The sequence below is a fragment of the Tasmannia lanceolata genome, unplaced genomic scaffold (genome assembly GCF_043159265.1).
Source record: "Tasmannia lanceolata isolate RefF3 unplaced genomic scaffold, GAP_Taslan_0.1 ptg000023l, whole genome shotgun sequence".
Classification (NCBI taxonomy): domain Eukaryota; kingdom Viridiplantae; phylum Streptophyta; class Magnoliopsida; order Canellales; family Winteraceae; genus Tasmannia; species Tasmannia lanceolata.
The window spans coordinates 1,125,827-1,190,754 of NW_027518700.1; the positions used below are offsets into that span (position 1 = coordinate 1,125,827).

The 64,928-nt window shown below is 38.3% G+C and overlaps 5 protein-coding genes and 1 pseudogene across 5 annotated transcripts; 2 read left to right on the forward strand and 4 right to left on the reverse strand.

Moving 5' to 3' along the window:
• Window positions 1–8,694: 8,694 nt before the first annotated feature.
• LOC143856329 (chlorophyll a-b binding protein CP24, chloroplastic-like) lies at window positions 8,695–10,653 on the reverse strand. Its single transcript, XM_077366522.1, has 2 exons — window positions 10,285–10,653; window positions 8,695–9,399 (listed from the first exon to the last, which is right to left on the reverse strand). Exons 1-2 carry the CDS (start codon window positions 10,509–10,511, stop codon window positions 8,850–8,852), a joined length of 777 nt encoding a protein of 258 aa, XP_077222637.1. The 5' UTR covers window positions 10,512–10,653; the 3' UTR covers window positions 8,695–8,849.
• A 1,793-nt stretch (window positions 10,654–12,446) lies between these two features.
• Window positions 12,447–13,162, forward strand: LOC143856478 (uncharacterized). The gene has a single exon (XM_077366711.1). The coding sequence runs from the start codon at window positions 12,758–12,760 to the stop codon at window positions 12,962–12,964; it is 207 nt and encodes a 68-aa protein (XP_077222826.1). The 5' UTR covers window positions 12,447–12,757; the 3' UTR covers window positions 12,965–13,162.
• Window positions 13,163–17,376: 4,214 nt separating this feature from the next.
• LOC143856361 (subtilisin-like protease SBT5.3) lies at window positions 17,377–28,741 on the reverse strand. Its single transcript, XM_077366554.1, has 11 exons — window positions 28,473–28,741; window positions 28,220–28,329; window positions 28,029–28,126; window positions 27,747–27,911; window positions 22,272–22,380; window positions 21,402–21,936; window positions 20,400–20,494; window positions 19,627–19,872; window positions 18,935–19,049; window positions 18,610–18,823; window positions 17,377–18,006 (listed from the first exon to the last, which is right to left on the reverse strand). Exons 1-11 carry the CDS (start codon window positions 28,554–28,556, stop codon window positions 17,483–17,485), a joined length of 2,295 nt encoding a protein of 764 aa, XP_077222669.1. The 5' UTR covers window positions 28,557–28,741; the 3' UTR covers window positions 17,377–17,482.
• A 2,441-nt stretch (window positions 28,742–31,182) lies between these two features.
• Window positions 31,183–31,670, reverse strand: LOC143856619 (BTB/POZ domain-containing protein At1g55760 pseudogene; annotated as a pseudogene).
• A 753-nt stretch (window positions 31,671–32,423) lies between these two features.
• On the forward strand, window positions 32,424–43,059 carry DECOY (decoy). The gene is made up of 6 exons (XM_077366632.1): window positions 32,424–32,734; window positions 32,915–32,980; window positions 36,866–36,940; window positions 37,912–38,041; window positions 38,110–38,235; window positions 42,671–43,059. Exons 1-6 carry the CDS (start codon window positions 32,583–32,585, stop codon window positions 42,812–42,814), a joined length of 693 nt encoding a protein of 230 aa, XP_077222747.1. The 5' UTR covers window positions 32,424–32,582; the 3' UTR covers window positions 42,815–43,059.
• Window positions 43,060–54,804: 11,745 nt separating this feature from the next.
• LOC143856440 (protein Brevis radix-like 1) lies at window positions 54,805–60,576 on the reverse strand. The gene is made up of 4 exons (XM_077366654.1): window positions 60,324–60,576; window positions 56,113–56,339; window positions 55,625–55,825; window positions 54,805–55,307 (listed from the first exon to the last, which is right to left on the reverse strand). The coding sequence occupies exons 1-4, from the start codon at window positions 60,369–60,371 to the stop codon at window positions 55,193–55,195; spliced, it is 591 nt and encodes a 196-aa protein (XP_077222769.1). The 5' UTR covers window positions 60,372–60,576; the 3' UTR covers window positions 54,805–55,192.
• Between the last annotated feature and the right edge of the window lie 4,352 nt (window positions 60,577–64,928).

Consider the following 64,928-nt stretch of genomic DNA (forward strand, 5'->3'; position numbering starts at 1 on the left):
GAAAAGTACAAAGTATCTTTTCTTTTAAACAATAAAGAAAATTCGACACTTTCAACCATTGATAATATCATATGCCATTATCCCTGGACTAAGGAAACAATATCATTTTCAAATTCCTTGACCAAGGAACTAAGATATATATAATATACAAGGAGACGTAATCTTGGAGTCATTAGCACATGATGTTAGAAAAGTAGGCTCTTTAGTCTTCTTTGTGAAAAGCCAAGAAAATAAAAAACACTAGAGTTGAAAGATTTCCATGGTTCAATCGATGACCTAATTATAGCTAGTGGCTCAAAACTCTTTTTCTTTACTATCAATAGCAATACTTAAACAAGATTTACAGCAAAAAATAGAACAATAAAAAAAGGGAAGTGATATTTACGCCCTTTTGATTACTAGGGACACCCCCGGCGCCAGTGTATTAATGACTAAAGAGGGGCTAATGTACTTTATGTCAGAATAATCCAGTGGATTTGATTGCCACGTACACTGGCGTTGGGTGTCCCTGGTGATCGAAAGGGGCGTAAATATCACTTCCCTAAAAAAAGGGGAGTGATAAATCGACTCCCAAATATGATAAATCGACTCCCCATGTGTCTTTCTCTCTCCTCTGGGTTAGAGAGAGAAAGAGGAGAGACATAGACAGATGGGGAGTCGATTTATCATTTTGGGGGGGTCGATTTATCACTGCCCTAAAAAAAAATGCCACAAACGAAACAACAAACCCAAAATCTAAAGAAAAAAACCCTTAAAACATGAGCTCCCTTATAACCGAAAGAAAAGGCTTTCACGTGCCAAGCCAACGCCTTTAACATTAACATATCAGCTGAAAAAGGCTTCTAGAAGGGCTTGCCGCTTGCGTGTCTTACAACCACCATAACTGAAAAAGATCATCGTTCGTTCCTTTCTTCTAGAAGCCTTGGCACGTGCCTCTACTCTTCCAAAAATGACATTTTTACAGTACTGATAGAAAAAAATGTATGAACTTCGAATGATATTTCCCCTCATTTTACAGTTCTACACCACCTTTGGTTGTCTTTACCTAATAATTACTCCATTTCACAGCCGTTTTGTTTTATTTTTTATAAAATAAATTCATTTTCAGAGAATGAATTTTTCACTATTCTACAAGCAAAATTCTAGGTAAATCAAATGTTTGTCTCCTCCCTATTAACTACTTATACCACTAATCCACAAGGTAGGGATTTCACACTCTCTCCCCATGCCCTCAGCATGGGTGCTCTCTTAGGCTTTGTTTGCATGCCAATTGCAAGGGAGCCTTAGGCAATCCGCAAGCAAAATAATGCACTTTTTGGTGTTTGTTTGCCAATTTAGCGTCACAATCCATGGAGACTACCAGACAAGAATCATATCTAATTATTACTTGTATGGTGATGTGGCATTGGCACCCATGAGCTCTCCTTATGCCCTCCATGCCTTATTTCTCCGAAATGGTAACATTCGTCAAGTAGAATTTTGCTTTGGGAAATGTTATCAGCACTACCATATTTTGATTAGTGCACTCCTCACTTTACTAAAAAGTACAATATGACCTGCACCATAAGATGATCCAAACCGTCCACTAGATGGGCCACACCCTAAATAGATTGTGCCCCAAAAGTCATTTCCATAGGTTATCCTAACCCTCCGATCTTTAGAGGGTTAAGGATCAACCCTTCAAGATTCAGTCCCTCTACAGATCGAAAGGTTAGGATCAACCTATGGAAATGATTTTTGAATAGGTTGTGGCCCATCTAATGGATGGTTTGGATCATCCTATGGTCCGGGCCATACCTTACTTTTTAATAGAGTGAGGAGTGCCACATCAAAATTTGGTGGTGCTAATAACATTTCCCTTTTGCTCTTTCTCTCTTTCTCTCTCTTCCCCCTCTCTCTTTCTCTCTTGCTCTTCTCTTTCTATATATATTGGTAATGACACCCCCTCCCATTCCTTATGAGATTGGCAACCAAACACTACTTATCACTATTCTACCGGCTAAATATTTGGCAGATCAGACATTACAAAAGTTTTTCTCCTCCCTATACAGTGTCGACCATCTGCATCCCAATGGAGCCTTAAGTCTCATCCGTCTCCTTGTCAGTGCCCATGAATATTTCACGGAATAATTTTGGGAAGGGAAATGATATATCCGCCTCTTTTGGTCACCAGGAACATCCCATGTCAATGTATCAATGACTAAAGAGGGGCTGTTGTACTTATGTCAGAAGAATTCAATGCCCCTGATTGCCACAAACACTGACAGGGGGTGTTCCTGGTGATCAAAAGGGGCGGATATATCACTTCCTTTTTGGGAAGTAATATATTGAGGAATAATTTTAGTAGGTGATATATTCACCCCCTTTTCTTCATTAGGACAGCCCCCTCTCATATTCATGTTATGACTACTTCGACGATCCAAGTAGGTGGCCCGAGGAAGAAAAGGGGACGAATATATCATTTCCCAATTTATTTTTTCTTAGTTGCCAAATCTACTCCCGTGTGGGCCTGGTCCGTCTTTTCGCATCCTCCCCATTTTAATAACTTCACATTTTTAGACTCTTCCTCACATAAAATTCGAAAAAGAGACTCTGCTTTCCATGAGCAGAGCGTGAGCCTTTTTGAGCTTTTAGGAGAGAGAGAGAGAGAGAGAGATTCTTCTAGAAGGTCTGTCCCTCTCAATCTCTCGTGTCAGATCTCCTTCCTCAACGAAACGCAACTTCCTCCCAACTTCACAAGTCACAACCAACATGATTTCTCTTCAACCCTCTTTTTTTCTATCCCCTCCCAACCCAATCCCTCTTCTATAAACAGAACCTCTCTTTCTCCCCTCCAAAATCCCTTCCTCGCCTCCCTCAGAAACCCCTTTCCCCTCCCCTTCCCTAAAAATCTCTTATCAATGTTCCAAACCCGATTCTCTTCCATCCCGATCTCTAAATCCCACCCTCCATTTCCCTCCCAATACAAACCTCCAATCCTAGCTTTCGCCTCCACCGTTGATTCCAAAAAACAGGCCAATCTCTACGATGTGCTCCGGGTCAAGGAAACCGCCTCGCGAATCGAAATCAAAACCGCCTACCGGACCCTAGCCAAGCGGTTTCACCCTGACGTACTCTCACCCGGATCAGACGGACGAGATTTTATTGAGATCCGCGAAGCTTACGTCACTCTCTCTGATCCAACGGCCAGGGAACGATACGATCTCTCGATCGGCGCCGGCCTGAGTCGGTTTAGATTCTCGACCGGAAACCGGTCAGGTTTTGCGTTCCGGCCCAGGAGATGGGAAACTGACCAGTGCTGGTAGGGAATTTTCAGTTGTTTTTTTTATCGCTGACGTGGCAGAAGGGCATTTTGTGTAAATATATGGATTGTTAGATATATATAATCTCATTTTGTGTAAATAAATGGAGGATTAGATATTATTCTTTTGGCTACTGATATTGGCACTGTCAAGTTTTGATAATTGCACTAATGCACCTTGTTTTTTTCTTTTTCAATTAACTTTTTAAGATATTTTTTTTGCTTGTTTTTTTCTTTTTCAATTAAAATTTTAAGAGTATTTTTTTTGGGAATTATAATAAACCTTTCCCAGCTGGTTAAAGAATAAAAGACAAGCTAAGTCTGTGCAATTACTAAAACATGGTAATGCCATTATCACTTGGCTTAGTTGGCTACCTGGAAATTTGGATCTTCCAATTTGGAAAATGCCCTCTTTTCTCCTTTTCTTTAACTACTAATGCCCAATTTGCCCTTTCAGTTTCTTTTTAAAACGGACATGCCCTCACTTTTTGCTCTGCTTGTGAAGCAAATTTTGGTACCTGCTAATTGTTATGTAAAGTTAAACAATAATACATTTTGACGGATCAAGGGCTAGGATCATCTGATCAAAGTAGGGTCAATAGTTAATTTTATGGGCCCACACGGAGACATGTGTGTGCAATTGAGACCATTGATCTTGTAGCCGACCCACATGGAGACATAGCATGTGTAAAAGCTGGAAACAGCTAGTAGTAGATATTTTAAGTACTAGTAAAAATGCATGTGCGTTGTATGTGCAATCAATTTCGCGTAAGAATAACCACAAATTAAGTAATGGCTATGCATTTAGATAGGTATGAGTACAAATAAATTTTTTTTTATGATAAAGACCATTTGGCATGTGAATTGATACAAACATTTAGCATAAGTAAACCCTAAGACAATGTGATTAAGAAGACTTTACAAAGGAAATTTATATTAATTAACCTACAATACAGTTGAGAGCTTATTTCTTAGATGGATGCATATAAATAAAAGGAAAGAAATAAATCGAAGAGAAAATGTAAGTAATGGCGTACAAATAGCAGTAAAAGCTACAGAAGTCTTCAACTCTATGTATTTAGATAGGCATAAGCAGAAATGTTAAATTGTTATCATAAAGACCATTTGGCGTGCGAATTGCTACAAAAATTTGGCAAAATTGTTTTTGTCACAGAAAACACTTTTAGCATAAGTAAACAGTAAGACAATGTGATTAAAAAAACTGCACCAAGTTGTTCCATTAATTAACCTAGAATAAAGCTCACCAATCTTTATAATCATGAAAACAATGTCTATGTTCCCTAGGAATGTTCCAATACCCATCATGAATAAAATGAAGAATGTGTGCGCCCCTTGCAGAAGGAATACACAAATGACGAAAGATGGTGCAATAGAAGTATGAGAGACATCTGCTTTTTGGTAAGAAAAGTAAAATTTTCAAAACAAAAAAAGAAGAAGTATGAGAGACATAAATTTGCAAGTCAGTAAATAACTAAATGATGTGTTAATATGAAGATGACAAATTAAGGGGAAAGTAAATGTAAACTATAAAATATACCTTCTTAGTTTTGCCAGAAAGCAGAGTTTTACAATCATTGCATTGACCGATTTTTTATCCTCTTTGGCAGAGATTGGACTGTATCTATGTCAATGAATCTACGTCATTGAGATATGGTACCAATTGTTGACCACCTGAACTCAAGCCAGGTTGTTTTGGATTTTGAGAAGCAATAGTGAGTCACCAATAATCAGTTTGTAACTCACAATTGGTTCTCAAAATCCAAACCAAACAGGGACTAACAATTAATAAAGGGAAATGTTATCCGTACTACTATATCTTGATGATCACACTCCTCACTTTATTAAAGTACGGTATGGCCCGCACCATAGGATTATCCAAACCGTCTATTGTGGAATGTGGAGACTATTTCAATGTTGAAAAAGAAAAACACATATGCAGAACTTCTTCAGATGGAACCCAAATTCGGGTTTCGGGTCGGGTTGCCCGACAGCCAAACCTGGCCCAGTGAGTCACCAATAATCAGTTTGTAGCTCACAATTAGGGGTGTTCATTATTCGGTTAAAACCAAATTGATTCGGTCGGTTCGGTTCGGTTTTTTGCTAATTCGGTTCGGTTTTGGGTTTTTTTTTTGTTAATCCGGTTATTCGGTTATCTCAGGAAAAAAATCTGTTAACCGAAATTTAACAAAAAATAAACATTATTTTCTCAAAAAATGGTGTATAGGCACTCCGTAAGATGATCCAAACCGTCCATTTGAGTGATCACAACTTCAATAGGTTGTGCCTAAAAAACTGTTTCGATAGATTGATCATAGCCCTCCGATCAAACCGTCCAAATAGATTTTTTTGTCTTTTTCTATCACTATTCGGTTATTCGGTTGAATTTTTAATCGGTTCGGTTTCGGTTTCTGAAATTTGATAACCGAAATTATTTCGGTTATCAGATTTCGGTTATTTCGGTTCGGTTATAACTGAATAACCACCCCTACACACAATCGGTTCTCAAAATCCAAACCAAATAGGGACTAACAATTAACAAAGGGAAATGTTATCCGCACTACTATATCTTGATGATCACACTCCTCACTTTATTAAAGTACGGTATGGCCCGCACCGTAGGATTATCCAAACCGTCTATTGTGGACTATGGAGACTATTTCAATGTTGAAAAAGAAAAACACATATACAGAACTTCTTTAGATGGAACCCAAATTCAGGTTTTAGGATTTTTCCCAAACCCCCCCCCCCACCCCGATTTGCGAAAAAAGCTTAACCCGACCCAACCCAAATTCAAGTTGAACCCGACCCGTGTGGGAACATCCAAGTAACAACGATGGTTTCAAATTATATATAGTGCTAATGTCCTCACTACCATATTTTATAATGGCACTACTCACCATATTTTGATGATCGCACTCCTCACTTTATTAAAATGTACGGTATGGCCCGTACCATAGGATGATCCAAACCGTCCATTAGATGGGCCACTGCCTACATAGGTGGTGCCCCCAAAAAAATTTCATAGGTTGATCCAAACCCTCCAATCTATAGAGGGTTATAGGTTGATCCAAACCGTCCATGTGATGGAACATAACATCAATCGGTTGTGCCCATAAAATCATTTCCATAGGTTTATCCTAGCCCTCCAATCGATAGAGGTTTCCATAATTGTTGTTCCTCTTAAGGTGCTCGGAATCCGTCAATATTTTGCAAGTGTCCTGCATGCGTAATATCAAGTAGTTCTTTCGTCATTGTCACATGTCTTTACCTCTTCTTGGTACCTTTTTTCCATAATTGTCATAGACAGGTACCCGTGTAGGTACTTTTCGTATGTAGATTACGATTTTACCCTAAAGAAAGTAGGTAATATCATAACGTCTTATTCAAGAGAATAGGCATAATGCAACTGGGATATAGATGGAATTTTTGGTAAAGGGTGGAAGAAAATAACCCAAGATTTTGCCTTTATATATATAGAATGTAGAATACGATTTTACGCTAAAGAAAGTAGGTAATATCATAACATTTTATTCAAGAGAATAGGCATAATACAACTGGGATATAGATGGAATTTTTGTCAAAGGGTGGAAGAAAATAACCCAAGATTTTGCCTTTATATATAGTAGTTAGATTGGGTGCCGAGAAATCATAGAGGGTGTTTGGCGAATAACTAACCTGGAATCCCACTGTCTTCTTAATTACACCCTCTTCAGCTTCGTCATTTACACCATGTTCATTGTTAAGAGAGCACCGACTCTCTCTCTTTCTAGATTTCTAGAATCCTCTCTCTAGAATTCTCTTATTCATTTTAGACAATCATCTTTCTAGAGATTTCTCAACTCTTCATTTTTCTTTATTTTAAAACATTGTTCTAGATCTTTCTTTCTAGAAATATCTAATGCTAGAAGAGTGTAGCTACCATTATAGAATAATGAGGAAGCATCTCTAGCAAGTATAAAAAGGAGGCATCCCCTTCCATTTGGGCATGTAGAGTTCAAAGCTTCTCCTTAGTGTGCAAAGGAGTAATTGAGTGTGTGTGATGAGAGCAAAGTGATTGTGGGTGAGAAACTCTTGAGTGCATTTGAGTGTATGCAAGTTGTGTACTTTTGAGCTTTTACATTGAATAAAATTAGTTCTTCTACCACTCAAATTTCAACAGTTCATAAGCTAAATAGGAAACGATAAGAAGACTTTATGAAGCTGCAGCATTAGGGTTTAGGGTTTAGGGTTTATGGGGCTTCCACATCATGAGATTACCTTTCTACACCTGACGTGTTTGGGCCCATGCATGCCATGTGTCTGCTTTCTATTGGATGTCTTGACAATGAAGATTGATATATTCAAAGTTCTACAAAGTAAGAATTGGCTGTCTTGAAAATAGAGACCTAGAGATCTTTTTCTAGGTTTTCAGCAGCACGTGGTTTTACCAAGTCTGCCCACTCACAATTTTTGGTTGTTATTGAACAAGTGGCCTCCACACATTTAGACACATTTAGCTAGGTTCATAACATGACTTGAAATCAGAAAGCAAAACATCCCCCCCCCCCCCCCCCCCACCAATTAAATTGTGCATAATTCACAACATAATTTTTTTAAGGGATTTGCTAGCGTCCATCGCAGAAGGCATTTCGCGTATAGCCTGTTGCATATGAGAGCAGACACCTCATGAATGAAGATAAAATCTGCTGAAAAGTGAGCCTGTGTGGCTCCCCTCATATGCAAAAGGCCATCCGCGAAATGCCTTCTGAGATGGACGCTAGCAAATCCCTTTTTTGAGTTATTCCCCTAATATTCTTTGCTAATTTATGATAGTGTGGATACGATGGGAGTTCAGTGGAGAGACAAAGGGTGCCATTGATTCATACCTCAAGATGTAAAGGAAAATCTTATCTACATAGGTTTGTTTAGGGTCTGTTTAGATGTAGATAATAATTGCAATATGGTTGCAATTCCGATAGAGCTGAGTTTTGAGGCACACTCTATCTATGTCAGAGCCCATCAAATGAACGCTTTGGATAATCCACACAATGTGGGCCCACTGTGTTTTTTATAGTGTTTGGATTCGGCTATGGGCCCACATTGTTTGGATGATCCAAAGCATTCATTTGATGGGCCCTGACATAGATAGGGTGTGCCCAAAAAATCAGCTCCATCGGATCATCCTAATCCTTCAATCTGTGGACGAACCGTCAACTAAGGGGGCCTACCTTATACAAATTGAAACCACAGGGGGCCTACTTGTAACTTTTTAAACATTAGAGGTTAAGTTGAATGTGTCAGAAACCACAGGGGGTCTAAGTGTATTTTTCCAACATTAAATAACGTCTCCAACAGATGAAGCTTTTGGAGTAATTAGTTGTTTCACACCCTCATGCACCAAAACACAAACAACCGCTTTTCTTATGTACTACTTTCATATTCCAATAACAAAGGTTTGCTAGTAAAGATATATCTTAAAAGAGTCTTAGACCTCAAAAGACATACACACAGATGGTGTGTTTGTCACTAATTTAATTACTTAACATAATTACAAGCCGAGAGCGCCGAGGGGTGTCTTCCCTTGGCCGGCCTCAAAGTAGAAGATGAGCATGGCTACCATGGCAAGCCGGGCGTGCTTGATCTCCGCCAATTTCAGTCTCTCAAGCTTCTCCACATCAGGAATGTACTGCCCATTCTGTATCGAGCCCGCCAAACTTAGCGGGTCGAAGAATTTTCCGCCGGGATACCCTTGATCACCTGTTGCATTCGAGAAATTCTCAGCGGTCTGGGACCACGGCGTGGCCCACTCAACCGATTGGGACTCTGGGTTAAAGAAGTCCACCCACCTCTTGCTCTCCACCCACCCCATTAGGAGAAGTTGGGTCCCAAGTAGTGACCCAAAAGAGAAGGGGGCTATTGCACCAGGGTCCGCACCAGCCTCGAACCAAGGGATACCGCTGTATGCCTGGCCCACGAAGATACCAACCACAGCCGCCATGGCCCATCGCCCGTGGATCAGTTCTGCCTCTCTATACCATTTGAGGAATGCTGGGTCCTTGCCTAGGCCCAATGGGTCAAACCCATAATCTCCAGGGAGCCTGCAATAATTTATATAATTATTAGAAAAGAGAGGTCTCAAACTCTCAATTAACGGATTATTTGATGGATGTGCACATTATTTCTAACAGATATTAGACCCAATATAGGATAAATCCTAGGATATCATTTTATCAAATGTTTGGTTGCACATTTAAGATCAAAATGAGGATCCGTGTGTTGGGGTTCCACACGAAATCAAATATCCTATATCAGATTCGCACCCGCAAGCTTTTAAAGGAGGGTATGTGGCAGACTTTAATGCTTTTTCACATTAAGAGGTACGAATTTATCATTGCCCTATTAGAAAAGTGAAAGAGATGTGGATGGGCTTATAAGGACTTGGGAACCCTTCCCTTAACTACTAGCTTATAAGGGTGAGTTCTACCCACGTCCAAAGACCGTGCACCACATTTTCCCACATAACTCTGGAAAATAGGCATGACTAAGTGTTAAATATAAATGATTAAATAGCACCTTAAGCTTTTGGAGTAATTAGTTGTTTCTCCCTGCATCTGAGCTATTGCCTCATGGTAGGTCCCAGGTTCAAGATCTAACAGCTCCTTAATATTAAAAATACACGTGTATAGCCAACCCAAAAAAGATGGGCCATACATGAGAGGGGAGTGTTAAGTGTAAACACCAGCTCTAACAGCTTAAGCTTTTGGAGTAATTGGTTGTTTCTCACAAAGAACCGCGGTTAGACAAGAATGAGGTTCCCCTATCAGCAAATTAAACGGTTTCAATTTCTTCTTGAAATAGTGCCACTATTATCTCAATAATACGATATTAGGCTTACGTAGGGTTACTTAGGCCTAATTCTTGCTTGTAACATTCTCTAATTTCATTACAAACAAAATTTTAGTCATGCGTTAACGAGAGCTTACGAGCCATCTAGCCATTCCGGATCGATGAGGTTGCCACCTCCTTTAACAGCAGGAATCCAAGACTTCTTGGCAGTGGCAGCGGCGGCCACGATCACTCTGCGAGGACCAACAACAATGCCTCCTGCTCTCCGGCCGATGTTCGCCGGAGACAACAAGTTCTGGGTACTCTTTGCCCCTGATAAGAAGGGAGAGCCCAAGATAGCAGAGAAAGTTGTGGCCACAGCCATAAGCTCATACACAAACACTATTTCTCTACTGTGTAGGATGTTAATAGTATTGGTTGAGAAGGTTTGGACTCCACTTGTTAACAAGTCAGGTAAGGCATTTTATTGATTTGGATAGAGTGGAGAGAATATGGTAGTGAATGAAATCTGAGGAAATCTTAGATATGGATTTCGGACCAATTGGATAAATACATAAATCCATTACTCGTTGTATCCTCCATACACGTGGACTATTTCATAGCCTTTACTTTTGTTACAAACTCTTTTACTAGAATACCCTATCTTCATCCTCTCTAAGGCCTTGCTTGGATTGTAGGAATTTTTTGAAAAAGTTTGAAAAGGAAAAATATTCCTAGAAGTTTCTAGCTTCAATTTTTACTTAAGAGGAACCTTCCATTTATGATAATATCCCTCTACAGTGGGCCCATATTCTATAGAGATGATTTTTGGGCCACTCATCCATTTGTAAGGCCCCATCATGGATAGGCCGTGTCCCAAAGATTTTCCCTGCAGATAATCACAATCCTTCAAATTATTATGGTTTAGAATGGTCCGATGGGAATGGATTTTGATGCAATGCACGTCCATAGTAAGGCCTAAGAGATCTATGATTTGTATCATTGACCAAGTGGGCCCTATTACCCTACATATTTTTTATACTAAAATCAGTAAAATAAATAGGTTAGAAAATAAAAAAGGCAGAAGGGTAAAGTCTCCACAAATCAAAGGGTTATGAGTGGCATATGTGCGAGATGATTGGTTTGGATCACCACCGAACTATGGCTTTCAACCTAGAGTGTATTTCAAAGGCCTAAGAGAACTATGCCTTGCTAGAAAATCAGAAGATTGAGGCCATGTTTGGAAACACAATTTTTTTCAAGATAAATTAGTTTCTCGATTGGTGAGAGAGGGGTAGGGGAGGTGGGAGAAGGAGAGAGTTGAGAGGGCAAGCATGAGTAGAGGATGAGAAGTGGCCAAAAAAAAAAAGGAAGGAAAAAATCAATCATATTTTGTGTGGAGTTTATGTTCCCTTGTTTTTCATGCTTTTCTTAGGGGCCGTTTGGATGTACGGATTTAAGAATCTTGGATTTCCTCAAAATCGTGGTCGAGAGACGGTAGAAGAAAGATTCCGTCCATTTCACTTATCTTTAGAATCTTTGATTTTAAGTAAGAAATCCAGGTTTTAGAAATCTCTCCCCCATCCTTAGATTTCTAAAACCTGGAAACATGGGATGATCTCCTACTCGCTTGCTAACGGAAAGAAGGTCGAGAAATTAGAAACAACGGTTGGTCTCCTTCTTCTATTGTCTCCCATTTAGGGGTGGGTTGGGTTGGGAAAAATCAACCTGAATTGGAAATTGGGGTGGGGTGTTGGGCAACCCGACCCGACCCGATTTCCAATTCCAATATGTGCTTAAAACCCGATTTCAACATAACACATTTTCCCATTGAAGCTAGAAATGTGCTTAAATTTCAACATAAATTTATCCTACAGCTTAGTTACAAAGAGTTTTTATATGGTGGATGCCTGTGTAGGAATGTGAGTAAAAAAAATAGTGGGGCCCACAAAAACATGTGCATGAATTGGAAATCGGGTTGGGTCAGGTTGAGCCCAGCCGGGTTGGAAATCGGGTTGAGTCGGGTTGGCCTCAACCTGACCCAACCCGGCCTGAGTTGCACCCCTAGTCCCATTTACGATTTTGAGGAAATCCAAAACGGTGGCATTGCTTCTCGTCACTCAGTAGTAGCCAAACAAGCCCTAAAAAACGTGATTTTGGGTGGGATTAATCTCAGCCATTCACAAAAAAGTGAACGGCTGATTTTCAGGAGACGCACTTAGTCGACAGATGGGATAGGCACTCTAGTGGAGTTTTTTCTTTTCCAGTCAGACCGGTGTCACCATATCATTCTTCAATTAATATGATAACCCCAATTAGATCTTTTCGTAATCAAAATTTCAAAACCCTAAATAGAGAGAGAGAGAGACCCTTTTTTTAAGGCAAAGGGCGTGGATGAGATCAGTTCTGATTAAAAACAGGATTCTTCCGTTGCAATTTCCCTTTCGATTAACAACACTCATCTCGGCCGTTCAGAGACCCTTCAAAACCCACCATAAATCGCACCAAAACCACATCCAAAATCCTCTCAGATCTGAAATCTAAGGCTTCTTCATCGCCCCCAACAAAACCCACATCATAAAAGCATTTTTCTTCTTTTCATTCATTCTTCTTTTTCTTTTGGTATTGAAGATGTGTTGTCCAGGGAAAGTTTGCAGAATCTGCACCTGCTTGATTCTTGTGGTTATTTTGATTGGGCTTTTGTTCGGATTTGGGATTTTCAAGCACGGATTTCATAAGCTTAAGGAGACTCTTCATGATTGCAATGGAGGAAATGGGGTTTCCTGTTCTTCTTCGGGAAGACCCTTTATAGGTTATGGAGCACCTGTTCCTCTTTAGACCATTATTATTCTTTAGTTGCATTGAGGGTTTCTAGGGTTTCTCTTACATTTATTTGATTCTTTTTTCTTCTTTTTTTTACTCTATGTTTTTAGGGTTCTGATCTTTAATTCTTCTGATGTGTTTTGTGAATAATAATATGACCGCGTGTTTGATTCGTGGTGATATCACTATTTATTTATTTTTCTTATTGCTTTAGTGCTTTGTTTGTTTGATAATATGGATGATTTTTTTTTTGGTGGTCTGGTACCTCGGATCTTTCACAATTTGGGAGATTTCTTGATTTATTTTACTTTTTTTATAAAATTTGAGGGTTTTTTTTTTAATTGTTAGCCGGTAACACAGATAATCAAAGAAAAAAGATAGAAAAAGAGAGGGGAATGCTTCATTCTAGGCAAGAATTCGGTAATAGATATTAAATATCCGTCGAATCCGAATTCGGATAGTGTATATTGTAATCGAATTCGGATATAGCCATATCCGCTCCGAATTCGATCCGTTTACACCCCTAACCATGACTCTCCTAAACAAGATTTCTTTCTTGGTTGTAAACTTCCCTTATTTCCATTGCAATACAACACATGATTAATAACCAACACCTACAACCCTAAAACACATAACCCATCACAATGAGGATTGGCTAATGTTACATGCCTCTATGGGTTCCACTCGGGCTGAAATAAATTAGTTTAGATTTATTAGTTGGTAGGATTTGCTTTGTAGTTGTTTGGGATGTGTAGGACTCTTAGTTTGGTTGCAAAAAGCAAGGAAGACGGGTGAGCATTTTTAGGAATATGAAATACCAAATGTTGTTTAGTTGTCAATTTTTAGCTCAAATTCCATTGGACTACTAGACATCGAAGAGACATTATTATTAGCTTTTTGCTTAGGTGGTGCCTATGTGGTGGGATTGTCCCCTCTCCTAATTTTCCAAGGCAAAACCTTGTTTTTGGTGGATTTTAGAGGGGAGAAGAGTAGAATATGTCTTGTCATGTGTAATCATTACTTTTTTCTCTCTTTCTCTCTATTCTACTATTTATTTTGTTAATTACACCCCTCCATTCTCCACATGCTTTGACATCCAACCAAACACACTACCAAAATTCCCCTAATCTTCTCTAGACAAGTCTACACATATCCCACCCTTGTCACCTCCTTGTTGACTACTACTTCCACTAAAAGACCACCAGCTAATATGAGGATTATCTAGATTATGGATTTTCTAGAAATAACTTGAGTAATGTAGAAATTTATCGCCAAATCAACCCTTCCCCCAAAGTGGGTCGAGAGGATGATCTTCTCTTTAAGAAGATCAAATCAGTTGCGAACCGATTCGGGTTCGTTGTTGGAAAATTTGTTGAGGGTACTGTTGATGATAAAAAACAGAAACTTGTTGCTTCAAGGCGTGATATCACTTTCCTTAAGACAAGATTCGCCCCCACTAGTAGTGTGCAAAGGGGATCCGCGAATTGCCTCCAAGATACAATGAAGCCTAGTAGGGAAGCCCTACTAATGTTTGATGACGCGTAGCACTAGCGGAATCAAACCCGAAATGCCCTTCCGAAATTTCAAGCCTTAGAGAAATCTCTAGATTCTGTTTCTGCAGAAAAACAGTATCTAGAACAGTAAACAAAAGAAAAACAGTATGTAGAAATACTTGGGGATTTTAGTAGGAGTGTAGAAGAGAGTGTAAAGTCAGTCAGAATTGCCAATTCGATTTCTATTTGAAATGACTGAAGTTTGCACATTTTTTATAGACCATCTGGTGTCTTTTCAGTGTGAAAAACACCTCTACAGGGCACCTTTCCAGAATGTTTGAAATCTGACCGTTAGATCGCACCCATTGATATTGAACGGTCCTGATCGATCCTAGATGTGACTGTTGGCTTGAGTAAAATCCTCTGTCCAACCCAGTCATCGTTAGATCAATCATCTATGGTGTGGATCGCACCCCCTTGGCACATGACCGTTGGGGAAAGGGACACAACCCATTTGATCACACCCTTTGACCGTTGGAGTCATGGGCCCGTTGGGCCGACCGTTAGGCCCGAACCGAAACGGGCCCACCGTTAGGCCCGAACCGAAGCCCAACCCAACTGAATCATTCGGCTTGATGGGCCTGCGAACCATTTGACCCACCCATCCGACCGGTCCATCTTCATCTTGATCCAACGGTGCAGATCAAATCTGGAAAAATTAAAGGCTCCAATCGCTCCTCGCGACGTTGCGTACGTGCGAAGTGCAAAGTGCGCCTAAAAAAGCGCCAATAAAGCGCCATATAGCCCATTGCCCACGCCGCGCGCGCGCGTGCGCGTGCGCGTGTGCGAACGGTGCGTTGCACCGTCCCGCGGGTCCAACCATGGGTTCAACCCAATGTGCAATCAACAAGAGTTAGAAAAGGTAGTGCTTTATAAGCCCTTCTCTTTCTTTTCTCTCATCCGATGTGGAACTATCTTTTTCAACTACACTTCTACATCCTTTTGTAAAAGCAAATATTTCCAAGAAAACTTTTTCTTTTTCCCAAACGCTTTTGATAAAACATTTTCCAAAACACTAAAACATGTAATATACATGATTTTGAAAATGCAAAATCATTAACAGTTACCACTGCCCAACTTGGATATTGTTATGCTACCCTGTTTTTATTGTCTATCGGGGATGGACAGTGAGAGGAAAGACCATGATACAATTCTATATTTCTCCTCGTGGATAAATTCACCCCTTCATTACCTCATATAGTCCATTTCACCAACTTTTGGTCATTTCCCAAAAGAGAAGAGAGAGGAGAGGAGGTAGGGAGGAGGAGAAGAAAGTGTGTTAAAGTATAAAATATCAAATAACGCCTCCTCCAACAGCTTCAGCTTTTGGGGTAGTTTCACGGAAAGGAGAAAGGGATATTGAAATAGATAATTTTTCATGGAAATGCTTACCAACAACAAAACAGTAGAATTTAAGATTTTAGGAAGTTAAAAGGATGCTAACCGAATTGTACCAAACAGTAGTGAAAATCCAAGAAAAAATCTTTAAGTTAAATTTTCAGGAGAAAATATGTTCCAGTAAAAAAATTGGGGTGTAAATGGATCCAGATGGTCTGATACATCTAAAGGATTCAAACGTTTGATAGACGGTGAGCATAACAATTGAGATCTGAACCATTTCTATTGGATTCAAAAGCAACAAGCATGCCACTTAGAGAAACAAGAAAGGAGTGTAAATGTAAAATAAAACAGGAGTACAAACTTTATTACCAAAAGATTATCTCGAAATGAGACTCTAAACCTTCTTTTATTGAGAATTAAAAGATATGAAATCACCCTTTGTCCTTCGATTAAACAAGATGCCCTTTCACAACAGAAGTGTCTTTTGAATAAAAATACCATTTCACAAGAAGTATGTCTTTGAATAAATCAAAAGGTAAAAATATTTTGAAAATAACCAACACGGGTTGTAGGAAACAGAGCTAACTTGGTTTTCAACTCCAATGCACAATGTCTTCAAAATCAATCAGCACACAGAAAAAAAAAAAAAACAGAACTATTATGAGCGCTTTACAACAGTCCTAAACCACACTAAGAAGCAGCAACTACATGCCTGTCCTAGTAGGGGTAGTGGGTAAGTCGTAAACTGGTAGAGTAGTAGCCTCTTTATAGTACTGAACCCATGGTTTGGTTGGTTGCCATGGGTGGATCAGTAGTCTCCTAGTCGTTTCGTTGAAGAAGAGAGAAAGAAAGAGATATAAATCTCACAACTCTATGACCAAAACACTAGAGTTAATGGGTGCCACCTTAGCAGAGAAAGGACTGACAAGTAGAACAGTGATCAAGTAGTCTTCTAGCATGACACCCACTTTACCAGCAAACTAGTAGTAGTCTTCCAAAATATACAACCAAACAGGCCTAAGGTTTTTGGAAATGGAGTCCCTTCTCTCCTTAATAGGCAAAACAGAAAGATAACCATCCCTAGTGAGAGCCAATGGTCGTGGGGTTTAATCCCCCTTTTACATGGAACTCCAAAGAAGATTTAAAAAAACTCCAAAAATCTCTCCCCCATATCTTTATCAGCTCGGATACTAATAACATCCTAGCCATAGAGGCAAACCGGCGATGGGAACTATGCCCAAACTACATCAAATTCTAAGCGGAAACATAGGATTTAATCTATCTTTTAGATACTAGAAAAAACCTCTTACCATTTATTTTCCTTGGTTTCCAGAAAAACCAGTAAATAATTGAGGAGTTTCCCCAGGTGGGAAAAGTTCCCTATTAATGATCTTGGAATTCTTTTGAGAAGTACATACAATGATAACATTTTTCAAAAAAATAAGAGAAAAAAGAACAAAAAATGCTGACAATTTCCACATGGCTATGTTTTTTGGTATTGAAATAATTATTGCTAAACATCTACCATCAATAAATCAAAACATCAAGGGAATTCCTTATTCATCAAATTACCAACAATTTTCACAATAAGAAAGAAAAAATCCTATATACTTCCCAACTGAATCTAAAGTAAACCAGTTCACGCAAATAATGATGCCACAATAGGACTCCTCACGTAGTGCACACCATCAGACCAGATCAGCCTCCCAAAAAAAGATTTCTCAGCAAAATTATAACCTTTATGAGGAGTCAGTTTAATCTTAAACTTCTTCTCTTCGCCGATCTCCTTGAACGTCAGTCTCTGCGGTTTGACCGATACCTTCACATGTTCTGGAGCATGGACACGGACCTTATAAGTGCCAGGCGTCCCCACATTCTTAAGCCTTCGATGTATAGCGACCACAATTGCAGGATAATTGAGGTCTGTGATATTTGCAACCCAATATGGACATGCGAAAGGGTGACCATAAATCAGCATAATTAGAGTGTCATCATAGCCCAAATTACACAAGTAATACAAGTAATCCTCCACATTTCTGTCATAGACCAAACCAGGGTCCATGGCGCGGTTGGGTCGGAGATGGCCTGAGCCGTAACTGTATGGGGTGGCCTTCGTGAAAGACGAATTGTTCATCGGCTCTCTCATGTTATCTCGAGATCTTGCTGTGGATCAAAACATTAGTAAGGAGTTAGCTTGATATTACTAAATCTAATTAAAATTGGTTGAAAAAAAAAGAGGGGGTCGGGTTCAGTTTGATTCCAAATCGTGTTTTTTAGCAAAAGCCCAATCCGACCCTATTCAAATTCCACTCCTAAACTCAACTACTCGGACAATGTAAAAGGAAGTTACTTTGGGCTGAGTCCACAAGTGACTGAGATCAATTTTTAAATAATGATTACATCTATATGTCGGTGTGCGCGCGCGCTAATTTTCAAATTATACATTTTGTTCAAAGAAGTTATGATTGGTTCCTTAAAATAAAACTCTGGGTGCAACTCAGGTTGATTTTTGGGAATTAAGGTTGAGACTTTACAAAAGTTCAATTCTTGGATTGAGTCCAATTCTTCTTCTTCTTTTTCACAAAAGTTCAACCTGACCGGACCCAAATTGCACCCTTAAACTCAAGTACTCGGCCAAGGTAAAAAGGAGTTGATTTGGTCTGAGTCAACAAGTTACTGGGATTTTTAAACAGTCACACACACTAACTTTCAAATTATTCATTGTGGCAAATCTAATAACAATCAAGATGGGTTGAGGATTCTCACAAGAAGTCATGATCGCCGATTGAATTGCTGCGGGACTCCAATCAGGGTGGAGTGTTTTGAGAAGGCCAACAACGCCGGCAACATGAGGGCAAGACATCGATGTACCGGATATTATATTGAAGAGAACGTGCCGGTGATCCAAATCAAGACCGGTAGGGCTTACTGCTTGTGAATAGGCAGCAAGAACACTCACTCCAGGTGCAGTAATATCCGGCTGCAACATATAATAGCAAATAAAATTACATACTCCAAAGTGAATAAATAGAGTAGAGAAAAAAAGACTGAGAAAACGAAACGAAAAACATAACTGGGTTTGATGTTAAACCTTGAGGATATGACGTTCTATACTATTGGGCCCCTGTGATGAAAAAGCAGCCATGAAAGGTGCCGGTTTCAATCCCAAATCAGTCTTTGGAGGTGTGACATAGGCAACAGGTGATCTATAAAAAAAAAATTGAACGAATATTAACACAGTAAATAACATTTCACCTGATGTATGTTTGACATCTCAGACTCATTGCTAATATACTAATTAAACAACATAAAGTATACATTGCTATTATATTTTTCTCGCCGGCCTCACTGTTCTGCCACATCCTAGCAGGGATTCCATTATAGTCACCAGGTAATTGAGTCCACATGTTCACAAAACTTGGGAAAATATTTGTAAATAGTTTAAGGAAAAAAATCAGAAGTTAGATGTTTTCTTTTTTCTATATAAACATATGTACCCAATTTTCTAAATAAGACATGACAAAGAGCATGGAGTGATGATGACGTTCCGAATTTGATAAATTATTCATCAAATTCTCATAATGCGCGAAATACGGAAAATCCAATTTAATTAAAAAAAATGAGTGATTCAAGAGTTTTTATAGTTTGGAATGAGGCATAAAAAATCAGGAAGTTTTCGAGAATTTTGGATTAGTCAACAAAATTTTGTAATTATACTGATACGAAGTAAAAGTTAATTATCTTAATGAAAATGTTTTAATGATAATGCGAACGAGAACTTACTTGGTTGAGTTGATGTAGGCACAAACGGCTGATCCATCAACCGCATTGATATGAGTAGCCGGAAGGACATGCGGATCTGCAATGATCTCATTTCCGCTCGCATTATCATTTGCGAGAATCATCGCAAGAGCGCCGGCCTCACGGACTGCCTCCCCCTTCTCAACTCTCGCATTTTCTCCACAAAAACATACCACTATCTTTCCTTTCACCTTCTTGGGGTCGAGCGATCCCAATTCGCAAATCTTTCTGTCAAATTAAACAAAATCACAGACATTACTATGTATAATTACGATGAAAATACCCATTTCAAACTTGATACAAGAACACTGGTGCAAGTGTATAAAAAAAATTGAATTACAGAGATGGGAAAGTAAAGATGATTTTGTCCAACATGATGAAATTAGAGAATTTTGGACAGTGACAAAAATTATATAGATTTTAACTAGAAAATAACATATACTATACAGAGGTTGAAAATCCGAGATAAAGAACAGTAAAACTTTTATTATATAATTTTATTAATGAGTTGGAGTTCCTTCTTATGTGTTGTTAGTCATTAGATTTCCAACTTGATAAAGTTAGATACTTTAAAATGCAATTGTAAAAAAATTATTTATTTAATTAGAAAGTAACATAAATTATAGAACTGGGTAGCATCTCCAGCTAAAATTTTGAAAATATAATAAAAAAAGTTTTAAATTAGTGAAAATAAGCTAATTAACTTAGAATATGGGTTGATTTTGATAATAAAATGAGATTAAGTTCGCACTTACGCATTGTAAATCGGTGAACTGGCAGTCTTAGCATCTTGAGACCTGATCAGAGGGTAGAGCTTTTCAGGCAGGAGATTAGGTGAAAGGCTTTGTCCCTGTAAAAGAAAGTTCAGCAGTAATGAGTGGTGACAATATCAAAATAAAGGGTTTTTAGATGTTTGATTTCATCCACGCTTGAAGGCACATGATTTTACATATTCCACCTGTTCTTTTCCCGTTCTTTTTCATTTGCATCTGTTTGGATGCACCTTTATAGAAGGAAAGGAACATAGATTCCCACTTCTTTACTGTCCTTTTCCTCTTGATTTGCAAGGAAAGTCAAACAGTAATAAAAGGGGGTTGCGTTTGGAAAATTTCCAGCAGACAAAGTCTGTCGAGTGAATAGTAAATGGCAACCAAGAAAAGAAAACATGTCCTTTTACTTTAATTTTCCTAATTTTTTGTGCAACCAAACGGACTTAGGTTTCCTTGGCTTTACCTTGTGTAGGAGTAGAAGGAAAGGATAATAGTTTCTCACTTCTTTCCTTTCCATTTTCTCTTGATTTGATAGGCGGACAGTTAAAAACAGCTTGCATTTGGAAAATTTTCAGCCAACAAGGACTATCACATGACTAGTAAATGGCAACCAAACAACACTAGATAAAGGAAATATGTGGTGCAACCAAACGAACCCTTAATAATGTTAAAGTATAAAAGATAAATACTGCCTTTCTTCAACAGCTTAAGCTTTTGGAGAAGTTGGTAAGTTAACATGGTATCAGAGCCAAAGGTCTTGAGTTCAAACCTCTACATACACATGGTGGGACCACATGTGCCACGTGTTTGCCAAGCGGGCCACACGTCCGGGGGAGTGTTAAAGTATAAAAGATAAATACTGCATTTCTCCAACACCTTAAGCTTTTGGAGAGGTTGGTAAGTTAACAAATAATATTGCTTGTCATTAAAAAAAAATAACAAAACAAAGGGAGTATGTCAAAGATTAGTTTTCAAATAAAGCCTCACTTGGTAAACCTTGTTATTCCCAAGCTTAACATAGGAAAGGAATTGCCTATCCATGGTGCTCGCCGCCACCGTCATAAGCCATGGTGCAATGTTTGAGACCGATCTAGGTGCAGGGCCCGAATTTCCAGCCGAGGCGACGACGGAAATCCCGTTCATGATAGCATGGAATGATCCAATGGCTATGGAATCATCCAAATAGTCTGAGGGTAACCCACCAAGAGAAAGTGACAAGACATCTACACCGTCGTGAATAGCTTCATCAAATGCCGCTACTATATCGGAATCAAAGCATTCGCCGCCATCCACTGCCTTCCAGCAGACCTTGTAGGACGCAACCCGAGCATTCGGGGATCCACCCTTGGCAGTTCCATTGGCATGGCCAAGAATATTAGCACCATGAACAAAGCAGCCACCAGCCGTTGAGAGGGTGTGGGTCCCGTGGCCGTCAGTGTCAAGGGGGGTGTTAAAGGAAGCATTTTGTGGGCCCACCCAGGCCTTATAGCCGTGATTGAAATACTTCATTCCGATCAGCTTCCTACAATGTAATTGCAGCATTGGAAAGAAAATATGAGATGGGATCTTAATAAATGTGAAGCTTTATCACTACCGATACATAGAGAAGAGAGAGACGGAAGACGAGGACAAGAACTCCAGCACCTCAGCAGACATGTAATAATTACCTCCGGAAAGTTTAATGCTATATCGGTTTTACATTCAGGCTCGTTTCTTTCGACGTAAACTTGGACGTAAATTTGTTTTATGTTCATTTTTACGACATAAAAATATTTACATCCATTTTTACGTCGAAAGAAACGGAGCCTCAATTGAAAAAAACAAAAAAAATAATTTAGAGGTTGTGTTAGAAGAGACCTGTTACAAGGAATTGATTTGGCTTGATCCTGCGTGCAATTTCCTTTCCACTTTGATGGAATGGGTCCCATTCCTTCATCATTAAAGCTCTCGTGTTCAGGCCACACGCCTGTTCCCAACCCACAAAAGGTCATCTCCTTTTAATTAGCATACTTATTTTGCCATTCAAATAGGTGAATATACAACGCGAGTCAATCAAATGAAGAGCAAAATAGGATATAATAAATACCAAATAGCTAAACTTTTCTGCTAAATTTGGTAAAGTTAGTTAGGGTGCAACTCGGGTCGGGTTGGGTCCCGACCCAACCTGATTTCCAATTCATGCACATTTTTTTGTGGGCCCCATTGTTTTTTTTTTTCTCACATTCCTACACAGGCATTCACCATATAAAAACTCTTTATAACTGAACTGAAGGATAAATTTATGTTGAAATTTAAGCACATTTCTAGCTTCAATGGGAAATGTGTTCAGTTGAAATCGGATTTTAAGCACATTTAAGCACATATCGGAATTAGAAATCGGGTTTTGGGTCGGGTCGGGTTGCCCGACCCAACCCGAATTGCAACCCGACCCAACCCGATTTCCAATTCGGGTTGATTTTTCCCAACCCAACCCAACCTAAATTTGGGTTCAAGCCGTCGAGTTGCACCCCTAAAGTTAGTAACCTTTTTGTTCTTTTTTGAAGTTTGACATGAAATATTCATATGGGTCAATTAAAATCAATTGCCCAAATGAAAAAAAAGAGGTAGGAGGATCTAAATTTTATCACTTGAGGATTAACTGAAATAAAATAACCTGAATTATTTTTATCAAACAGGGTAGCAATAGAAATTTAAACACAATGTTACTTTTATTGGTGAATCAAATGAAATACCAAAATACATAAAAATGTTAAACAATAAAATCCATTGCTCTCGGGGCCAATTTAAATTGATATATTAATCAATAATAAACTCAACTAATTTCATTTTCCTGTAATTGAGATTGTAAAATGCATGAAATCAGGGGAGAAATTGTTAGAGTAATTAGGTCAAGCAAGAGGTTGCTTGAAGCATTACACCCAAGGTATCTAATTTGGAATACCAAGTTTGTTGCCTCCAGCCCCTATATATATTAGATACACTAGGGTTTTAATAGGTTAGTGGGCTCTAGCCCAAATAGGCCCACTACACATGTCCATTATCTTATTGGGCTTATATTAGAACATACATGGGTTATATTATATACCCAACAATCTCCTCCTATGTTCTACGTATAGCACAATCCAATAGATAGATAGTGCAATGTTCACAACAAAATATTGAATCATCCACATCACCATATAGTCTATATCATAAAAGATCTGTAATCCAACTGAAAACATGAATCCTTTTATGACAAACCAAGAGTTTTAGATATACAACAAACTAAACTCAACCAAAAGGTAGTTTCATATATAAGTGAACCCCACTGATCTTAGAGGAATTCATTCATGGGGTATGATTCTCATCGAGATCCAAAATAAAGTTCCACAAAAAAGTGAACTCTATACATACTGAAATAAAAGCATAGTCTTTATGACTTTAGAAGATTTAAGTAAGTCATCTTCATCAAAGTCCAAATCAAGACAAGCTCCTCATTTTTCGCCAATCCCTGTGAATTACCAAATATGGATTTTATAAAAATGAATCTAATCATTTGTGTAAAACACTAAAGTATCTAGTTCTACCTGAAGAAGAACTTAGTACAATTCCATAATTCACGAAAGTATCTAGTTCTACCTGAAGAAGAACTTAGTACAATTCCAAAATGACTGAAAAAGTATCAGTATCACTCTCACCATAAGCATCATTGTCAAGTTTCAATAAAGAACAAGACCTAAACAGCTTCTTTTGTAAATAACCATTCCTAATTGTCAAGTTTCAATAAAGAACAAAACCAAATAGTTTCTTTTGCAAAGAACCATTTCATGTTTCTTTTTTGAAATGTTACAGTTATCTTATCCATATTTGAGTTAAGCTGTATCATCAAGTTTGGAATGTACAACATTTCCCAAAAAAGGACATGTCATCAAAGGTGGAATGACATACAACAACTATAAACATCATCGAAACATATCAAGTGCCTATCTTAGCCAAAACAGAGGGAGATTTGAAAATTTTAAAATAACATGGATGTAGGTTAAGACATGTCTACACGGTCTTTAACCCCATCTCCCCCACAATTTTGAATATTCGATCTTTGGTCAGTCCCTGTTGTGAGAGCTTCGGCCTATTATCCTTCGATTTCGTATCAATCAAAGTGATAATCCTGTGTTCTTGAGATAATTCAGCATATTGCCTGTTGCAGCCTAAGATGTCTCCTCTTACCATTAAAGAGTGGGTTCTTCACAACCATTGTTGTAGCTTGATTATCACACAACACACATAAGGAACTAATCCTTAACCCACTAAAGAACTAATCTTTAATCGGGTCAGTGGAATGCCGTAACCATAAACAGATTTTTTATCCCTTAGCTTTCATCTATAGCTGAAATTAGGGCATAAAGTTCCAATTCGACTTCCACACAACAACAATAAATTTGCTGTCATCTAATTATGAGCCCCATGATACATCAGAATAAACTTCCACAATAAGTGGATGGCCATCATAGTTCAGAGCATACTCTTGAGTACACGAAAGGTATCTCATCAGTCTCATAAAGGCATTTCTATGCTCATGGCCAGGAGTGCTAGTCAAATGACTCAGCATGCCAACTATAAAGGCTATGTCTGGTCTAGTGCAACACATGACAAACATGATACTACCAATCAGTTTAGAATAATCTAACTGATCCACACACTGTCTCTGCCTTAGAGATCAGCTTCTTGGTATAATCAAAATGGTGTCTCAATCGGTTTGCACTCACTGCATCCCCATAAGGAAAGTATTTTTTCCATATAATGGGCTAGGCCAAGGGCGATTTCTTGCCTTTCAAAAACTTACTTTCGTACCAAGAATGGTGTTAACAACACCGAGGTCTTTTCATGTTGAATTCTTTACCCAATGTTAGTTTCACATTACTCACCACAGAGAGATTGGAAACAAGAATCAACATCTACATACAAGCAAATAATCATGACCTTATTTGACACAAAATGATAGTAAAAGCATTTATCAGAGTAATTGATCAGAAAACCCAAAGCTCTTTACTACTTTGTCAAATTTTTGATGTCACAATTTAGGTGTTTGATTAAGACCATAACAAAATTTTGTATAAGCACATACAAATATCTACTTACAACCCATAGTCTTAGCCCTTTTTGGCAAATCGACTAGCTGTCAAGTTAGATTTTCTAACAAAGAGCTCATTTCATCATGAATGGCTTCTGCCCATAACAAAGAGTCCCCAGATCTCATCACTTCCTGATAGGATGATGGATCATTCTCCAAAGGGTAGGTCACAAAGTCCTCACCAAAATTCTTGGGTACTCTACCACATATAAATGAAGTGCATATACCAAAATAATAGTAACTACTTTAACATCTTATAAAGTTAGTTGATTACCTGAAGAAAGGGCCAAGTTCACAGTACCAGTGTGAGTGACCTCCATGTCTGCCCCACTAGCCACTGTACCAGTCTCCTTTACTTCGATAACACCAGTGAAAATTTTCTTTGAGTTGTAAGCATGACAAATGGCTTCTGTATCCGACCACCAATTTGAAGAAGTACTGGCCTTTTTTTTTCAATATGGCAGTGAAACTTTTAGGCTCAGCCTTATCTACCAACATAGTAGCTTCCTTATATGGTGTGTCCAAACGATTAACGTTTGACCATCTCAAAGGGAATTGCAGTCTTGTTCATTTTAGTCTAATTTACCAAAATAAAATATGGAAAGAGTGCACCTGATTTGCGAAGCGCGATAACCAAATAAGAATAACTAAGTCGCGAACTAAATCCAAACTCGAATCCAAGATATCCAAGATGAAACCCAACAGCAAGAGATTACCACCAAGGGAAAAATCCAAACCCAACCTATTGGGGTTAACAGGGGGTGAACTAAGAACAAAGAGCCAGCCAAGGCGAAACCCGAGGCGAGGGTTGTTCAGACTATCCAACTGTCGGCAAAACTAGTTGGCAAGAACTGGTCTAAAACCAAGTGCAAATCCCAAAACAGATGGGTCTTCTGTATAACTCGCGATTTACAAAGTTGTTTTCTTGCAAATCTTGTCCAGATTTCTCGCCAGAATTAGCCCTGCGGCAAAAACACCAACTGCCGTGAGTAAACCCCCAATATGAGCAACAATCCGAGCCATGAGAAAACCCCCAAATTCCGAGTGATCTATGGCCTTGAGTTAAACCCCCAAAGAGAAAAAAAAAATGAAAGTTCTTCTCCCTTCAAAACGAGAATACCCACTGGTTGTGCAGAGAGAGATTCGACTCCAATAACTTGAGTTTTTTCACAAGAATTAGAACGAATCCCACTTAATTCGGCTTTAGTGGTTGTTAGCCAGAGTTGCTTAAACAAGAAATTGCAGGTTGCCCAAATTAGAGCCTCTTCACGTTTTAGGAAAGAAGAGATCTGATTGGAACTTCCAATTAGATCTAAACAAGAACAGAGTCTTCTTCTATCGGAACACAAGTTCCAACCATGAGAAAGAGGGCTGATATGAGGGTGAATCCAAATCGTCCCCTTCTCAGTGGAAGCCAACGTGATTTTATAACCAAACAAATCTTGCACGCAAATTGAGAAACAAGGCATGGGCATATACATGCAACAGAAACCACGTTTCGCCTTTGCTAACTGACGTGAAGAGAAAACCCACGCCCACCTGATTCGTCTTAGAGGGATGACGTGTCATTATCCTCGTTCGTGAAAATCAATTCACTTGCAGAGAAAGAGGCAGAGAGAAACGACGACGATTTGCCCCCAATATTTCTCACGCCCAATTGAAAGAGTCCAACAACGGCTGTAAGTTGGATGAAAAAATCCGAACGAGAGAAACTCACGAGCCAGAAAAGATCAGACGATGAATAAAACCCACGAGCAATAAAACCCACACGAGAGAAAGAGGCAAACGACATTAGGGTTTATTCTAATGCTTCAAGATTGTTAGAGTAATTAGGTCAAGCAAGAGGTTGCTTGAAGCATTACACCCAAGGTATCTAATTTGGAATACCAAGTTTGTTGCCTCCAGCCCCTATATATATTAGATACACTAGGGTTTTAATAGGTTAGTGGGCTCTAGCCCAAATAGGCCCACTACACCTGTCCATTATCTTATTGGGCTTATATTAGAACATACATGGGTTTTATTATATACCCAACAGAAATAAAATCAAAATCATGTATTTGGACGAATAATTGTATCTGTTGGGATAATTAGATACAGGAAAATTGATTAACCATTGGCAATGCTTATTGGGAGAAAAAAAAAACTAGTAATGAAATTAGACTAAAATTTATGTACAAAACAAGAAAAGAAAAACTAGAAACACAAGAAGAAATTAATACCAGTGTCAAGATTTGCAATAATTGTATCTTCCCCGAATCGAGCTTTCGTCCAGAGAGATTCAGATGGGACTACACCATCTTTCTCCAGTGCCATAAACTCCCATGATCGAGTTGTGTGCAATTTCTTTCCCTTGTTTTCAAAAATAGATATAACATTCGGATGCTCTACAAAGAGAAAATGAAAAGAAATAAATGAAGAGGAAAAAGAACAAAAAATACAGAATATTGCAAAAATTATAACAGGGAAACAGAGAAAAGAAAATATAGATACTACTTCTTTACCTGAGAGCTCCTTTGCTTCTTCCTCTTCGAGGTTTGCGGAAAAACCATTGATGTGTTTGGTGTATGAATAAAAGATAGCATCTTTTGCCTTTTCCTTACTGAATGAAGAAGAAAACGAAATAAGTAACTTTCTTTGTAATAGAATCTAGTACAAGGGATTAGTGAGAAGATAGTTCAGAAAAATTACAAACCTGCCCAAGAACGATCCCAGAAACTCATGATGTGAGTCAGTTACTCTCTCATAATCAACAGAAGAAGCATCTAAACCATGGAAATGACCCCCCAAGTAGACCACATATGACTGACAAAGACAAGCACATAATAAATGAAGTAGAAGAAAAACAATCAGTACAAGAAATGGCTAAAAGTTCATTTGGAGAGTATATTTTCCCAACAAACCTATAAAAACAGATCTTTCATACTATAAAAAAGAAACCCACTTGCCTTTTTGAGAGCAAAGGTGGGTCTCTGCAACAAAAAGAAAAGCAAGATTAATAGAATGACAAAAGAAGGACTAGTGATCCTCATTTCTTCTCTCTTTTTCAAAATTTAGTCTCCTCTCCTCTGTTTCACACAAGAAGCCAAAAGGCTCACTGCTTTCACGTTAAATGATATGAATCTGCTACTTGCGTACTTGGATCTTTTTCTTTTTACAGCTAAATGATATGAATCTGTAACAAAAAATCTGGAGAAAAATAGGGAAAGATAAGGTTGCAAACTACTTAGTAAGATGTTTAGCATTCTATTCTTTTATTTGTTTTTATCAAAATCCATCTCCAGTCGGTCTATCTATCTAGCTAGAAACGTGTTTGCTTCATTTGTCATTTGTTTACTTTCTATAGAAATTTTTTTGGAAAAAATTTTCCATGAAAAACTTTTAATGGAATTTTGTTTGATGCATAGCTTGGGTGGTGCCTATTATTTTACAATACATGTTTTGAACTTTTGATTAAGTGAGGTCCATCATTCTTGGGTGGGGCCCAACATTTTTCACCTTATGTTTTGATATGATAGGGCCCACCATCTCCTTCCAAATCCATGCATATGTTAGGGCCCACAATTTTACACCCACGAGTGAGCCTACAATGTCCACCCAGATTCATGCATATAGTGGGGACACTATTTTACACCATTTTTGATAGGGTGGGTCTCACCAACTTCACTCAAACTCATGCATCAGGTGGGGCCCACCATTTTACCTCATGTTTTGATGGTGTGGGTCCCACGATCTCCACACAAGCCCATTCACAAGGCGGAGACCACCATTTCACACTTATGTTTTGATGGGGGCAAGGCCCATTATTTTACACCCATGGGCTATGAATTCTAGTAGTTCATAATGGAGTTGGTAGGATTCTAGTCATGATTAATTCCGAGTCCGATAATCAATTTTGGATAAACAATCAGTTCTCACCATCCAAAACAAACAGGGCCTAAGGAAGCTTGACATGTCATTACCATCTTCGGCTATTAGACCAGAGAAAGCTGAAGCAGCGTTAAGAAACTGCTTAAAGAATCAAAACAGTAACAGAGGAAGCTCTGTTATTGACAAACAACTCAGAAACCCAGTCTTTCTCTCTCTCCAAACATGAGAAATGCTCCATTGGAATACTCCAGCAGAGATGTAATTGTGTACAAAATAATGGTCAAAGGGCCAAGGAACTCTAGTTTCCCTAACAATGGAGTTAACAACAAAATCAGAAACGCACTCTACTCAAATAGATTTCCAACCAAAATGATGTTGGAAAAGATGAATACTACCAAAACCCAGCGCGGTTGGGTCATTTGGGTGCTAGATCACTTAACCAAGTTAGATGAAGCAACTAGACTAGATTGAAACCAATCCTATTTACCATAATCATTTTATAATACAAGAAAACTTCCATGAAAGGTAGTAACATATGTGTCATTCACAGCGTGCCAATTAAGTGGTATAGCTAATAAATGTTTAATCAATACAGTAAAGTCATTAATCACCCTGGGCAAATTAGCTTTCGCGAATGTCAAGTACCTGGATTTACAATGCATATCCGCGAAATTATCCTCTGTTTCTCAAGAAACATCAGAACTTCCCTTTTTTTCTCAAACCCATGATGGTTGTATGTTTTAGTATTTTTATTAAAACTATACTTTTTAAAGACCTATTTTTTTCCCCTAAACTTTCTTTTTCTTGTGCTTTCTTTCTGTAATAAAGATGTGGTTCATTGTGTTAGTGTTAACTTACCAACTTCTCCAAAAGTTTAAGCTCAAGTTGATGGAGAAAGGCATTAGTTATCTTTTATACTTTAACACTCCCCCGCACGTGTGGCCCACTTGGCAAACACGTGGCACATGTGGTCCCACTCTGGGCCAACCATAGCATGTGGTTTTTTTGCTATCTGGGAGGTTTGAACTCGAGACCTTTGGCTCTGATACCATGTTAACTTACCAACTTCTCCAAAAGCTTAAGCTTATGTTGATGGAGAAAGGCATTATTTATCTTTTATACTTTAGCAGTCAGCAGTGTTTTTTCTGGTTTTAATTTCATACCGAATTCAATCTGATCAGATGTATGATTGGAAATTACAGCATATGGCTAGAAAAAATGGAATACTGATTTAGATTTTTTTTCCTGTGTGGAGGTAACCCAACAAAAATATAAGGGACTATAAAGAAGATTATTTTTATGGTAGTGCTTTTTCTACTCTTGCCTTCACACCCAGTTCAATTATATGACAATAGATAGAGCAGAACTCAAGTTTGCTTGAACAAAGAACATAAAATCTCACAAAACACATCCTGATATTTTAAATCATGTAGAACTGTTATACACCACAAAACAACCATTAATGCAATGTTTCTTTTGTGATATGAACAATTGAGATTTATCAGTTTCATCCAATCAGAAATGTTTACATCATGAACTAATAAAATGTACTAAAAGAAAAGAATTTTCCTGTACTATACAGTTCAGCAACCCATCCTGATGGACCTGATGGCCAACTACACAATCAAACCCCACAAAAATGTGGTTAATAGAAAAACGGCTTTTCTTCAGCAGGCATAAAAATAGATGGAAATAAATTGCGTCCCATATGATTTGAAATTATGCCAAAGGTTTAGAATACCTCTATCGCATCCATTAGACCATGGACACTTTGCTTTTCATTCTGATTCAGGTAATAAGAATCTCTTGGAAGATATCCACAATCAGGTCCCTGTCGGCGTGCTGCAGAAAGGTATTAAAATCTTTGCGAATGTCAAATATCTCCCCAAAGTTCACAAAATGCAAAATGCACTTGTTTTTCAGCACCGGTAATCGAGAGAGAGATGCAATTTGAAGCCTTTTGAGGACATTATTTGCATCAATGTCATCTATAAGGCTGTCATTGCCGGACGCCTTCAACTCAAAGATGTCATACTTATCAGCTGCCTGGAGAGAGCAAAGCAATGCATCATAAACTCGTCATGTTCAATGCTGCCATAGATGTATTGAAGGAATGCTTGACAAGCTTTGACAGACATGTCAGAGAAGGTTATGCTCCTCTTTGAGGTCTTGAGAAAACATGCTGCGGAAGACGGGTGAACTCGTGGAGAGGATGGCACGGTGGGCCCATCAGAAGCCTTGATAGTGACATCTGTGTAGATTTTTTCTGATAACATTCAGACAAGGAGCAATATAGCTGCCATATTTCCATTGAGGCAACTTTCGCTCCAGATGGAGGAAGGGTCACAACCCTGTGTTTTATAGGAAAAAATCATAGGAAAGGAAGAAAGGCTGTGAAAATTCTGTTCCATAGGAAAATTTAGTGTTTTACAATGTGTGTCGGGTCACAATGCAGTCAAAACAATTCTTGGCACGACGCGGTCGATTACTCAGTTGACGTGGTTATAACTCGGGAGAGTTAGAAGGAATTTTGATTGACTTTATAGGAAAAATGTGGACTGGGACAAGAACGTGGCCAAGGTAAAAGGGAGTCGACTCGGAATAGTCAACGATGCGCCGGCCTGTGGGTTGAAACTATATTTTAGAGTCTTAAACTTGGGAAAGGCTGTGAGGGGAGATGTGGAGAAGGATTTAAAGCAATGATGAGGGACCTTTACTCTCAAAGGTAGGAGAGGAGCAATGTGAAATTATTCTTAAGGATTCTTCGTTCAATGCAAATGCAAATTGCTAGCGTCCATTGCAAAAGGCATTTCGCGGATGGTCTGTTGCATCTGACAGCAGCCAAATGATGCTAGATGCAACAGACCATCTGCGAAATGCCTTTTGCGATGGACGCTAGCAAATCCATTTAGAAAAACTGTAGGGCCCATCAGAAAATCGATAGTCCCACCCACGTGGGAAATTGGAGATATTTGACTCTCTTAATTGTTATTTTGTAATTTCATAAAAGGAATGGGCATGTTTCGTCATCTAAAAATTACACAGGGTTACAAGTTGCAGCGAGGCCACGGCTATTTTCCTGTAAGAAACTTCTTTCTAGGGTTTAAGTAGGGTTTTGAGAACCGTACTAAACCCTAAAGATAAGAACAGAAATCAAAAAAGGAAACAAACAGCAAAGATTTTGAGAAATGCAGAGGTCTTCTTTGTTTCATCGATCTCTGAAAACTCGAGGGTTTTGCACATCTCAACCCGAAAAAATCGTAGCTGCCGTACTTTTCGAGAGATTGCCTGTTGTTATTCCGAAGATCGATCCTGTTGTCTACGCATTTCAAGAATTCTCGTAATCTCCTCAATTTTTCTTCTCAAATGCTGAACTTTTTTTTTCTAGAAATATCGATTAGGGTTTCAATACGCCATTTCTTAGAAGGAAATGATGCATTCTCTGATGCATTTTGTTACTCTTTCGGAAGATTCTAGAATGTCATTTTTAATTTATTTTTTTTGTGTTTTTCAATACCAGATTGCGGTGGAGGTCGCAATTTCGTCGGAGATTTCCTGATGAAGTGTTGGGAAGATCTGATGCCAAGTAATTTCAATCATCAATTTTTGTTTTTTTCATTTAGTTTCGTGTAAGATTGTCGATGATATGCAACTTTCTGTTTCAGTCTCTGCTTTAAGCTATTATAATCTTGGTTAATCTTTTGATAAGTGGTTTTTATTGGCGTTTAGTTATTCGATTAGGATATCTAATCCATTTTATCAACTAGGATACCTATTTTTATGTGGTTGAAATACCAAAAAGAGAATGCAAATTCCTGTAGAGTAGCTTGTGGCATATTGAATTAGAGGGACATCATCCATCTTGCCGTGTTTATGTTGCTTTAGAAAATTGGTTGTGGAACCATGTGCCGTAGCGGTTTGGACGCAGGGTTTACAACATTTAGTTCATGTGTGCAATCACAATATACTCGTCAAAAAATATAAATAAAGATATTGTCAGCATTGTTACTAGATGATACGGTTGGAATAGAAAATTAATAATATTATTAGATAGCATATAGTAGTAATTAGTAATATTATTAGATAATATCTATTAGTACTTATCTTATATTTAGAGGTTTAGTAGGAATCTTTATTATTATTGGCTATTGGTTTATTTAGCTTTATCAGGACTATTTTTGTTTAGGAAACTGCTTATTTATTTTATAAAGATTTGTTAGGAAAGTGATTGGTTAGGATAGAGTTGGATAGGATTCTATTATGTTTAGGAAAGTGTCATTTCTTGGAGAATACAAAAACATATGTAACTTTCAATTGAAGATTATCAATGAAAAAGTGTCTTCTTCTTCCCCACTTCTTTTCTAGTTCTTGAGGATATCTCCCCAGACGTGAGATTAATCAAGTCACTCTTTCAAGCGCCGTATTAAGTGGTATCAGAGCCGACGATCTTCGGCTTGCGTATCGATAATCTTGGCAGATGGAACCAGACTTAAACAAATTGAGGAAGAATTGAAACTTCATTCTACTGCAATTTCTAAATTGCAAGAATCCGCCTCTCATCATTCGGAAGAGCTTATGAAGTTGCATGATGCTGTTGCTCGAATATAAGCTTCGACTACAACTCAGTTTACCAAAATTCTACGGCGCTTGGGAGCGATAACCAATTGTAATGTGCCCGCGGATTTGGAAATTGAAGGTAATACTGTCAATCGGAGTGAGATCGTTGTTCCACAAATCTCAGCTCCTCCTTCGGGTACTTTTCAACCCTGTTATGCAAAGATCGATTTTCCTAAATTTGCAGGCGATGATCCAAAGGGTTGGGTTTATCGTTGTGATAATTTTTTTGGGGTTAATGGAATTGATACGGAGCAAAGGGTGGCTCTAGCCTCGATTCACTTAGAAGGAAAAACTGTTCAATGGCTTCAATGGTTTGAGCACACTCATGTAATTGTTTCTTGGCCTGTCTTCAAAAAGGCTATTTGTCAGCGTTTTGGGCCAAGAGTGAGCGAAGATCCCATTGCGGATATTATAAGGCTTCGCCAGTCTGGGACGGTTGCAGCATATCAAGAGCGTTTTCAAAATTTTTCCAGTTAAACTAAAGATTTTCCTGATCAATTTTTTATAATTGCATTTCTTGTGGGACTTAAAGATAAGATTCGACCAGGTGTACAAAAACTCAAGCCTACAACTCTTGATCAAGCTATTGAGTTAGCCGGGTTAGAGGAGGAATCGATTGATGCTATTAACTGTCGTCTGCGACCCCCTCCTAAACCTGCTCTATTGCCTTCACCGCCAGGTTCGAAGCCTCAATTTGATGGTAACAATGGCCTTCCTCCCATCAAACACCTCACCGAAAAACAAATGATGGAACGTCAAGAAAAAGGCCTCTGCTACAACTGTGATGAGAAGTTTGTACCGGGACACCGTTGTAAACGACCCCAACTGTTTCTATTAGAAGGTTGTAATAACAACGAGGTTGAGGCAGAAATGGGAGATATTGATCTTTCTCCTGAAGAAGTTCCACCTGCGGATTTACAGATATTTGTGTTCGCGCTCACAGGCTCGCCATCATTCCCAATTATGTGTATTAAGGGGTTTGTAAAAAACATGCCGATTATGATTCTTGTAGATTCCAGGAGCACCCATAACTTCCTGGACCCACGAATGGCGAAGCAATCCAGTTGTGTCATGCAGAAAACAAATCCCTTGCTTGTGACTGCTGTGGATGGTACTCGACTTTTTAGTACAGGGATTTGTCTTGAATTTCAGTGGACGATGCTTTGAAATAATTTTGGGAAAAATAAACTTAGACCCCCTATGGTTTCTGAGACATTCAACTTAACCCCTAATTTTTAAAAAGTTAGAAGTAGACCCCCTGTGGTTTCAATTTGTATAAGGTAGGCCCCCTTAGTTGACGGTTCGTCCACAGATTGAAGGGTTAGGATGATCCGATGGAGCTGATTTTTTGGGCACACCCTATCTATGTCAGTGCCCATCAAATGAACGCTTTGGATCATCCAAACAATGTGGGCCCATACCCGAATCCAAACACTACCAAAAATATAGTGGGCCCATACCCGAATCCAAACACTACCAAAAACACACTGGGCCTACATTGTTTGGATGATCCAAAGCGTTCATTTGATGGGCCCTGACATAGATAGGGTGTGCCTAAAAAATCAGCTCCATCTCCTAACCCTTCAATCTGTGGACGAACCGTCAACTGAGGGGGTCTACCTTACACAAATTGAAACCACAGGAGGTCTACTTGTGACTTTTTAAACATTAGGGGTTAAGTTGAATGTGTCAGAAACCACAGGGGGTCTAAGTGTATTTTTCCCAATAATTTTTGTGTTGAGGCGTGTTTATTGCCATTAGGCGGTTACGACATGGTTCTAGGGGTACAGTGGTTGACAACGTTAGGCCCAATAACGTGGGATTTTGCAAATTTGCATATGGAGTTTTCTCGTGATGGCAAAAAAATTGCTTTACGGGGTTCCACGTCGAGTGATGTTCAAACAATTGACTCTCAACAGATGAGCATGGTTCTGCAAAAATCTAAGCAAGGGATGATGCCACATGAGAACAATGGCGTGACTTTCAGTAACAATTTGCAAATTTTAGACCTTGAGGACAAGGTCATTTTGAATATTAGATAATATCTATTAGTACTTATCTTATATTTAGAGGTTTAGTAGGAATCTTTATTATTATTGGCTATTGGTTTATTTAGCTTTATTAGGACTATTTTTGTTTAGGAAACTGCTTATTTATTTTATAAAGATTTGTTAGGAAAGTGATTGGTTAGGAAAGAGTTGGATAGGACTCTATTATGTTTAGGAAAGTGTCATTTCTTGGAGAATACAAAAACATATGTCACTTTCAATTGAAGATTATCAATGAAAAAGTGTCTTCTACTTCCCCAATTCTTTTCTAGTTCTTGAGGATATCTCCCCGGACATGAGATTAATCTAGTCTCTCTTCCAAGCGCCATATTACTAGAGTATGATCTTACCATAAATATGATGATTTCTCTTAGATTTTGTGACAAGTCAATGATTTTTTTTTTTGGTATTGTTTTTCAATGAATTTAGTTCTGGCTACTATATTGATTTTGCATGAGTTTCTCTGTAATGCTTGTGTTTTCTCTTACTGTTATTTTTGTTAGTTCTGGAAGTTGTTTAGTGCTGATTAGAGAGTGCCATTGCAAAACAAAGTTATTCACATTTCCTTGGTTTCTATTTTGAGCCAAATTAGACTGGTTTCTATTTTGAGCCAAATTAGATCATTAGCCATGATATGATGACCTGAATGATGGTCGATTATAAGTTTCATGTAATCACATTGAACCTCGGGCACTTATTATAAGATGTGTATCCCTATCTTCCTGAATTGGAAATTTTCTTATGCTAGGGAGAAATTTCAATTCTTCTTGCACACATTTTGATATAACTCTTGCTTTGGCAATCAGGGGAAAAGGTGAGTATCAGATTGATTATGTACCCGCTCCAAGGATCACTGAAGCTGACAAGACTAATGACAGAAGGTACATAATATATGATATACTTCTTATATATTTTTTAATTTTATTTGTACGGTATGATGCTATATACGCTTGTCTTTTTTAATTCAATGACATACGGTTTAGGGTGCTTCCAGTGCTCTTTGAAGACAGATGCCTCATTATTTATGTTTTGTTTAAACGCGAGTACACAATGAGCACATATTGGTGGTGGTTCTCATGTTAGACAATTGCATCAGACCTGCTTGATTTCTTGTGAAAAGTGGCAAACTTTTTAATGGTTTGGTTATTGGATGGTAAAAGCCACTGTTTAAAATCTCAGTGTCAGTCATCAATTTGCCTGAGTCCAGTCCTTTTTACCTTGGCTGAGTTCTCATTCAAATCCAAGTTGTGGGTTTAAACTACAACCTTTTTGTGGTTCAAACTTCAAAGGATGTGCCCTATCTTTGTTCCTTTTTACCTTATTTTCTGAATGTAATTGTGAATTGTGCTATTAATTAGGTTCATCAATAGCCAATTTCATGTCTCATCAATAGCCAATTTCTCTTTTTTAATTTTTTCTATTGTTTTTAATTTTTTAACTTTCGTAGCCTCTTTTCCTGAACACTAGAATGTTTTATTTTGTTTTTGGAAACATGAAAGACAAATGGATGTGCACACAGGAACCTTCCTTTCAAAGATGATGTGGTAGAGGATGTATTGATCAGTGATCATTGATGAAGAAGAAAAACTATAAATGCAACAAAAATGTAATTAATTTATTTTGTAATCATAATGAAATGCATGCACTACACACATGTGAAATGAAACTTATCAAAGACTTTGAATGGTAATACCATAATAGAGGGCTAATACCATTTTGATTTGCAACTACACATTTAGTGAATATAGCCTAAGAGTTGTGTATACTTCTCATTTTAAATGTAAAATTAAGAAACCTTTTAAGTAACCACGGTTTCATTTTTTTTCTTAATTGTTTGTTCCCTTTTTTTCAGGTCATTAAAGAGAGCACTTGATAGAAGACTTTATCTTATACTCTATGGTAGCACGTATGGGTCTCCTTCAAAAGAACCTGTTTGGCACTTTCCAGAAAAGGTTTATGAGAGTGAAGAGACATTGCGCAAGGTAATATCCACAATGTTTCTTCCATTGTAACTTCCTATATGTTTAGTTTCAAACACTTTAATTTGCAGTGTGCAGAGTCAGCGTTAGAATCTGTTATTGGTAGCCTCACCCATACGTACTTTGTTGGGAATGCACCTTTTGCTCATATGGCTATACAATCAACAGTAACTGTGCCTGACCTTCCATCATTTAAGGTATCTGTTTTCAGGATTGAACTTTTTAGTGTATTATTGCCTTCAGTATGACTATAAGGATTGACTCACTCTTGGCCGCCTTATAATAGGATGTCTTCATGTTATACTGTATTATTGTTCAATTGGGACTTCACGCATGGTTCAAGCTACCTGCCTATTAAATTTCTCCCTTCTTGCAGATTGCTATGTTTGTTTTTAATGATTTTTTTTTCTGCGTATTAATTCATTATTTGAGAAGTCTGTTGTTTGGCATGGCTTATTATTTCAACTAGGTTCCTCTTGCAGTTTACATTTCTTTTTTTAGGCCCTGTTCGTTTGAGATTGTGCAACTGATTGTCACCCCCAAATCCGATTTTTGGACCCAAAATTACATTCAATTTTGGGTCCAATAATCAGATTTGAGGGTGACAAACAGTTGTCATAATCCCAAATGAATAGGGCATTAATAGTACACTTTGCATTTCTTAGGTCTTAGTTGATATCAATCACTACACTGGTCTTTTGTGCTCCTTTATTTAGACTGGGTGATTTATATTCCTTTTTAAGTTGAAGCGCATTAGAGGAATCGAAAAAAAAGCACACTAGAGGATTCTGTACCTGAAAAGCTGGGCAATGGAGATGATTGTTGTCGCATTTTAGTTAAAATTTCACGATATTTGGTGAATCAGCTTCATGATATTTTGTTACAAATCTGCGGTTGACAATCTTTAATTATTAACTCTATTTTGTTTCAAAACCCCTGGTTGTGCTTACTCTTAATGGTTCCATACTCCCATCACCAAACACGTGTGCTACATCATACACGTACAGTGGGCATTCTGGGTAATGGTTTATCTGGGCATGATTTGGTCTGGATCATTATTGAAGATGATGACACAAACAATCAATGTGCTCGACACAACAAACATATCATTTTTTGCTAGTGTCCATGACTGCATGGCATGCCAATTTAGAGAATGTCACCCATCTTCTATGTTTAGGTTAGTGTGCAAAATATTGAGTTATAGTATCACACATGTCATTTTTGGTTTTCCCATTTGTAAATAATGTAATGATATTTATGGATGAATTATTTGTTTTAGTTTCTTGAAGTTAAATCTCATGAACCCTTAAGACCTGTTACAAAGGAGTGTATTTAAAACATGACACGATCCTTTTAAATATACTCAAAAGGAGTGTATTTAAAATTAAAAATGCATTTTTAATTTTGAATATAATTTATGTGGTTTTTTTTTTCAAAAACATAACAAAACAATTAAATTTCGAGCATGTAAAACTATAGATCCCTAAGAGTTGTTATTTTAATCAGCTATGAAGTCCTCTTTAACTTCTTTTTATTCTAACCACATTTTTTGAATAAATGAGAAACCTTGCATTGTGAAGCAAAAGCAAAACAAGTAGATGGAAAAACAAACTACAAAAAATAAGTACATACTGCGATCAATCAGGAGGGACTCAAAAAGCTCCAGAGCAGATCTGTTCATTCCCAGAGCAGACCAGCTGACCTTACTACTGGCGAATCTCCAAACATGCTGGAATTTGATAGAATGACCCTCTACTCTGTCAGGGACTTCTTCAATGCCGTTTTCACATCTCCAAGGGTAGATTGTTACATTATTTATCCAATTTATGATGTTCTTAGACTCTCCTACTATGACATGATCCAAATCACTCTCCTTTAGATAGCAGATTCCTGCTAGAAGCGTTTGCTCCTCCGTTATAGTTGCAGAAGTGTTTGCACCTGCGTTATAGTTGCATCTGACTCCTCAAAAGGCCTTGAGAAGGCCCATCTCGTGGTCCCATTATCCTCTCAAAGGAGACCTCCAACACCTGCCAGTCTAGGATTCCCTAAGCTGGAACTATCAAAGTTCATCTTAAGGAAACCACAAGGAGGCGGCATCCATTTGGGGGTTACCTTTCTCTGAGAGAGACTGCTTAAGCGGGTCTCGTTCGACAATTTTCTTTAGGAATTTTTCCCAATCCCTATGAAATCTGGCAGGACACTGCCCTACTGAACCAGTAGCAAGAAAATACGTTGGTGTCCGCAAAAGATGCCTCTGAAAATTCCTTTAAACAAATGACTGTTCCAATTTCATTGGTGTTTTCCGCTTACATTTTCTCTTTTGTAAGACCCCTCGCTTCTTGCTTTCACTTACCCATTGTTTCATGCATTTGCCTCTCACTTTGGCAACTATGGCCATAATATTTGGAAATTTCAAAATATTTTTGAAGATCTGGAGGTTTTTTTTTGTGTCCCTTGCATAGTTTTAAATTTCGTCCGGGACCAAAATTTAAAAATTTCGGCCGAAATTATAAGATTTTTCACTGAAAGGCTGTTTTTCAGCTATGGCTGAAACCGAAATTTGAACCCTTGGTCCCTTGATGGTGGGGAGAGGGGTTGCTTTGGTTTTCATTTCTTGTTTTTTGTAACGTTTTGATGAGTGCCACCCCCCCGCCCCCTTTTTTTTTTTTGAAATGGTGATACTATCATTAAAGGCTGTACTCTTTGTTATGTTTCTATGTCCATCTCAGTCTCCTTGTTTCTTTTTATTAGTTAATATAATTTGCCATTCCAAAAAAAAAAGTAGAGTTATCAATCGGGTGAGTTATCATGAATTATTAGTCGGGGGTTGATAGAAAGGAAAATAGGGTCATATTATTTAATCAATCGGGTGAGTTATCATGAGTAATTAACGATGTATTTACACCGGTGTAGCGGGTCTGTCAAATGTAAGTCGGTGCTTACTGGGTTGTAATACAGTGGGACATCTTGTCCCCTGTTTTTTTCTCTTAATAATGAATTTTCGTAAACTTTCAAAAAAAAAAAAAAATAGAGACGTGGAAGGGAAATGTGAGAGTGCAGAGATTTTCTAAAATTTATAAAAATGAATGATGAGAAGATTGATTAATGGATTATCACCAAGATGGTCAGCTTACTGCCTATGTTTTCTTTAATTAGTTGGAAGGATGGTCTCTCTCTCTCTCTCTCTCTCTCTCTCTCTCTCTCTCTATATATATATATATATATATATATATATATCTGTGTGTGTGTGTGTGTGGTTTTTTAGGTGGGTGGGTGTGTGTTTTTTTTTTTTTTTTGGGAATGGGGGGGGGGACTCTTTACTTATTAGTATATATTAGTTCAACTGGGGGCTAGTGGTGAATTTCATTTGTAAACCTTAATCAGATCATATTTGGAAGAAAAAACTCGAGATTTGCTCAATTTCGATGCACCACACAAGGTTTAGGGGACAATGCTGTTGGTCTGTAGCCATTCAAAAAAAAAATGCTGTTGGTCTGTAGGTGTCTATTGACCATGTGATGCTTAATTTGTTATCTCCTTGTTCTATGATTGTTGTGCTTTGTACATGCCATTAAGTTTGTTGTTGTGGCCTTTTCCTTCTTAATGATAAAAACCGAGTATTTATATGCATATATCTCTATATGTGTGTGCATATGTATCCATGTGTGTCTGCATGTGCGTGTAAGACTGTTCTAGTGTAGCTGATCATGATGTGAATTCTTCTGATTCATTTCTTAGAAGATGGAAATGCACCCATTAATTTATTGATAATATTAAAGCTGCTAAGGGTAATTCCTAGGAATTTCTGGTAATAGGAACCATTTAAGAATGGAAGTGACCATCAGGTCCCCTTTGGAGTGAAAAGAACAACGCAGAGGCTTGAGGTTGAAATTCAGAGGTCATGTACTATGTAGGGAGTTGGACAAGGAACATAACCCATGATATAATATAGACTGCTGATATATTCTAATTATGGTTGCTAATGAAAAGGTTCCATGCCATCTTCTGAGAAGCTTTTGGGCCCCAGGCCTGATCACATGCAGTGCTGAACAAGGGTGTTGGCCCAAGTTCCGAGCAAGAAAATTATGGGAGATTTCAAAAAAAAAATTCAAATATGGTTAATTTAATCTAGTGAGCAGAATTATCAGGATGCTTAAGTGAGTGTGGGCCCAAAGTAGGTCATTTTAGGGCCTGAAGTGCCTATGTATCAGAAGATTGCAAAATCTGACTGTTGTCAAAGTGCAATTTCAAGTGTGCATAGTCTACCAGTCTATAATAACAAAAGAAAAAAGAGAGAACATTACATATACTCCTTGATGGAGATCTTGAAAAACTAAGTGAATACATTTTCAAATGCCAGAATGGAAATAGCTTTATGAGAAGCAGAATATTGGACCAGAAATCAGAGATCGATAAGTGTGAGGATCAAAAGTAGTCATTGTTATTGACATTATATTGAGTTTCATCATGCTTATGGATTTAGATGAATATACGTATGCTTGTCTTGTAAACTTATAATCTGTCTTATTTAAGCTGGTTTTCATGTTCTTTTTGAAGATGCTTACAAGTTGAGTACCTGAATTGGTTTCTTTACTCAATTATTAATTCTCTTAATTCTCTCATTCCTTTCAGCGATTCTTTTTCAAATCACAAGTGATTGGTACCAACAAATATAAGATCGGTGAGTGTGAGGATCATGTCTGGGTAACCAAGGACGAATTAATGGAATATTTTCCAGAGCAAGCTGCATTCCTTAACCAAATGATCATTAGCTGAGGCTATCATCCAGACTCCAAGAGCTCGCTATAATTTATAGACCCATTGTATTTCAAAGCTTGTTTTCGAGCTTCATCTTATTGCACCTGTCCATTCTTGAGCTGGGATTTTATACTATGTAAGCAAAACAAAATTGAGCTGAAAAATATCATGGATTTTCTGTGAGCTCAAAAGCTTTCATAAACTGTTTCTTTCATATGATTCAGATGCAATATATCTTTTCCTTTGCATTATCAAGAGCTGAACTCATTTTTCGTGGAAGACTTATTACTTTTTGATTAATTAGTAGACTAATTAGTCATAATAATCTTCTAGTTATACTGCAATACCTGTTTTCAGTTTGAAAGATGAGAATCCATGCTCCTACAGTCATTTTCTTTTAATTTAGAAACCATGCATTACTCAGAATTTAGATTATAAATGGTTTCATTTGTCTAACATTCTATGCAGAGATCCACCACTCACATTATAGCTCATCAATAGATCCAAGATACCAATAAGCGGATGCAATTTTAACTTGGCATTCGGCATTCCTTTATAGAAAACTCACACACTTAACTGGTGGGGATCGATTTCTGTATTGTTTAGGATAACAAATGAGTTTTAACACATGCTTGGAGTTTTGCTAGTTATATCATTACGAAGAGAATTGCCAGCGTCCATCGCAAAAGGCATTTCTCGGCTGGTCTGTCGCACCTCAGACCAGCCACCTCGTGAAAGGAGACAACAGCTGTTGTATTTTATAATGGACTAAAGATTAAAGGGCTTATTCCACAAAGAGAATAATGGACTAAAGATTAAAAAAAATGCAAAAATAAAATAAAATATATCATTATATTGAATTGATTGAAGGGCTTATTACACAAGTTAGGCGTTGTATTTTATGGACTTTTGAGTACACATTGCTTTTGTATTCTAAAGAAAGTCATATTTGTTTGTAGGTATTTGCTAGGGCTGGACAAAAAACCGCGCAAACCGATAAACCAAACCGGGCCTTTCAATTTGGTTTGGTTTGGTTTGGTTTTTCTCGGCATTGGTTCGGTCATGGTTTAGAATTTTACCGAACCGATCTCATCGGTTCGGTTCACGGTTTTAGAGTTTTAATCCGAAAAATAACCGAACCGAACCGAAAAATAGAGGAAAAGACGAACTGATTTTGTGTCATTATCAAATCTAAAGTGAGTTATTTCATTTGCAAAGAGAAGAGGGGTGATTTAAACAAGGGAGGTGTGTCTATATCAATTCCCTATATTCGAAAGTAAAGAATACATTCGCCCCTTCCCCTTAGACCACCCATTAGAAGTGTCAAAAGAATAGTTCTAAATACTTAGTGGGGCTGTCCAAGAGAAGAAAAGAAGGGTGGGGAGGGATATATCATCCCCTTTATAAGGCCCTCGATTAGGGTTAGAGAGGGAGGGTTTTGTTTCGTGAGAGAGAGAGAGAGAGAGAGAGAGAGAGAGAGATTGTCGGTCTCGTTGCACACCGTTGATGGTTGATTTGGATAAATAAACCTTTATTTTTATTTTTATAGATAAGCGTATTTAACTACTTAATTTAGATTTGTACCGGACAAACCGTGAACTGAACTAAACCGGTCAAAATCGGTTCAGTTTGGTTCGGTTATACCCCCTGATCGGTTTGGTTACAGTTTGGATTTTCTCCAAACTGATATGATTGGTTCGGTTAAAAAAACTCCCTAAACCGAACCGGGCCAAACCATGTGCAGCCCTAGTATTTGCTATGCAATTTCGAAGATAGCCATTTTGTGGCTCACTTTTGCTAGAGAGAACATCCACCTCAGATGAATTAAATGAGAGAAATGGTAGAATGAAGGGCACCCCAAAAAAAAATGGATGGCGCCTTAAAAAGTGGAAACCATGTTGACTTTGTAGAAATCAACCAATAAGGGCATCCTTGAAACTGATTTTTGCAAGGGCACCAGTCATTCTATCATTCCTCATTAAATGAATAAAACAAAATCTGCTAAAAAGTGAGCATGTGTGGGGTTCTATCCTGCAAAAGTGAACCGCAAACTTTCTTTTCCGCGAAATTGCCTAGCAAATCCCATGTTTTTTTTATGACCCAAAGTTTGGCGTAGTATTTTATGAACTTCTTTTGTCATTGGACCCTTGTACAGTATGCCTGGTCAGATGGACGGTCTGCAATTTCCTATCATGTCCACGTGTCTCAATCTCAGCTCGAAGGAATTATCTATGAAATAAAACCACATGGGTCTCATGTTCCTTATGTATGCTTTCGTGGCCAAGGAAAAGGAAAGGATGGTTCCACCACCTTTTGACTTTTGACTTTTTAGTATCCCACGTCCGGTTTTCTCGGCAGCCCATCTAACTCTTGCGTGACACGTGGCTCCTTGTTCTTGGGCCCACCTCCAATCTCGCCTTAATTATCCCCACTACTGCTGGCCCATATCGACATCTTAAACTTGGAAAATATCCTTTTATTGATTGATATATTTTAGGCATGTTTGGCTACCCGTGATTTATTTTTCCATGGAATTTTAGCTTTACCCCAATGGTGAGGGAGAGTGGGAGAGGGAGAGGGAGAGGGAGAGTGGGAGTGGGAGAGGGAGGAGACATTGAGGGACTGAGGAGAGATAAGAAAAGGCTGAGAAAGTGAGGATAGGAAAAGGCTGAGGAAGTGAGGATAGGAAAAGGTTGAGGAACAAGAAAACAAAAGACTCCACTCAAAATATAATTTATTTTTTCCCTATTTTTTAGTCTTCTCACCCTCTTCTCATTCATGCCCTCTCAAGTCTCTCTTTTACCGACCCTCCCTACCCCTCTCCCATCACCTAAGAAACTAATTTTTCATGGGAAAAGAATGTAAACCCTCTCTGGTTAATTGGGAAGAAGAATAGTAATTGAAAGTACAAGAGAGAGATGAAGTATTAGCACTATGTAAAAAAAAAAAAACGTTGAAGACACTGTTCCAGAAAAGTAGCAATAGCACTCTAATTTTATTCATGTTTAAAACAGTATATATATACAACTGTAGAATGACTTTGATCGGATACCCAATACTAGCTATCTCTATAGTATCCTATAAACGTATAACACTTCATCCTAATCTATTAGAAACTCCTTGTAAACACAAAACTCCTACTACCATAAAACAAACACTCTAAAGCTAATACCTATCTTGCTAAAACAATAAAAGCAAAAACTAAAAAGGACTCTATTTGAGTTGGTGGTGTTGTTACGTTTACAATTCTCCCCCTCAACACCGACTCGCCAAACTACTCAAACCCATTATGAATCAACCCCGTTGGCTCGACCCCTCCGACGTCGTGTATGAATCAATGATGACTCTAGCACTCCGCTTCAGCGTTAACTCTCCACTAGCAACGCTAAGTTCCTTCCGAGACTTCACAAACTTCTTGTAGTTCAACCCTTCGAAAGCATTATGAAACTTCGCTATCTCACGGTACCACGCTTTCGGAGCCTCCTTCCACAACGTCCACACGTATTGCCAATGCAATCAACACATGAACCGTTGAGATCTTCGCTACCGGACTAAACGTCTCATCAAAGTCAATCCCATATTGTTGGGAAAGACCTTGTGCCACTAGCCTCGCCTTGTATCGATCATTCAAACCATCCGCCTTTTGCTTCACCGATCAATCAAACCATTCGTCTTTTGCTTCACCTTAAATACCTATCTACAAGAAATAGGCTTTACGTTTGGTGGAGGTGGGACAAGATCCCACGTATTCTTCCTCAAGGCAGTGATCTCCTCGCCCATAGCGATTTGCTACTCATTGATATCTTTTGTCTCTTCAAAAGAAGTAAGCTCATCCACCTTACGATTTTCTGAGACATTACCATCTACCGTAATTGGCTCCTCCAACTGACGATCCTCTGAGACATTACAATCTTCCGTAAGTGTCTCTTGATCATCAACCAAATTTGTTTCACAATCATGACTCTTCACAATAGGAGATTCTGCAACATTCAGTGCAAAACAAACATCTCCCTCAAAGTCATATTCCGTAGCAGTCTCTTCCACTATCACATCACAAGCAAAAGAAGCTTGCATATCCCATTCATCATCGTCATCCTCCTCCTTATCTTTAGATTCGACGATAAAATTCCCATCATCGGTCTTAATCCTAGCCCGACAATTTCTTCTAATATGGTCAGGCTTGCCACATCGATAACAATAAAAGTCACGTTTTTCTTGTGATTTTTCATTGTTATTAGCCTGATTATCTCTCTTAAAGCCATCCTTCGGCTTCTTATTTTTCTGCCACTTCCGCTTGCTATTCACCACAAGCACTTCCTCACTTTCTTTCACAGACAATTCGGCCATCTGCCTTGCCAACATCTCTTGATTAATTAAGAGATTCTCCAACTCCAGGAGAGACGGTTGCGTTGGCCAACCACGAATAGCAGTGATAAAACCACTAAACTCAGGCCTCAAGCAAGGATAATCATTCTCTGCATACGGCTTTCACTAATCTTAGACTCCTCGTCTAATTGAAATATCTCATTACACAAGTTTTTAGCTTTCATAAAATAATCAGAAACAGATAAATTATCTTGTGTTAATTAGCCGATCTTGTTCTCCAAGAACTGCAACTGTGCATCGTTCGCCCGTGAAAAAAGAGGTGAGAGTGTCTCCCACGCTTCTTTCAGAGTTTTCGCATCTCTAATATGCTCAATCATCTCCTTCTGTATTGACGCCTTCAACACGTACAATGCTTTTCCGCACGAATCTTCCACTTCCGTAGCGTATCCACTCCCTCTTCTGGTACCTCGGTGTCGTTGCCATTCACTATCTCCCATATATCCTGGCTTTGAAGATATGACTCCAAGCACGACTTCCAATAGATGTAATTGGTATTGTTGAGCTTTTCGATCCCCGCCAACATACCAACACTTTTTGTCATCTCTTCTTCCAACCTCGATATCACCTCGAAGCAACCAAAGAACAAACCGGTTGTATTCTGATCGAACACCTGCTCTGATACCACTTGTAAACCCTCTTTGGTTAATTGGGAAAAAGAATAGTAATTGAAAGTACAAGAGAGAGATGAAGTATTAGCACTATGTAAAAAAAGACATGGAAGACACTGTTCCAGAAACGTAGCAATAGCACTCTAATTTTATTCACGTTAAAAACAGTATATATATATACAATTGTAGAATGACTTTGATCGGATACCCAATACTAGCTATCTCTATAGTATCATATAAACGTAAAACACTTCATCCTAATCTATTAGAAACTCCTTGTAAACACAAAACTCCTACTAGGCTAGTTGCTTTTAGATAAACCATAAAACAAACACTCTAAAGCTAATACCTATCTTCTAAAACAATAAAAGCAAAAGCAAAAAGCAAAAAAGCAAAAAAGCAAAAAGCAATAGAGGACTCTGTTTGAGTCGGTGGTGGTGTTACGTTACAAAGAATTCATAGTTGCCAAACATTGACTTTGGCTATGTTCTTAGGCCATGCTGGCAACCATGAAATTTATTTACATGGAATATTAGTTTATAATGTGGTGAGAGATGAGTGAGAAGGGTGGGAAGAGAGATTTGAGAGGCATGAGTTGAGTTGAGTTGAGTTGAGGGTGAAAAGTCTAAAACATAGAGAAAAAATATACCATATTTCGAGTAGGTTTTTCTTCTGTTTTTTCAGTCTTTTCTTACCCTCTCCTAACTCCCGTCCATTTTAAGTGAAAAAATGGCCATTTTATGATGGAATTCGGAACCTTAAAAAATGATACTTTTCTGGGGTATGATAGGGTCCATCGCAGAAGGCATTTCGCAGACAGGCTGCTGCATAAGAGGGCAGCCACCTCAGATGAATAGGACAAAATCGGAGCCTATGTGGCTGCTCTCTCATGCAACAGCAAGTCCGCGAAACGCATTCTGCGATGGTCCCTAGCAAATCCCTTCTTAAAAATATTTCAAAACTTTCTCAACAAAGAAGAAACCTTGGATATCTTTACCTAAAACAATGTTTGCTAAACAAACCTTGGAAAAGTAGTCTTATAAGAAAAAAAAAAATTTATGGTTGGCAAAATATGCCATAATGCAAAATCATATGGGTGGAAGTCCTAATTTTTGGGGTGGGTAAAAATACTCCTAAACGGACGTTGGGTAGTCCGTTTAGTTTACCGAAGAACATTGTTTGATAGTTTGGACGGTTCTAAGTCAAACGCCGTCAACTGTGCAGGCAATTACCGAATATTTGAATAATGCTAAAATAAATATGTTCACCTTTTCCGATGTGAGAAAAATCCAATGTGTCCATCCTGAAAAACCCAGGCTACTTTGGCTCTACTCGTGGAAGTGTTGTGCAAATGAAGGCCCACTAAAGAGCTGGATTTCACCCATACATGGATTTTCTCTTGTCTTGAGCATTTTCCTTTCTGTTTTTGAGTTCTTTAAATTCTGAGAGAGAGACCCATCAAACATGGGATCTGAAATTCCTCCAATTCCTTTGCTTATACTTCTGCTTTGGCTTTCAACCTTCGGCTGCAAATAATGAACTGTAAGTGCAACTGAATTGATTTCTCTTATTTAGTTCTTGACTGATTGTTTTGAGTTTAGCTGGTTTTTGTTTCTCTTCTCTTGATTAGTAAAGAGAAAAGCTAGATGTTTCAGTTTTGTACAGCATATCAGCATATACACAACATTAGTTTTGTATATAAGCTGATGGGTATGTACATGATTGGATTGTTCAATGTTCAAATAATTCCGTTGGTAATCTAAGTATCTATCATTTTGTGGCCATGTTCGGCAACCATGAATTTTTTTTCCATGGAATATTGTCTTAGATTTTGGAATCCGGAATTTCTTCAAAATTGTAGGTAAGAGACAAGAGAAGAAGAAGACCGGCCGTCGTTTTTGACTTGTTTTTTACTTGTTTTTGACTTCTCGCCCTTCTTTCCATCAGCAAGAGAGTAGCAGACCCTCCCATATTTCCAAGTTTTAGAAATCACAGGATGTAGGAGAGATTTTTAAAATCTGAATTTCTCACTCAAAATCCAAGAAACGCTGCGAGGACAGCATACAACAGCTTGATCATGAGCCATCTTTTACATTGTTTTCAAACTAAAAACCAGGATTCTAAAATCCGCATATCCAAACAGCCCATAAGTGTTGAGAGAGGGTTAGGGAGAGTGAGAGGGGGAGAGAATTGAGAATCATGAGTGAGGAGATGGATGGTGCAAATTGGCTGTAGAATAAAGAAAACAAAAACTCTCTTTTGAGTAGGGTTTTTCTTTTCCCTGTTTTTCAGCTACTTCTCTCCCTCTCCTTACTCATGCCCTCTCAATTCTCTCCCTCTCTCACCACTTGATAAACTAATATTCCATGGAAAAAAAAACTTTCTTGGCTGCCAAACGTGGCCTTTAATTGACAAAGTGTCTTGTTTATTGGGGGTATTAAATGCCATGTTTAGTTTCTGTTTACATCATTTCCAAGGATATTGATGTGATTCTGCCTTGTTCATAAGACTCTTTCCTAAATATGTATTGAAATTCAAATGGAAATCAAGTCAAACATTTATGTACATATTTACTTTGGCGCTGTTTGTTTTGGATTTTGGAGCCGATGGTGAGTCCAAAACTGATTGTTGAACTCAAATTTACATTTAATTTTTACTTTTTAGTCCAATAATCAGTTTTGGATTCACAATCAGTTCTCAAAATCCAAAACAAACTGGGCCTTATTCATTTTTGCATCCAATCAGTTCTGAAAAATGCAAGAGATATTTCCCTTACACTTCTGTGGGCCCTGTAGGCATGTCGAAGAATTGCCGTATCTGACGATGGACGGCCTGGATAACTTCATTACATTTGAGGAAGTGATCTGCCTGGCTCCCTGAATGCCATCTAAGAAGTTGGTCAAGATGGTTGACACACTTCCTAGTTGGCATTAGGGGAGTCATGCAGACATAGCAAGAAATGGTTGCAGTTTCAGGTGCATTTCTATCCAACTACATGCCATTTATATCTGGTTTGTCATTTAGTTCTTTTCCATTATCATTTTCACAACTCTTTGTGTGGATCATTGTGTCGCGGGGGGAGGTGCAACCGTTAACTCCAAAGAGACCCTTAGTCTTCTCTGTGCTCGCGGCACATGAGCTTATCTGGTTCTAGCCTCTAAGACCATCAAGATAGATACTTTTCCTTGAATTACCAGTGCCAAAATAAGTTAGATTTGGAAGTATAAATGATTAAATAACACAACTCTAACGGCTTAAGCTTTTGGAGTAACTGGTTTTTCCACATGCACAAGTAATATGCAGAAGGGATCACAACTTGATGAAGCATCGTCAAGGAATTGGTCTCCCTTGCTAAGTTCGACTAGTCCCTTTCCAATAAAAAAATACCCATGATTTTGCTATCTTGTATGTAAAGGCATGGGTGACCCTTGTTAGATGAATTACATGGATTTGCCTGAATTTTCAAATCACTCTTGATAGATGATTGGATGACTGATCTGCTATATCACGACACTGTCTAGTGGATGCTTACAATACTGCCAAACTAGGGGGATTCAATGAATGTGGATTGAATCATAAAGTCTTGATCAACATCATTCTTGGTAAGGGGTAACACTCCCTAATGGCTCTGTTCTCAATGGGTATAGCTAGTCGGGGTTTATTTTACCCTTAAATAGTCTTGCTATTCTCCGTTCAAGTCGACCTTTGTTCTTGGATAAAATATACCTAGAACAAAATTGGTGAACAGCGGCATGATAATTTCAAGATAAAAATTATCCCAGCAGGATAACCTAACCCATGGACAGCTTATGCAAGTATCCCCGTAGAGAACAGCCCCAATAAGATTATGTGGCTACACTAGTCTGTTGGCTTTTCGAATTAAATGTTACTTAACTTGGCAAGGTAACATTCAGGCACAAATTCAAAATCTATATGTGTACCTGTTTTATAACCCTAATCAAATCACAACAACTGTATCTCACTGTAAAAAAATTTAAGTTAATACAACAGTATGTGTATCCTTTGGGTTAAGTGGCCTTAGATTGCACTGCTTGTTGAATTCTGTAACAACTTTGTTTTCATTTTATCAGATAGCATTATGAAGTCCAGCAACTTGTTTGTATTGTACTTTCTAGCATATTTAGTTGACTGTGAGCATGTTTAATCCCAAAAATGTTTGCAATTCCTAAAAATTGTCCAATGCCGGTTAATAATATATTCAAGGTCTCAAATTTCCCTTAGAACCTTTGTTCTTATAGTTTTTTTTATTTCCATAGTCTCTTTCTTGTTTCAAATTATTTTATTTTCTATCAGACAAACAATTCATTTTACAGAACTGGTAACTCAAACTAATTTGATGGTTAAGATGATACTCTTACAACAGTGGTTCTGTGAATGATAAAGTAACATTATTGGCGGTAGTGGTTCAATCCTTGTGACTTTCGACATTAATGATTAACTCCAATATAAAAAAAAACTAAGGCATTCATGTATAAGATGATTGCTAAACAGAGCAATGCTACCTGGTTCCTTCATGTGAACTAGTCAAACTATGCATTAAGCATCAACCCTGCCCCCATAATAATTTAAACTTTGAATGCTCTTCAAGGAAACCAAAGAATTCTGCGCTGTGCCCGCACTCCTAAAGCAAGGAGAAGAGGACTTCTCTTCTAAACCCCTCCTCGAGAAAGAGAGAAAAGAATAAAGGATTGATTCTCGTACAGCGACTCTATTGTCCACTTCTAACAAATGTGATTGACCCAATTCTGGATCTTCTATGTTAAGATGGGGCTAAAGTCTCTCTGATGGTATGCTGAGGTTATCGTAAATGACGATGTGTCGTTTGACAGTCTTTAAACGAGATCTTTCTTTAGGGCTTGTTGGATTGCAGGAAAAATATTTCTCAAGGAACCATTTTTTCTTGGAAATTTTTTTATTACCAACATTTAGAGGGGAATAAAAAAAAATTAGGGATCTGATGCAGAACGCGTGGGCGTTGAACAAGTCTTTTACTTTTTATTTTCTTTTTTCGTCTTTTTATTTGTAGTATATTTTTGGGGCGTCAAAACTTGTCCGATTAGCTTGATTTTGGTATTTTTAGAAGGGTTTTTCAATTACCTATCTAAAGAGCCCAAGATTATGCGATTTAGACTTGATTTGGGTAAGTTATTGGCATTTTACGGATATGGTATAGGGCTATTATGGGATTGCTATTTTACGTTAGTTTTAATCAAGATTTTAGGTTCTATTTATGTTATTTTAGACGGACGGCTACGATTAGTTGCTTGAGTATTAAGTTAGCTTTAGGGTTTTGTTTTCTTATAAATAGAACTCATGAAAGCATTGTAATGGAGATATATTTTCTTTGATTATTGAATGGAAATTTGCCTTTAGGCTTTTTGGGTTCTTTGAGAACTTTCCTTATTTTATTTGGCTCGATCTCTTAATGTTCTTCTAAGGATCTAAGCACGTATTGATCATGGTTTGCTTCATTGTTTCATTGTTTGTTTGATTTTTGGAATATATTTGGGGAAATCTAATGTTTTACTAGATTTGCCGAAGTATTTCCATCCTCATCTGAGTTCGATTCACTTCTCATCCTTCGGTATCGCTGCAATCTCTTCCGGGATTGCATCAGGATCTCATTATAAATTAAAGGTCCCTATAAATAAAAATTCAAATGTAGAGATGCAAGTCACTTTTTTCATATGTAATCAAACAATTTTTTCTGTTCCAAACTTTTCCAAAAAATTCTTGCAATCCAAACAGGGGCTTAGGGTAGTGGCACAAAGGAAACTATTCATTTTTCATATCTGTAGTTGTGACTTTATATCTATCAGAGTTGGACAAGCAAAACTTGTTTACATCCACTAATGTCTTTAGTTGATTGTAAAGTACTTTACTCAATTGAAGTCAAGTTAACTTTATCCACATCAACCACCAGATAATACAATCAGATTTTTAATGAATGATTTCATACATCTCAGTGCTCTCCTGCATCAACAGAAAGTGTATGGGACTGCTCTAAAAACCATGCGCATATGAGAAAAATTATTCAACCTGGTGTAAACATGAATATGTGGACATCAAATTTCTAATAGTAAGATTGGAATAATTCTTTTATGCTAATCTTCCCTAATTAATGACAATCAGAGACTTTCAATCACAATGAGAGATCAAAAGGGACATAGAGCTCTAAGACCATGTTTGATTTTTTCCATCTCTACTCCTGTTATATGGAAACCAACCAAGGTGTTGCCAATGTCTCTAACACAGTGGCTGAATTTCAATTTGTTCATAATGCTTTTACTCTATTCAGTGAAAAAATCATCATCATCCTATCTAGATAGAATGTGATTCATCCTTTATGGTGAATCCTCTTGGGAAAAAGTATAAAATCCATATAACTACCAGTGCCATCATCTACAGAAATAAAGCCTGCCGCAAATATCACACATCCATGAGGAAGGAAATCTCATTGTGGACTGATTTAATAACAAAGAAGTCATAAATATCTAAAACTTTCGCCTCCAGATATTTTGCAGTTTAATTGATGAAGATGCAATTGGATTTTAGACTGGATGCCTCTGCTTTAGATTTTCTCTGTTTTTTCTTCTCTTGGAGCAGAAGTTAAACTGCACCACAAAGGGCCTCAATAGTTTCGGGTCGACTTGGACAAGTTTTAAATAATGACAAATGCAAACCTTACATAAGAGAACTAGATTTGTATCATCCAAGAACCTGAATTTTATTCAACAATGTTCGAAAGCTTAAAGTGGATACAAGTTTCCTAAATGCGGAGAAGGCCTGAGAGTTCATCCACGGTGACGAGTTTAAGGCGCATCTAGACCGACATGACAAACAAGTCATAGACAGGTCCAAGGCTGGTGAGAAGGGAGATAACAAGATATCAGGATCAGAGAAATGTTCATTGGAGACGACTAAGGTGTCAGAATGTGGTTAAATGTAGTTAACATAAGCCTAACCTACAAGAAATTGTGATTCCCAGAGGACTAACAGACAGAATGTGGTTAAATGTAATTAAATCAGTTTGAATACCTTGAGATACATATACAGAAATAAATGAAACACTGCTATAGGTACATGATTAGAAAAGGCAACTATTATAAATAGAGATCTAAGCAAAGGAGGAAACTATCTATCTATTGATACACAGACAAACAGTAAATTAGGGAATAAAGAAATTCCTGTGCTACCCTCAATAAGGAGCAGACCCAATAAACAAAGTTAAGGAACAAAGAGGAATAAGCAAAAGAGAATACAAACAGGAGAAAAATCCTTCTTGTGATGATTTCAGGAAAAGCCTTTCCCGCAACCCACCCTTCACAACCCTCGACTCAAAATGTCAAGTTGAAGGGCCTTTCAGACATCCATGCTTTTGCTAAGATTGGGAAGACGGCGAGCCCAAAATGCTCTTGATATTATACTTTGCGATCACCTTCTCACGATTCTCAGACCACCAAAGTACTCCTCGACACTCTTTAAATAGTCTTCGACTGTATAAAAAGGACATCATTAAGAGCTAACTAATGACCTTTTTCTAATTAATTTAAGGTCTTCAAATTTCCATGAGACCTTTTCTCCCTACAAAAACTGGCTAGCGTAAATATTAGAGAACGTAAATGAAATCCTTACGTAGATACTACATTTCCAGAAGAGAAGTGGTATAGAATATATCCGACCCATGTCTATCAATGATAATAATCCAGGATTTAATGAGAAACAAGAATAACAAAGCATGAGCCCAAAAACCCAAATGCATGCAGGCAAGACTTTTCCTCAAAACAAGGGGGAAAAAATTACTCTCAATTACCTGAATTGCACTCGCTTCAGATCTGTAGTTCCATCTGGAAATTGCACAAGGGTCACATATACACCTTTTTCATATTCTTTGACGTTAGTATCCTTTGATATCTGTTCCCTGCAATTTTTTTTGACATTATACTTTGCAATGACCTTCTCACGGTGCTCTGACCACCAATTTTCTGCTTGATGCTCTTCAAATAGTCTTCGGCTGCATACAAAGGACATCATTAAGAGCTAACTAATGACTTTTTAAAATTAATTTAGGGTATTAAAATTTCCACAAGAACTTTTCTCCCTACAAGCACTGGTTGGCTGTATTCAGAACAGTTGTAAAGTATAGAATGAATCAAGTATAGAATAATCAGACCAGTGTTTATTAATGATAATAATCCAGGATTTAATAAAAAAAAACAAGAATAGCAATGCATGGACAACAAAACCCAAATGCATGCAGAAGACTTTTCCTCAAAAAACAAAAAAGACTTTCTCAATTACCTGAAGCGCACGCTCTTGAGAGCTGTAGTTCCATCCGGTAATTGCACAAGGTTCACATATACACCACTTTCATATTTTTCAGTCCGTAAAACCTCAGCTTGAATACCTGTATTTCTGGGATTTATGGTATTTGAAGCATTCTCATTAGTTTCCATAACCTCAGGCTCCATGACACTCTTCTTACTATCATCCACCCCGACAGCCATCCTTTCAGGCATATCATCGAGCTAAATAACACGAATAGGAAGCAAGTAAAATTGTAAAAATATAATCAACATAGAATCACTCGTTAATCAATGATATCAAGACTAAAACAACAACAGAAAGCAGCAAAAATTTCCAACCCACTGTAGTGATTTTACGGAGAAATCCAAGAGCATAAAACAGTAAATAAAATGAGAGATTAAGTGTAGAAAATCGACGGACAAAGGTCCAATCAAAACCCGCGACCAAAAGCAAGACAAAATAACCACACAAAGGCAACACACAAAGAACCTGAGGTCCTCCCTTGTGTTGCACTCTTGGAGAATACAAAGGTTTCTCTTACCTCTTCGTCCAAGCAAGAAATCCGTGGTCATTCTTCTCCTTCTCTTCCGATGTAGAGAACCCAAGAGAATCACTAAAGAAAGCCTTCACGGGCCCGCCCCCCCCCCCCCCCCCCCTTCTCTCTCTCTCTCTCTCTCTCTCTCTCTCTCTCTCTCTCTCCAAAGATAACTGCGCGCTCTTTTTCTTCTCTCCCCAGAAAAACTATTTGTCTAGTTTTTCTACCTTTTCCACGGTCGTGTTTAGAGAGTCCATTCACCATTGGTGTTCCAAAACCTAAAACAAGCCACTTTCTAATTTGGCTTCCCACAGACCACACGACACTTAAGTTAGTGGCATGAGAAATAAGACAACTTTCCAACAATCTCCACCTTAACTTGTTTCATAGCCAAGTGAAGAAAAGAAAGGATAAGCTATACTTTGTACCCTCAAGAACACAGCTCCGAACCTCCTGCACATGAGGTGCCCCACCAATCATCAACATTTGGTTATATTGGCCATGTCCAAGCAATGCTTGAACTTAGTCGTTGTAACCGAATTGCTCAATATATCCACTGCATTTTCATGTACCAATAACCAATGCAAAAGATGACATATCTTCAAAACCATACCTAATCAGTGCTTTGGTATTTCTCTTTTGCCTTCCTGTGGCAAGACTCTCCTACTGCATCTGTGGCTCTAGCTACAGCTAGATGGTGTCTCATGGGAGGATTGTGGTGTTGTAACACCCTCATTTCGCTTAGTATCTACAGCTATATCACTAAACTCCACCTCTATTGTAGCTTCATGAGCATGAATTCTTTCCTATTGAGATTCCTCACCAGTATTTCCCTTCACCATATGAATTTCATCAAACATCACATCTCTATTGATGACGACCTTTTGAGCAACTGGATACCAAATCTTGTAGCCCTTTACTCCATTCCCATAACTAAGAAATATTCATAGTTTGGACTTTGGGTCCAACTTTGATCGCTTCTCACTCTAAATGTGAACATATGGTAGACAACTAAAGATCCTCAATGTGGAATAGTCAATTGTCCTTTCTGTCCGCACATCCTCTAGAATCTTAAAGTCAATGGCCGTCGATGGTGATCTGTTCACTAAGAAACATGCCATGTTAACTGCCTCCCCCAAAAACTCTTTGGAAGCCCTACATTCAATCCCATGTATCTTGCTCTTTACAAAAGTGTCATATTCATGTACTCAGCTACACCATTTTTTTGTGGTCCACCCGGTGTAATGAAGTGTCTCATAATTCCTCCATCCTTGCAGAATTTGTTGAATTCCTGTTCTTGAACTCTAACCCATTTTCCGTTCTCAAGTGCCTTACATATCTTTCAGTCTACTTCTCCACATTTACTTTCCATCACTTAAATTTTGTGATTGCCTCCGACTTGTGCTTCATGAAATACACTCATACCTTCTTGAAATGAAGAATATAAAATATAGTGCTCCACCTTTGGATGCACGTAATCCAATACACCCTTGCTTGTTTGTTGTCCTATCTTGAACTTGACCTTGCACCGCTTTCCATACAGACAATATTTGCAGAACTTAAGTTTGCACATTCTCACGCCCTTAAGCAGTTTTCTCTTGTGAAGAACCTGTAGCCCCTCTCGCTCATATACCCTAAACGCATGTTCCATAAAGATGTCATCCGTGCCTGAGTCAATTGGAGAAGTAATAGAGGCTCTACTTGTCATGGACTCCATTGCAACTAAACAAGTTGCCTTTTTTCTTTCCCGCCATGACGATCATTGGCCCTTTTGTTACTTTGAGGTCTCCTCATTTTGCCATGAAGCTGAACCTATTTGTATCTAAGGCCCCCAAGGAAACAAGATTTTTCATCAAATATGGGACATGCCTGACATCCAATAAAGTTCTCACCATCCCGTCCAACATCTTGATTTTAATGGTGTCTATACCGACTGTCTTACATGCTACATCGTTAACCATCAGAATGATTCCTCCATTATAGGGCTGGTATGTGTCAAACCAATCCCTATATGGGCACTGTGATACGAACATAGGAACACCCTGAATCTAAAATCTAGGTCTCAGCATAGTGATCTACTTGCATGGATAACGATAGGACATCTCTATTACCGTGTGAACTCTCAACTGTAACACTAGCCTGATCAGAAGTCTTATCCTTTTTCTTTTCTACTATTTCTTGCTTATACTTTCTGCAGTCCCTTTTCATATGGTATTTCTTGTGATAGTGATAACATTTAATTTATCACTCTTTTCACTCGACTTAGTTCCAAATCCTATCTGAAAAGGACTCCATCTTTTGACCTTCCGTTCCCCTAATCATTACTTTTCTCTCTTGCTAACAAGCCTTCACCTTGGGAATCATCCCCACTTGGTTTCTTATGTATATCATTTTCCGAGAGCACTGCAGTGACACAATTTGAAATCAAAGTGTCTTTCCCAGATAACAAAGTAGTAACTAGGTTATCATTTAATGGAGGACGGAAAGCCGGAAGAAGTAAAGCCTTATATTCTTCGATCTCCACCTCAACACTCGACAATTGAGTTATAATCTTGTTAAATGTGTTAAGGTGAGACATAAGAGTGGTCCCTTCTTCCATTCAAAGTTCATACAATTGTTTCTTAAGAAACACTTTGTTTGATAAAGATTTAGCCATGTATAGACTTTCTAATTTCCTTCATAATTCCGGTACAATTTTAATTTCAAGGACATTGTACATTACCTCATCTGTGCCTTCATCTTGAGCTCCTCCCACACTTCATCTTTCATCATTTTCAGCTTCTTGTTTTCCCCAACAATGCCTTGTATATAATCCTTGTTGAGAATAAACCCTTCTTTCATCTTTCACATGCACCAAGAGAATAAACCCTTTCTCTCTTCACGTTGTTGCAGCCGCCACATGAGAAATCACTCCCTCTTTTTATATCTTAGGTTTTACCAAAACCTAAAAAGAGGTTATTTCTATTTTACTATCCAACTAAACTGTGGGAAACAAGGTAACTTCATAACAAAGTGGGCGTTTTCCGACCCCAATTGGGATCACATACTCTAACAAAGCAGAATTGAAAGCAGTCCTGCAAGGCGTAAGAATAATTGAGGAGAGGGACTTATGCAGGTTGACTGGAGAGGGAGATTCACTCAATGTGATCAAATGGATGGATGGGATGGGAGCCGCCCCCACCATGGAGATTTGATAACATGATAGATGGCAAGTAGTGATGTGGATAGACTAGTCCGGGCATTTGTGGGCAGAGAGACTAGAGATTTTTTTTCCCTCCCCCTTGAGGTGGTGTGCTGCTTATTGTTTGTTCCTCATCTTGTTCATTTCTGTTCTGTTTCATCTTGTTCTGACCATCTCGGTGGTGGTTTCCTTTCCTTTCCTCTACTTAATAAAGATCTCTTTACCACTAAAAAAAAACTAGATGGGGTAAATGGGTAATACAGGGACGAAAAGGGGGCGATTATATCATTTCCTCACTCGAAAACATGGAGTTCTCTGGAACTGTGTGACTACAACTTTGAAAAAAACCCGAAAAATATCAAAAGATAATTAAATGGTAAGAATCTAAAATCAACTGACTATTAAGACCATGTTGCATGCAATATCTGCAAAGGACAGCTGAGAAAAAGTAAAAGGGGAATCAAATAATAAAAATCTAAAAAAACTGACCATTATGAGCAAATTGCAAGCAATATTTGCAAAGGAGAACTGAGCCATGGTACTGCTGTTGGGATCTCTTACTTTTAATGAAGCCTTCTCTTGTTTAATTTGGGTCTCTGTTTGAAGAGAAGCACACTTTAACAACCTCTAAATGGAGGGAAGACGAGAGAGAAGAGAAAGGTTGAGTAAAACAAAAGAGAAGATGGAAGAAGAAAAGGTTCAGGGAGAATTAAAAAAAATTGAAGAAGAGAGAGAGAGAGAGAGAGGCAACTTCCTTTTTGTATTCTTTTATTTATTTATTTAACTGATAGAGAGAGGAAGGCATTTTTTTTTCCCAAAAACGTTATTATAATGTGAGATGATAGGAGTTCCTTGATGGGGGTGCAAGTGCAACTCGGGTCGGGTGAGGTCGAGTCGGGTCGGGTCGAGCTTTTGCTAAAAAATAGTAGGAATCAACCCAAGCCTGACCCGATTTTAAAGTAAAATCTCAACCTGAATTCCAAGAAATCGACCCGAGTTGCAGGTAGCGTTGGAGACAAATGAAGGAAAATTCTCACTATCTTTCGACCTTTGCAAACTCTTACCCACGGGCTTCTCGTCCCATTGAAGCCATGTGCCCCATTTTTTTGGCATTTGAACGGTCCGGATTTGATCAAAAGTGGGTCCGCGAGTTCATTGTGGCCTCATGTTACAGTCCGATTTGCTTCCCTATGGGAAGCTTGGACGAGGTCCCGCAGGGACGGCAAACAACTAAACCATTGCTCGGACAATCAAGCAGGCGCACTTTTGTGTTTGAAACATAGTTAGCAATCTACCTGATTCGATTCTTCTAGCCTATGGTTCCATAGCAGGCGAGAGGGCCCCCCTATTAGCAAGGCCCCTCTCACGTAAAGGTTTTGAAGCATGCTATACTAAGAAGGGCATGAGAGGGGGCTTCAAAAGAAGCCATAGCTCGCTAACCTCTATGCCACCCTTATTAAGATAGTACTTTTGAAGCTAGGCTTAAAAGTCCCCCAAAATTAAGACCAGACTACTATTAGTAGGGCGAATCGTGCTAGCATTTTTCAGCTCCAGTAGCGTAGGGCACCCTTATATGATAGGGGGCAAGCAGAGTCAGAAAGGCTTTGATGACTCACAACATTCATATTAGGGAAAGTGGAGCGAGTTGAAGAGCAGCCCTCGGCCCGATCATCCAATTCGCTCCAACAGACATGCATGGTTCAGTAGTCAAAGCAACTTCATCACTTTCATGCACCCATCGGACGGCAGCCCTTTCAGTGGGGACCGATTCACTCCTCGTAGTTGTACAATGAGTTCTTGCCTATTTAAGTATTCTGGTTTGTTGCTATCCAAAATCTCCTTTCTTAAATCCGCTTTGTTACTTTATAAATATGTATGGATGCACATAATATACAAGTAGCAGGAAAGGAGTATGTATTCCCATTTCTCTTCTTTTGTTTTTCTCTTGATATCAGAGGAGAGTGAAATTGCGCAAAGCATTTGGAAAATTTCCAACCTACAAGAACTGCCATGTGAATAGTAAATGGCAACCAAATAATGCTAGGAAATGAAAAATGTGTCCTTTTGTTTTGATTTTCCTACTTTTCGGTACATCCAAAGGGACCTTTGTTTTTGGGCTAATGAAGAAATCCTCTTTGTTACATACAAGCCTCCTTTGTTCTGCCCTAATCATTCCTCTTTGTTACTACACAAATCTCCTTTTGTTATGCCCTACAGAAGCAATTTATTTTGTTACTGTACAAATCTCCTTTGTTATCGTGGAGCATTACGATGAGAGGCAGTGGGATCGAACCCACTCTATAATGCATATTCATTTTGGTATTTTGAGAATCAATTCTCAAAATTCCAAAACCAACAGGTCCTTAAGGATTAGATCAGGATCGGAGAAATGTTCATTGGAGACAACTAAGGAGTAAGCCATGGTTTTGATCTTCTGCACATATTGTGGGATAGGGAAATCACCTTTCTTCATTGGAATTTAAGATGCATGATGAGTGCTGGAGGTTGGGAGAAGAATAGCATTTTGAGAGCTGACCATGCAGCAAAGGGACCAGGTGAGATGAAGATGTGGTCTAGCAAAGTTCAATAAGGGATGAGATGGTCCAACTTAGACTGTGTTTGCCTAAACCTAGACTGGTGGAAATTATGATTCCCAGAGGACTAATATACAGAATGTGCTTAAATGTGTTTAAATCAGTTTATATATCTTGAGATATATTGAAGTATAAATGATTAAATAACACCAATTAACTCTAACAGCTTAAGCTTATCAGAGCTACTGCCTCACAGCTGGTCCCTTGGGTTCAAAACCCAACAACTCCTTCATAATAAAAACATGTGCCAAGTGTACACGAACCTAAAAAAGAGGAGCGAAACGTGAGGGGGAGTGTTGGAAGTATAAATGATTAAATACCATCAACTCTAACAACTTAAGCTTTTGGAGTAACTGGTTGTTTCACAAGATATATACAGACAAATAAATGAAAAACTGCTATAGATACATGATTAGAAAAGGCAACTATTATAGATAGAGATATAAGCAAAGGAGGAAACTATCTATCTGTAGATGCACATATAGGCAAACAGTAGACTAAGGGATAAAGAAAATCAGCTCTATCCTCAATAAGGAGCAGACCCAATAAACAAAATTAAGGAAGAAAGAGAGCAAAAGAAAATACAAATAGGAGAAAAATCCTTTCTTGTGATGATTTCAGGAAAGTAAAAGCCTTTTCTCCACCTACGCATAACAAACCTCTACTAAAAATGTCAAGTTGCATTTGCATGGCCTTGCAGACATCCATGCTTTTGCTAAGATTGGGAAGACGGCGAGTCCAAAATCCCCTTGGTATTATACTTGGCAAGTACCTTCTCACGATTCTCAGACCACCAAGTTTCTGCTTGACGCTCTCCAAATCGTCTTCGACTTACTAATCAAAAAAAAAATCGTCTTCGACTGTATAAAAAGGACACCATTAGGAGCTAACTAAGGACTTTTTCCTAATTAATCCCCCACCACACACACACACACACACCAGCTTGGTTAAACTTAAAATCCCCTTTACTAGTCCACAGCCGGTACAACAAGTCAACTCTCTCTCTCTCTCTCTCTCTCTCTCTCTCTCTCTCTCTCGTAATAATGGTTGGTGGGCCCACAATTAATTTGTTTAAATGTTTGATCAAGGTAGGCCCCACCCATGCTTTTCAAAATGAACCGTACAGCCCACACCATAGGATGATCCAAACCGTCCATTCGAGGGGCCACATCGTAAATAGGTTGTGTTGCGCCGCAAAATATCATTTTCATAGGATGATGCTAGCCCTCCGATAAGAAACTGCACATTATTGAGAGAAATTATATGGTTATGTAAAGGGCGGAGATAGTTGATTTTTTCATAAAGGTAAAAGTAAAAAAAGGGAGTTTGATCCGGATCAAAAATCAAGGGGGAAGGTTTTTTCACTCTGCCCTTGTTGTTTGACGGTCGGCCACCATATAAAAACTCTATTATTGAAACCTCTATAGATTTGAGGGTTGCAATCATTCTATGGAAATGATTTTGGGTGCACAACCTATTTATGTTGTGGCCCATCAAATGGATGGTTTGGATCATGCTATGGTGTGGGTCGTACAATAACATTAAGGTCCAATTGTTAGGCCCCACCTATATTTTTAAAAATGAAGTGTACAGTCCACAATCATAGGATGATCCAAGCCGTCATTTGATGGGCCCCAACGTAAACAGGTTGTGCCCCCAAAATCATCTCCATAGGATGATCACAGCCCTCCAATCTATAGAGGTTGGAATAATATGCAGTTTGTCTTTAGATCGGAGGGCTAGGATCATCCAGTGGAAATATTTTTTACGACACAACCTATTTACGATTTGGCCCGTCAAATGGACAGTTTGGATCATCCTATGGTGTGGGCCGACGGTTCATTTTGAAAAACATGGGTGGGGCCTACCTTGGTCAAAACATTTAAACAAATTAATTGTGGGCCCACCAACCGTTACTGTTTGGGGAGGAAGGGAGGGGATGGAGAGAGTGTGTGTGTGTGTGTTGACTGTTTTACCGGCTGTGGACTAGAGGAGAAGAGGGGCACTTTCTTACAAATTTCACAAGCCCTTCCAAAAGAGAAGTTTAATGATACTAGTCCAGGCTTTAATGAAAAACAAGAATAACAAATCATGGACACCAGAACCCAATGCACACAGACAAGACTTTTCCTAAAGAAAAGGCAATCTCAAATTCTCAATTACCTGAATCGCATTCACTTGAGATGTGTAGTTCCATACTTCCATCCAGAAATGGAGTAAATGTCACATATACACCGGTTTCATATTCTTCAGTCCGTAAAACCTCAACTTGATTACCTGTTTTTATGGTCTTCGAAGCATTGGCATTAGCCATCCTCTCAGGCGTATCATCGAGCTAAATGGCAAGGATCACAAGTAAAAAATATAATCAACATAGAACCAAAGAATTAAAATCCATTAGAAAGGTAAGCAAGCATATGCAAAAATAATTTCGTTAATCAATGATATCAAAACTAAAGGGAGATGATATTTTCACCCCTCTGCAGTAATCATTCGCCCC

Coding starts and splice junctions, on each gene's coding strand:
- LOC143856329 (XM_077366522.1), bottom strand. CDS start 10,511: ATGGCTGTGGCCACAACTTTCTCTGCTATCTTGGGCTCTCCCTTCTTA. Junction 9,400..10,284: donor CCGGAATGGCTAGATGGCTC/GTAAGCTCTCGT, acceptor AAATTATTGCAG/GCTCCCTGGAGATTATGGGT.
- LOC143856478 (XM_077366711.1), top strand. CDS start 12,758: ATGTGTTGTCCAGGGAAAGTTTGCAGAATCTGCACCTGCTTGATTCTT.
- LOC143856361 (XM_077366554.1), bottom strand. CDS start 28,556: ATGAGGATCACTAGTCCTTCTTTTGTCATTCTATTAATCTTGCTTTTC. Junction 20,495..21,401: donor GGAATAACAAGGTTTACCAA/GTGAGGCTTTAT, acceptor TTTCTTTTACAG/GGACAAAGCCTTTCACCTAA. Junction 19,873..20,399: donor AGTTCACCGATTTACAATGC/GTAAGTGCGAAC, acceptor TTAATTTGACAG/AAAGATTTGCGAATTGGGAT.
- DECOY (XM_077366632.1), top strand. CDS start 32,583: ATGCAGAGGTCTTCTTTGTTTCATCGATCTCTGAAAACTCGAGGGTTT. Junction 32,735..32,914: donor TACGCATTTCAAGAATTCTC/GTAATCTCCTCA, acceptor TTTCAATACCAG/ATTGCGGTGGAGGTCGCAAT. Junction 36,941..37,911: donor GACAAGACTAATGACAGAAG/GTACATAATATA, acceptor CCTTTTTTTCAG/GTCATTAAAGAGAGCACTTG.
- LOC143856440 (XM_077366654.1), bottom strand. CDS start 60,371: ATGGCTCAGTTCTCCTTTGCAAATATTGCTTGCAATTTGCTCATAATG. Junction 55,826..56,112: donor CTCAAGAGCGTGCGCTTCAG/GTAATTGAGAAA, acceptor CTTTGTATGCAG/CCGAAGACTATTTGAAGAGC. Junction 55,308..55,624: donor CTGAAGCGAGTGCAATTCAG/GTAATTGAGAGT, acceptor CTTTTTATACAG/TCGAAGACTATTTAAAGAGT.